The sequence below is a fragment of the Abrus precatorius genome, unplaced genomic scaffold, assembly GCF_003935025.1.
Source record: "Abrus precatorius isolate BTA unplaced genomic scaffold, Abrus_2018 Scaffold7, whole genome shotgun sequence".
NCBI classification, from domain to species: Eukaryota; Viridiplantae; Streptophyta; class Magnoliopsida; order Fabales; family Fabaceae; genus Abrus; species Abrus precatorius.
The window spans coordinates 16,333,783-16,405,871 of NW_020874417.1; the positions used below are offsets into that span (position 1 = coordinate 16,333,783).

The 72,089-nt window shown below is 31.6% G+C and overlaps 2 protein-coding genes across 2 annotated transcripts; both read right to left on the minus strand.

Annotated features, from left to right (window-relative positions):
- Positions 1-24,492: 24,492 nt before the first annotated feature.
- Positions 24,493-25,535, minus strand: LOC113871553 (uncharacterized mitochondrial protein AtMg00860-like). Its single transcript, XM_027508645.1, has 2 exons — positions 25,360-25,535; positions 24,493-24,781 (listed from the first exon to the last, which is right to left on the minus strand). The coding sequence occupies exons 1-2, from the start codon at positions 25,533-25,535 to the stop codon at positions 24,493-24,495; spliced, it is 465 nt and encodes a 154-aa protein (XP_027364446.1).
- Positions 25,536-40,782: 15,247 nt separating this feature from the next.
- On the minus strand, positions 40,783-45,910 carry LOC113871361 (probable pectate lyase 8). The gene is made up of 7 exons (XM_027508441.1): positions 45,734-45,910; positions 45,144-45,203; positions 44,208-44,282; positions 42,406-43,048; positions 42,210-42,313; positions 41,481-41,619; positions 40,783-41,370 (listed from the first exon to the last, which is right to left on the minus strand). Exons 1-7 carry the CDS (start codon positions 45,835-45,837, stop codon positions 41,149-41,151), a joined length of 1,347 nt encoding a protein of 448 aa, XP_027364242.1. The 5' UTR covers positions 45,838-45,910; the 3' UTR covers positions 40,783-41,148.
- Between the last annotated feature and the right edge of the window lie 26,179 nt (positions 45,911-72,089).

Sequence of the window (72,089 nt, forward strand, 5' to 3'; positions counted from 1 at the left end):
CAAATAAATATTTTAATAAATTTTTAAATCATATTTTACAATTAAAATAAAATATAAAATAACATTATTTATTAATTCAAATATTATTATACTAAATAAGTTTTATATATGTTTCAAATTATTTTAAATACTTATTATAACATTTGAAAACTCATACTATATACTTTTAAACTGAACTAACTATACATTTTCAAATTTTTACTAAATTAACTACAAAAGTTGTAGTCTTTAAGAAACTATAATTAATTTTTATATTTTAATTCAGCAAAATAAAATTATTACAACTAATAAAAAAATGAATAAATTAAAATATTTTTTTAAAATATAAAATAACTATGTAATTAAATAATAATTAAAAATATTTAAGAAAATATACCTTTACGCTGTTAGTCTCCATTCTTCCTATGATTGCAGCTAACACGTGGCAACACTCTATGAGTGTGTCTATTCAACAGGAGCAACTCACTTAGCTGGCATGTGGCAACACCTTCCATGAAAGGCGCCCTTCTAACAAGAATAACTCACCTATAACTGACATGTGGCACACACTTGTCATAAGTGACACTTTTTTAGTTTGAGTCACTTTTTCAAGAGTGACATATGTCATTTCCTTATGCAATGACATCTGTGTTGCTAAGTGTCACAACAGTGCGCAGTGGTGCCTTTTTAAAAGGAGTTTTACAAAATTTTCATTATTCATGTTGCATATTCTAAAAAATTGTTTGAAAAGTATACTATTTTGGTAATTTTTATTAATCTTTTGTCTATAAAGGTCAAAAAGGCTCACAATTATTTAAAGGAATATTTGATGACTCAAGATTAATAGTGTTAGAACTTACCTTTGTTTTCTTCTCTTTAAGATAAGTGTACTTGCTTTTGTTGATAATAAGTCATTGATGAATTGGATTTTTATTTTATATATTTTTCTTCATATTTAGCATAATAACCTTTTTTGTGCATAATTGAATTGATTTGGACCACTTTTGTTATTTGAGTTTAGGATAGGCCTTAATTCAATTATTTCAACATAGCACAAATTCTTACAATGTTTAGTATTTGGGTTATAACTTGTGGTCTAGACTTCATTTTAATGTGATTCTTATTTTGTAGGAAAGCCAAGAGATAAGCCCATGAGATTGAATCCTAATGTCTAGAGTCAAGGTTGGAACAAAACTACAAGAGAAGAAGGAAAACATATATTATGGCTAGTATGCAATATTTAAGTCATATCTCGGTCTACAAATATCTGATTGGACTTATTCTAGTAACATTTGAAATTTAACATTCATGACTTTAATTCATCTTCAAATCACAAAGCTAAATAGACACAAATTTTTAGCCAAAATAAAGTAACAAGTTACAAATTTATCCTATGATATTAGGTACTTATCATTTAGGATTTCTAAATTGGTGCAATATGATTTTTTGGATATTACTTATTATTAGGATTAGGAAGAGAATTTTTAGGATTTTAATTACTTTCTATTTTTAATTTTTGAACCTATAAAAGAAGAGAAGGAAAAGGGAACAACACATACACACAAATAAATTTAGCTCCCTTTCCTATTTTCTAAAGTTTATATTTTTGTGCTCTTCCACCTATGGAAGAGTAGTTTTTGTTGTCTAATTCAAAGATCAAGTAAATGTAACATGCTTGAGAATTAGTTTGCAATGTAACATTCTATGAATTGAATGTATTTGTTTTAATTTCATTTAAGTGATTGATTTAACATAATTTGTTTGAAGTGTATGAGTCAATTTTAGGAAATTAGGATTAATTAAGTGGTTTAAAAAATTAATATGTTTTGATTGAATTCTAGAGGTTTTTTAATTTTAATTGATTTTGTGTTAATCCATGCATGAAAGTTTTTGTCATTTTGTGTGATCACTTAGTTTAAATAGAGGTTTAATTGAAATTCAAGTTTCAACCACCGAATTAGAATATTATTAATTTTGGATTCAATGATTGAATGTTATTACTTTTCTTTTGATTCTTAATTAGGTGTTTAAATTAATTGATCAATACCTTCATTTTAGATTTTGTTTTGTTGTTAATCTTATTAAATTCTCTTGTCCTAAACTCCAATTTAATAAAAATTTTGGTAATCTTCTAAAGACAACTCTGGTTGCTTGTCTCTTACTATAGTAATTAGGTTTTTTTATTATTTTTGACACGTATACGGTCAAAGATTAGTCACATTCTTCTTTTCTTGAGTTAGAAGAAGGAGTCAATTCCTATAGATGACAAGGATTAAGAGGAAGAAAAGACAAAGAGTCATGAGGAACAACAAACTCATCAAGAGGAAGAAAAGACAAAGACTCATGTAGGCCAACAAACTCATCTGGGAAAGAAAAGACAAAGACTCAAAGGGACCAACAAACTCAACTTCATGATGACTCTGTCTTTGAAGTTTAAGATGTAAGTAAAATGACTTTGTCTTATTAAAGATTATATTCATAGAAATGTAAACTAGAAAACTTGAAGGGTGATAACATTTATAGTCCTTTTTATTTGGAGTATACTCTGTTAAAATACACTTAATAACCTGAAGCTCACAAGGATCCAACTTGCCATAATGTTGACTATGAATGTGAACAAAGGCAATACAACCGAAGACATAAACCTTAAGACTGTTCAAGACACGAACAAAAGGATGACATGTAGATATGGATTGGAGAGGACTATAGTCATTCAAAATGTGACTTGGGAACTTATTGATTAAGTAAGCAATTGTTAAAATTGTTTCTTCTCAGTATGATTTTGGCACTGTCATCTAAAATAGCAAACCTGTGGTAACATTTAAGAGATGTCAATTTCTTCTTTTTACAATTTGATTTTATTAAAATATCTACACATGTCAACTTATAAAAAAACTTCTTGTAGAAATTGAGACAAATTTTGATTCACATATTCTCATCTATTATCTATCCATAAGTGTCTGATTGCTTGTCTAAATTAAGTTTGAATTAAGTAATAAAAATTCATAAACAGTTAAGTCACTTTTATTTTATTTTTCACAAAAAAAATCAAAAACACGTGTGCAATTATTAATAAAGGATATAAACTATTTATCACAAAAAATATTAGCAATAGGAGCAAGTCACCGTACATTAAAATGGATAAGATTGTAATGTGTATTAGTTTTTTTTTTAAAACCATTTAAAAAAAAGTAACACAATAATGTTTAGTAAACTAGTAGACATCACATTGAAAAGACTCAGCTAATTCTTTAAAAAATGAAGAAGGAAGCATACTCTCAAGCAAACTAAAAGATAGATGACTTAGACACCTATGTTGAAGTCAAATTTGAGTAAAGTCATACTAAAAAAAAAGGCTGGTTTCAAAAATTGACTCTGCCTTTCAAAATTGTCTTAGGGTTTAGTTTTCTCTAATGAAAACTAATATAACCTTTCTTGTTGTAACACCCTCTTTTTCATTTGTTTATCCATTAGTGAATTGTTTGATATTAATTAGTGTTGGAATAGGTTTGGGAATAATTTATGGGTGTTTTGATAGAAGTCTGGTATAGGAGGTTTCGATCAAGCAAGACAGGTCTTGCTCAAACGAGACTGAGTGTCCATAACCACAAGATTTCAAGGCATTCTTGCTCAAGTGAGATGAGTCTAGCTCAGGCGAGAATGGGATCAACTCAGCCCAATTGTCCTCTCGCTCAAGCAAGAGTGATCTTGCTCAGGTGAGATGAGTCGCTCAGGCAAGGACTCATAGAAAAATATTTAACTCTTTAGATGTCATCTCGCTCAGGCAATAATGCCTCTCGCTTTAGCAACAATTGCAGAGAAAGATTGGGGAACCACTGGTTGGTATTCTAGCCCAGGCAAGAAAGGGCTCGCCTAGGCAAGAGTGGTCTTGCTCAAGCAAGAGTTTGCTTGCTCAAGTGAGAGCGTACAAGAAGTCCAGCTCCAAACTTGCATTACAATCCATGAAATATTTCCTTACTCTTTTTCTCTGAACTGTCTCTTCCCTCCTCCAGAGAAAAGTCTCAAAAACTTTGAAGTTACTCTGAATCCGAGCTTGAACCTCAACTCTACGAAATTGTTGGTGAGTATCTTAGAGCTTAACTCTTCGTTCTCACCTCTACTTTTCTTTGTTTTCTCCCTTCTCAAAGGATATTCTTCTCTATAATATGTAGGACAACCTCAGCCTTTTGAACAACCTTTTCCACTAGTTTTCTTTACTAAACTTGTCCACTGAGGTAAGGAGAGCTTTGTCTCATTTCTGAAAACATGATATGTTTGTACTCATGAAAATATTGTGGTGTGATGTATGATTGTTAATATATTCTAGATTAAAATATGTTTTCCTATGTTTTGATGATCTGAATGATATTTACTTTGAGCATATTTGTATGTATATTATAGACTGAGTCCGAAGGTAACCAACTTTCAGTAAAGATTGATTGATATAGTTAATGAACTTGAATAAAATAGTACGAGGAAAGGGTGAACAAAATATTAATGTGGAAATATTAAGTTAGATTATGATGAGAAATATGAAAAGAGAAGTTGAATGAGAAAGAAAAATGGAATGAGAAAGGGAAATGATAAGGATGAGTGTGGATAGTTTAGAGATACACTGGGAGTGTGGAAGATAGAGGCAATTTGAGAAATCTTAGAGAAATGAGGGTGGTGAATGCTCTTTTTGAATTGCGCATAACAACTGAGAGTAAGAGCACCATAGGCCTCACACTCATTTCCTGACCTAAATTCCTGATCATGCTTTCGCTGAAAGGGGCTGCGTCAGCACACATTGTATCCGTGTAGCTGCGGCTATCCAGCAACTATCTATGCTAAGGAAGACCTCGAGGGATCCTATAGAAAGGAAATGTGCTAAATTGAATAATTGATAATTATTATATGCATATGAACATAAGTTATATTGTCTGATTGGTTAATGTATTATCCTTGTTTGTATTGTTTGATTTAGTTTTGAATTCATGTATAGTAATGAGAAGAGAGGCTCATCCTTACAAAACCTTTCAGGGAATAAAGATGACGGACCTCATAGACTTGTTAGTTAGTTAGAGCTGCTTATTAGCAGTAGATTAGACCATGTAGCTAGGGAGTGGTAGTGGTTGTGCCATTGTAATTTTATTATACATAGTAATGATGGTTCTAGTATTATATTTACCTTAGAGATGACAATATGATATGATGTATAATCTTTTATTACCCTAGTAGTGGTAGGATCCAATATACTCTATGTTTGTATATATACTGAGGTTTGATTAGACTATCAAATAAATGGAATTATGTTTATACTTTTCTAGGTCATGATCAAAATGGAAGACCAAGCCACTTTACTGCAGAATAAATCACAAGTACTAAAGTGGTAGTTGATGCGGGTTATCTTGGTGAAGATGAAGACTTATCCTCAGGGGAACTAGTAGAGATAGGTTTGTGGATGATGACTAGGATCGCCTTCAATTTTGAGATAGACATATTGCTCATTAGGACTTATTATATTCTATATTTTGTAAATTGTATTGATGAGTCCTAATGAATTTTTAAATTATATTTTGTAAAATATTACACTCTGATATATTAATGAGATCAATGTATATGTATGTTATTTCACTTCTTTACTTAAATTCATTTACTTCTCATTATTTTATTACTGAGAAATTTTATAGGTTTGAGTAATTTAAATGAAAGTTTTACATTTTTGACACCTTGCATTATGAATACAAGCGAACTTTAATTTAATTTCCTCTTTTCAGTGCAAAATCATTTCCTTAATTGTATAAATAAATAAGGATGTTACACTTGTACCTTAGTAACTCCAATCATCCTCCTTAAATAAATCTTGAAAAATATGAGATAGAAAAAAATTATTACAACATAATAGATCACAAGTGAGTTTACAAATGGAGATAAGAGTAGTGGAGAGTTGAGAAAAAAAAATTAATGAAAGAGACATAGTGAGTTGATTATTACCACAACAAAGAATGACAGTTTGTGAACCATTAGCAATTATAATGCGATATGTACTAAATAAAGTGGAATAAGAAGTAAAAGAAGAAATGATGGGAGTCATGTGAATAGAAGCACTAAAGTCAACTATTCAAATATTTCTAGGTACAAAATATGAGGTATTAAAAGAAAATAAATCATAATTTATACTAATCATGGCAATAGAGGGCCATGGGTCATCAATGATAATAATAAAAAAAAAAACTACTTACGTTCTAATAGAGAATGTATTAAAGTTGAAGAAATGATTACATAAACAACTAAAATTTGAGCAACAAAGAATTGAAACCGACAAGAAAATTTCAACGAAGAAAATGACGTTTGTAGTAAGGAAAACGACAGCCAAGAAGATGACACACAATTTAGACAAAGGAAAGAAAACATTTAAGGAGAACGAACGTTTAGACATACGTCGTATTAAAAGCAACAGCTAAGTTTTGGGTATGTAAAAGTGTGTAGAAACAAGACCCTAGGATTAGAGTTTTTGATACCAAGTTAAAATTTTGAATTGTATCATGTTTTTATACATTATAATTTACATGTATACATAAGAGTCTAATCTCATAAAAAATAATATTCTAAGTTATCTTCTAATAATTATAAAAATAATGATAAATAATTAATAAAGATAATGACAATAATTAAATTTTAGTCATTAAGAGATATTCTCAACACATATCATGCAAAATAGATATGATATTCTCATTTTAGCTTATCATAATTTTGTTCGTATATTGAATAATAGAAGACAAAATCTCACATTTGATAAAACTACATGTTTAAATTTTCATTTATCTTATTGAAATGAAATAAATATAAATCTTATGTGTTCTATGAATTTAGGGACATTTTATTTTAGACTTAGATTTGAAGGTAGTGATAAAACAATTAATTCAACTTGCTCAAATTGAACTAATGAAATTCGAGCTTTAAACTTTATTGGATGGAATCATAATGCTTTTACTAGGTATAAACTAAAGACCAAAATCCAACCAAAACGTAATTAAAAAGAAAGCATGAATATTGAAAAAAGAAGAAAAGATTTGTCCTCATCGTGGCTAAAATTAATTTAGATCCAGAATTTAGTTATTGAAGAGTTAACTTATTTTGCTATCTTTACTTTTTAAAAAATTGCTATTTACATCACTCACTTATTAGCCATCCTCATCATGGCTAATTTGATTTGTCCTTTTGTTTAGTTTATTTGATCATAAATATATTGAGGAAGTAAAATTAGCATGCTTATTAGGCCAATGAGAAAAACCTATTAATAAAGATCAACCATAAATTGATCCAAACTACTTTATAATGTCCAAAATAATAGGACTGATTTTGAAACCGTTGTCTTCTTTATTTGTTTAGCATATGGTTTAGTGGTACTCAAAATGGATTCAGACTATAAAAAAAAAAAAAAAATCGTTAATAAAAAAAACCATAAACCAAAATAACTGCACTTTCTTTTGTGGTTTGACTAAGATTTCAATTTTCATCTTCAAAATCGAACGTAAATGGCGCGAAATGCAAATATATTAATTTTTATATTATATTCTTAGATAAATATTAATTTAAAATATATTTTATTGAATATATTTGAATTCTTTTAAGAAAAACTTGAAACTATTATAATTTGTAATTAGATAAAAGTAATATTTATTAAAATTAATATTAATGATGATATTCAATATTTTTTTCATAATTACTATATATTTAACTTTTTATTTAATAAACATTGTCTCTTTAATAAAAAAAAATAACTACTACAATAATTTGTATAATTAAGACTTTGTTTATTCTAATTAATAAAATTTTATTTATTATTGATAAAAAGGTTAAAGTCATGTCTCTTAAAAAAATGATGATAATCTAAAAGAATGATTCAATTGAATTGATTTTAATATAATTTTCACTTATCAATGGTAAACTCCAAGTTTTATTTATAATTTATAATTAGTTCAAATAATCTTTTATTGCAAAATCAATAAAAAATTCAGAATGGAATTGCCAAGACTGTAACACTCCAGATTTTGTAATATAGTTTGTTTATTAAAATAAGTGTTTACGTGAACTTTGATGTGTCGTGTATTTATTATATATGTACACATATGTATGAAGTGAATGGATTGGATTGACTGGACTAGATAGATTGAATATATCTATATATATATATGTGTGTGTGTGTGTGTGTGTGTGTGTGTGTATGTGTGTGTATACAGGGTATACAGGCTAAGTGTGCATGTTGCTGCAGGGCATTCTCATTATAGCAAGAGGGCCCTGAGCGTGAGGCATAAAACTGTGTCGTTCTCGCTGTAGCGAGAAGGCACTAGGAGAAGGGGGTAAAATTGTTGCCTTGTCACTGTAGTGAGAAGTCCCTCACTGTAGCGACAAAGCCATAATTGGGGCTGCATTTCTGGGTGCAGTCTCGTTGTAGCGAGAGGGTCTCGCTGTAGTGAGATTCTGCAGAAACCAGGATGCAGTTTTCTCTGATATTTTCGCTGTAGCGAGAGAATGTGTCGCTGCAATGAGAGTATCTCGCTGTAGTGAGAGTGTGGGAGCAAGATTAAAGGTTGAAATTGTGTGGGGAACACTTAGAGGTAAGTTTTAATGGTTAGGATTTTAGTTTTTCATCCCTATTCTCTTATTTCTCGGTTTCCTTAGTTCTCATAAGAAGTTTCCGTGTATTTAGGACTAAGTTTGTGTGGAGAGCCTTCTCATTGCCGATTTTGTGTATAGGTCTTCATTTAAGGTAAGGGAGACTCTACCCTATCTGATTTTTCTTGAAAACCTATTTAATTACTATGTTTTGTAACGTGATTGAGATAGATGATGTGTGGTGGGCATGATTGTGATGATTTGAAAGTGATTTGAGTGAATTTTTATAAAGAATTGATATTGAATATGATGAGGTGAATGGTTGAGCCCAATATAGGTGAATAGTTGTGTTTGCATGTCTTTGAATGATGTAAATGGAAGGAAATGAGTATAGATGTCATGTTGAAATGTTGTATGTATGAAATGGACATGTGTGTCGTGTGTGGCGGATGAATGTGGGCCATTGGGTCGTATACTGTGAATGAATGTGAGCACTTGTGCCGTATGTACGAATGAATATGGACCTATGTGCCGTGTAATGTTAATAACTATGGATAATTGTGTCGTGTGCTGTCGATGAGTAATGTGTGTGGTTAAAATGTGTGTGAATGGGGCATATTGAATGTCGTTGTAATGATGCTATGAATGGTTCGGCGATACACTGAAAGTGTGGAAGATGAAGACGGTAGAAATACCTCAGGGAAGAAAGAGTGGTGGTGACACCAACAGTGAGCGTGGGTGCACCACAGGCCACACACTCTCCTCTTGACTAGACCTCTGACCACTATCTTTGCTGAGTGACCCGTGACTGCCCACGCAGTATCCGTGAGGCGAGGGTGATCAGGACCATTCATGATGTGAAACTGTGATCACAGTGCCATAGTGAGCATGACTAGATGCGGTAAGAGCACGTGTGTAAATTGTTATGGTTCCGTGAGTGCATCGGTTATGAACTGGAATAAAATGCTTGAAATATTGCTTGTAATTACCTAGACTGGAGTAGATATGCTACAATGCCTATAGATATGCATGGTGAGACTCTATGTTAGTTGTGTGTGTTGGATAGTGTAGAGTACTCACCCTTACATTTATTTTTTAGGTAACCAAGACGATCAGCACCGGACTCAGTGAAGGAAGGACGAACTACTATAGGACTTAGATTGTATTTTGAAACTATTATGTAACTAAATCAGTCTTGTAGCAGTCTTTAATATAAATTGTAATCCTTTATTGTTTTAAACCATTTTATGAAACTCTGTAATGAGATCTTTTATTAAATGAAAATTTCATTACTCTTATTTTACGAAATTATTACCTGGAAATTAAATTTAAGGTGTTACAAAGACCCTTTTATGGGTAGGTGTACAAGTACTTTAAGATTTGAGAAAAAATAGTTTGGTGAAGTAAGAAAGTAGGATGCAGATATCTCTTTCTTTTCTATTTTACTGACGAACCCTAAACACCAACATTGATCCCACCAATGAGCAATGATGAACCCTAAGTTCCCCCTTCATACCAATTTGATCTTCCATTGACGCATCACATGGTTTTACCTTTTGAACTTCCTGATGTTTCCCAATTTCTATTAACTTTGTTTTATTATTATTATTATTATTATTATTAATCATATATTGATGTTGTGAATTGAATCACAATCTATGGAATGTACACTTCTCGAAGGCACAATCACCTTCACTCACCACTTACCACTCATCGACATACATAACTTCCCTCAAGGAAGAAGGCCGATTCCAAAGGAACCTCAATGTTTATTACTTTAGAATGAATGATAATGGATACAACATAGTTTATTTATAGACTTGAAACAAACACAACAAAACTAGTTATCCTTCCCGCTAAAGCCAAGTTAACTATTTTTAATTGCCATTCCCTCAGGTTTATGCCATGTGGCATTCATCCTATTTTATATACAACAGTTTCCCCTCCATCTAAATGGCCTTGCCCCTAAGGCCATCATTCGATTCTTGTTATCCTCCAATTGACATTCGAATGTTGCTGCTTCAAAGTATGCAACTCATGCCAAGTTGTATCTTCTGGATTCGTTTAATCCTGTTGCACCAATAGCTCTGTAATTGTCTTGTTCCCTTTCTGCTTCATCCTTCTTCTTAGTACATCCATAGGCGTCAGCTAAATCTGGCCATTATTATCATAGGAAGGTAGTATCTGGAATACAGGTTTATCACCATGGTACCTTTTCAACAATGAAATGTGGAACATATTATGTATTTTTGCTTTTGGTGGCAGCTCTAGTTTGTATGCCACTTTCCCAACACCTCCAAAATTCTGTAAGGTCCATAGTACCTTGCTGTTAATTTGTGAAATGCAACATTAGGAATTGAATGTTGATTGTAGGGTTGTAGTTTCAAGTAGACCCAATCACCACATGCATAGCTCCTATCTTTTCTTCCTTGATTAGTGTAGTCTTTCATTTTCTGTTGCTCTTTTGCTAAATTTGCTTGTAAAACAGCTCCAATGTCTACTGTAAATTGGTTAATACCCATATAAAGCCTCAAAAGGAGTCATTTGAATAGCAGATTGGAACTTGTGTTGTACCATAATTTAGCCATGGCTAAGTGAGAAGACCATTTAATTGGATAATCGCCTACAAAACATCTCAAATATCCTTCTAATACCTTGTTTAGTGCTTTTGACTGCCTATCTGTCTCAAGGTGAAAGGTAGTTGATTTATCCTTCTAATACCTTGTAATTTATTATTGAGTAATTTATCATATTTTATACTTGTTAAATGTTAATTGAAGGATTATTTGGTATTGGAATAGAATTAGATAGAGTTTGAAATTATTAAAAAAAAAAAGTGAACAGTATCGTATGAACAGTGCCAATGAACAGTAAAACTACCTATAAATAGTAAAACTGCGTACAAACTGCGTACGAATAGTGAAACCGCGTATGTACAGTCACCGCTGACGTCATCAGTGACATGATCCTGACGTCGTGGCTGACGTCAAAGAGGTGTACAGTGTGCGTATAGTACGTGTGCACAGTATTTTCAGCGTGAATAGTAAGGCGGTAAACAATGTTTCCGGCGATGAACAGTAAATTTCAAAAAATTTCTATAAAAAGGGGGCTCTACACAAAATTTTCCTTTCTTTACTCCTATACAAGGTTATCAAAGGTTCCAAGGCCATATACCACCATTTTCTCTCATACTAAACCCTCCTAAACTTAGATTTCTCGTCAGATATGATATTCTACGTCTATTCTGAAGGATTTGAAGTAAGTTTCTATAAGTTTGAAGTTAGATTTACCGTTTGTTTCTCTTCTTCTTCTCTTTCTTATAGATAATTGATGATATCATAGGAGAAACTTCGTTTTAAAGCCAAATCTCCGGTGAATCTTGCTATAAAACAAGTAATATTCGGTAGATCTGGTGTGAATCATCGTTCTAAGGTAAGGGGAGCTTACTTTAACCTATGAACTATGTTTTGAACAGTTTAATATGCTATTTCAATATGTTTTGATATGATTTTGTTAGATCTATTGAATAAAAGTTATTTTCTAAGCTGTAACTGTTGTTAATTGATTTAAAATGCTAAGATTTTGGCTGATCTAGTATAAACTTGCCTTAGCTGAGCTGTTAAAATAATTTTACCGGTGTGCATCATGCTGAAATATATGTTTTGCATCATTATAGAGCTGAGTTACATGTTTAGGTGGGTAGACGTGTAACGGTAAGTTCATGTTGAGCTGTTGTGCTGTCTGGATCCAGATACCGGAATAGGTCACTCTCGGACCTGCTTGGTTCCTTCTGGATTACTTAGGCTCTGAAACCAGTTGGAAACCGTTTTCATGCTGTGCATTAGATGGGCTAGTAATGCATAGGGCTGTTGCTGTGAGTAATGTTTTGTTATATATATACAATTTTATTTTATTTTTGTGTATGCTCACCCTTGCATTTCTTTCTATGTCGTTGTGTGCGTGTGTATTGCGATGATCGTACAGTGGTACATGAGCAGATGTAGCAGGTGTTGCATTTACTTCACAGGCTGAGGGGCTAGTGGAGAAATGCTAGAAGCTGGAGTAGAACAATTTGGCATTAAAGTCCTTTTTCCTTATATTTTGAGACCTCATGTAGAGGGAGCTATGTAATATAATTTTGGGTATTTTGAATATTATGAACAAAATGTAATATTACGTTGTTCTGTTGGATATTTGTTGTAAGAAAGTTTGTTTTATTTTGAATGAGAAGAGAATTTCATACTTATATTCTCTATTATTTATTTATCTTAAATAAGTATGTGATGTAGAAACAATGTTCTCGGTTCCTTATAAAATGGGTCGTGACATTTTAGTGGTATCAGAGCATGGTCTAGGTAAACCTACGGGGTAAGGTTATTAGGCATCAGTTGTGCATATTAGACATGTGAGTTTTAGCTGTGAATCATATATCATAATTTCTATTCATCAAGTTGTGAGGGAACGAGCTTGATCACCTCGGTTCTCAGACACGACAGATGTAGGAAACTTGGTATATGATACTTGGGTGAGCTATAGGCAAGTCGTACATCGTGAATAAGAGGTTGTTAAGCTAAGTTGTAAATGATTGCTAAGATAAGTGTGTTTGCTATGCTGTGTGAATGTTGATATGATGTTATGCTCAGTAATAAATTGATTAAATTGTTATGATATACTAAATATGAATATATCACTGTAAGCTGAATCTGTGAATATGGCTATGTGGTGGTATTGCTGAATGTGTTAAACGTTAGTAATCTAAACTAGTCTATATATTAGGATGGCTAGACCGAGAAGATCTGCTACAAACCCTCCTCCTCCTGCTGACGTGAACCAAATGGCTCATGCCATGAAGGCCATGGCAGCCACTGTGAGGCAGAGTCTAGATATGATTTAGCAGTAGCAAGCTGCAAACCAAGCCGCTGCTGCAGCACAAGAAGCAGCAGCTACTGCTTCAACTGCACCTCCTCCTGAACTCTGGATCAGGGAGATTGAGAAGATCTTCCTAACCATGGGTTGCGCCGAGGAGAGAAAGGTGTTATATGCTACGTATATGCTGACAGGGGATGCAAAGATGTGGTGGCACAGAGCTCGTGCTATGCTAGAGGCCCGAGGTGAAGTCATCACTTGGGCTGTATTTAGAAGTAGTTTTTTGGGAAAGTTTTTTCCTTCTCATGTTCGTCTGCCAAGGAGTGGGAGTTTCTAAACTTGGTGCAGTGAAACTCATTAGTCTATGAGTAAGCAATACAGTTTGAGCGGTTTTACAGATTTTATTCTCCCCCAACCTGAGAGGAGTGGAGATGTTAAAGGTTTTCAGACGGGTTGAGAACTGACATAAAGAGGATTTTGATTCCACTCAGGATCACAGAATTTGTTGACTTGGTGGATCAAGCCACCATTATAGAGAGTCTTAATGTAGAGGCTGTTGGTGGAGTTGGGAAAGCTCCGTCTAGTAGAGCAGCTAGTAGCTATGGTAATGGAAGTAAGGGTGCTAAGAAGGGCCCCTACAGTCGGTCACTATGCCAACAGCAGTCTCGACCATCTCAGTCGAAGGGATCGGCAGCATCAGCCCCAGTGCCAGTAGGGACTGCTACTTATGCATTTCAGCCTAGGGGAGCAACTTCTTCCGTTCTTAGAGCCTTAGTGCCGCAGATTGTCAGATGTTTCAGGTGTGGTGGGCCACACTACCTGAGCCAGTGCCCACAGACTGATATCAGAGTTTGCTTCTCGTGCCAGTAGCCAGGGCACCTTGCTAGGGACTGTCCTACGCCTGGTGGGGTAGTTCGTCTTCTGCTAGCGCCTTGCACGCTGTGAGGCCTAAAGCAACTAGAGCTCCGACGACAACCAGATTGAGAGCAGAAGGGCGTGTATTCACTACTTCTGCATCAGAGGCAGCTTAGGTAACAGATCTCGTTCAGGGGACAGCGGTAGTGGCAGGTACTTCTCTTTTTGTATTGTTTGATTCTAGAGCCACGTACTCTTTTATTGCGGACATTTGTGTGAGAAACTTAGGGTTACTGGTGAGCGATCTAGGATGTGAATTGGTAGTATCAACACCTACTTTAAGTTTGATTAAGACTTCGACGGTTTGTGTTAGGTGTCCCATAGTAATTGAGGGACGAAGGTACAAAGTAAATCTTATTTGTATCCTAATGTCAGGGTTAGATGTAATCCTGGATATGGATTAGCTAACTGCCAATTATGTGCTAATTGATTGTGGCCGGAGGTGTTTAATCTTTCCTGAGCAGCAAGGCTATGTGGAATTGATTTCTACTCACCAACTAGAAACATCCTTGGATGAGGGAGTATCTTGTTTTGTTTTGTTAGGTGTTATGAATGTAGAAATTAAGCAAAGCCTTCAATCAATACCAGTAGTACGAGAATTCCCTGAGATTTTCCCAGAGGATATTCCTAGAATACCTCTATGTAGAGAGGTGGAGTTTGCTATAGATTTGATTCCTGGAGCTGAGCCAGTGTCTGTAGCACCTTACAGAATGGCGCCGAAAGAGTTAATGGAGCTTAAGGAGCAGATTGAGGATCTAATGCGAAAACAAATGATTAGGCCAAGTGTATCGCCTTGGGGAGCACTAGTTCTCTTGTTGAAAAAGAAGGACGAAAGTTCTAGATTATGTGTTGATTATCGCAAGTTGAATAAGTTGACAATTAAGAATAAGTACTCATTGCCGCAGTTCGATGATTTGATGGACCAGCTGAAAGGTGCTAAGGTATTCTCTAAGATTGATTTGAAGTCTGGGTACCATCAGATCTGAGTGAAGGATGAAGATATTCCTAAGACTGCTTTTCACCCTAGATATGGCCACTATGAGTATATAGTGATGCCCTTTGGAGTCACAAATGCTCCAGCTGTGTTTATGGACTACATGAATTAGATCTTTAGACCTTTCTTGGATCGATTTGTGGTTGTCTTTATTGATGATATTTTGATTTATTCTAGTTCGTTAGAGGAACATGAATAGCATTTGAGGACTATACTTAGTGTTTTAAGGGAGAAACAATTGTATGCTAAATTGTCTAAGTGTGAGTTTTGGCTAGAGGAAGTGAAGTTCCTTGGTCATGTTATTTTAGCTAAGGGAATTGCAATTAATCCTTCCAAAGTTGAAGCAGTATTGCAGTGGGAAAGGCTGAAGACAGCCATAGAGATTCATAGTTTCGTGGTCCTAGCAGGTTACTACCGAAGATTTATAGAGGGATTTGCGAAGATAGCTGCACCATTAACACAGTTAACTCGCCGTGATCAACCCTTTGTATGGACTGAGAAATGTGAGCAAAGCTTTAATGAGTTGAAGCAGAGACTAGCTTCCTCACCGGTGTTGATTCTCCTTGATACTAGTCGATTGTTTGAGGTGTACTGTGATGCTTCCCATTAGGGATTGGGATGTGTGTTGATGCAAGATAAGAGAGTGGTAGCTTATGCATCTCGCCAATTGCGAACTCATAAGCAAAATTATCCGATTCATGACCTTGAGTTAGCTGCTATAGTCTTTGCTTTGAAGGTGTGGCGGCACTATTTTTATGGAGCTTAGTTTGATGTGTACAGTCATCACAAGAGTCTGAAGTATTTATTTGATCAACGAGAGTTAAATATGAGGCAGAGACTTTGGGTGGAATTCTTTAAGGATTATGATTTTCAGCTCCAATACCATCTAGGAAAAGCTAACGTGGTGGCTAATGCATTAAGTAGGAATGTGGTTCAGGCATTCTTCTTCAGAGTTAGTGAAACCCTTTTGGTAGAACAATTTTGAGACCTGAACATACATGTGGACTTATCACCTAAAAAGATTGGTTGCAGCTGAATTGTGGTGACTAATAATTTCTTACAAGAAATTAAAGACAAACAACTGTGGGATCCGATGTTATGTTGGATTGTATTTCTCTTGGGGACAAATAAGACAAAAGGTTTTAATAAAGGTGCTAATGGTATTCTCAGATGTCAAGGTCGAGTTTGTGTCCTTAGAGATATTGAATTAAAGAAAGCAATTCTAGAAGAAGGACATAAGGGTAGTCTCAACATTCATCCTGGTGTTACCAAGATGTATCAAGATTTAAAATAGATGTTTTGGTGGCCACGCATGAAACGAGAGATAGCTTAGTTTGTTAAAGCCTGTTTGACTTGCCATAAGGCAAAAAACGGAGCACCAGAGCCCTCCAAGAGAGTTGCAGACGATGGAAATTCCATAATGGAAGTGGGACCATGTGACTATGGATTTTGTGTCCCATCTACCTAGAACAGTTAAAAATCATGATGCTGTGTGGGTCATAGTTGATAGGCTAACCAAGAGTGCGCGTTTCTTGCCAATTAACATGACCTTTAGCTTGGAGAAATTAGCAAAATTGTACATTAGAGAGATTGTCAGGTTACATGGAGTGCCTTCTAGTATTATCTCTGATAGAGATCCTCGATTCACTTCCCAGTTTTGGCAGAGTTACCAGGAAGTTATGGGCACACAGTTGAGGTTGAGTTCTGCATATCATCCATAGACAGATGGTCAATCTGAGCGTATTATTCAGACCTTAAAAGACTTATTACGGACTTGTATTGTAGAGCAGAGGAGTAATTGGGAGGATATGCTACCTTTGGTAGAATTCACTTATAATAATAGCTATCATTCGAGTATAGATATGACACCATTTGAGGCTCTGTATGGCAGAAGGTGTAGAACCCCTATCTGTTGGTTCCAAGATGGAGTACATTTGATGGTTGGGCCTGAAATGCTGCAAGAAACTAAGGAGAATGTTCAACTTATTAGAGAAAAGCTGAGAACTACCCAGAGTCAACAGAAATCTTATACTGACTGACGCAGAAGATCCCTAGAATTTGAGGTTGGTGATCATATATTCTTGAGAGTATCACGCACTACAGATGTGGGACGAGCCTTAAGAGCCAAGAAGTTAACACCTAAGTTCATAGGACCATATCAGATATTACATCGTAGAGGACCAATAGCCTATGAATTAGCGCTACCACCTCAGTTGTTTGGACTACATAATGTTTTTCATGTGTCGCAGCTAAGGAAGCATGTTCCAGATTCGCCTCATGTAATCAAGCCTGATGTTGTGGAGTTACGAGATGATTTGTCTGTGGAGGTCCCAACTGCTCGTATCGAGGAAACTAGAGTTAAGGAACTTAGAAGCAAGTCTATTCGGTTAGTAAAGGTTGTTTGGGATCTAGCAACTGGTGATGCCACATGAGAGTTAGAGGAAAGAATGAGAGAATTGTATCCTCATCTTTTCTCTGAGGGATGAAATTTTCGAGGACAAAAATTTATTTTCAGGGGGAGAATTGTTAGGCTTGTAATATATTATTGAGTAATCTATAATATTTTATACTTGTTAAATGTTAATTGAAAGATTATTTGGTATTGGAATAGATTTAGATGGAGTTTGAAATTTTTAAAAAAAGAAAAGTGAACAGTATCGTATGAACAGTGTCAATGAACAGTAAAACTGCCTATGAACTGTAAAACCGCATATGAATAGTGAAACCACGTACGCGCAGTGACCGCTGACGTCATCAGTGACATCCTCCTGACGTCGTGGCTGATGTCACATATGCGTACAGTACGTCTGCACAGTGTTTCGGCTGTGAATAGTGTCCTGAACAGTGTTTCCGGCGTGAACAGTAAGGCGACGAACAATGTTTCCAACGATGAACAGTAAATTTCAAAAAAAAATTATAAAAAGGGGGCTCCACACAAAATTTTCATTTCTTTACTCCTATACAAGGTTATCAAAGGTTCCAAGGCCATATAACACCATTTTCTCTCATACTAAACCCTCCTAAACTTAGATTTCTCATCAGATCTGAGATTCTACGTTTATTCTGAAGGATTTGAAGTAAGTTTTTATAAGTTTGAAGTTAGATTTACCATTCGTTTTTCTTCTTCTTCTCTTTCTTATAGATAGTTGATGATATCTTAGGACAAACTTTGTTCTAACGCCAAATCTTCGATGAATCTTGCTATAAAATAAGTAATATTCTGTAGATCTGGTGTGAATCATTGTTCTAAGGTAAGGGGAGCTTACTTTAACCTATGAACTATATTTTGAACGGTTTAATATGCTATTTCAATATGTTTTTATATAATTTTGTTAGATATATTGAATAAAAGCTATTTTCTAAGCTGTAATTGTTGTTAATTGATTTAAAATGTTGAGATTTTGGCTAATCTATTATAAACTTGCCATAACTGAGCTGTTAAAATAATTTTAGCGGTGTGCATCATGCTAAAATATATGTTTTGTATCATTATAGAGCCGAGTTACATGTTTAGGTGTGTAGACGTGTAACAGTAAGTTCATGTTGAGCTGTTGTTCTGTGCTGTCTGGATCCAAATACCGGAATGGGTCGCTCCCGAACCGGCTCTATTCCATCTGGATTATTTAGGCTGTGAAATCAGTTGGAAACCATTTTCATGCCGTTCATTAGATGGGCTGGTAATGCATGGGGCTGTTGCTGTGAGTAATATTTTGTTATATATACAATTTTATTTTATTTTTGTGTAAGCTCACCCTTGCATTTTTTTTCTATGTCGTTGTGTACGTGTGTACTGCGATGATCGTACAGTGGTACGTGAGCAGATATAGCAGGTGTTGTATTTACTTCACCAGCTGAGGGGCTAGTGGAGAAATGTTAAAAGCTGGAGTAGAGCAATTTTGCATTAAAGTCCTTTTTCCTTATATTTTGAGACCTCATGTAGAGGGAGCTATGTAGTATAATTTTGGGTATTTTGAATATTATGAACTAAATGTAATATTATGTTGTTTTGTTGGATATTTGTTGTAAGAAACTTTGTTTTATTTTGAATGAGAAGAGAATTTCATACTTATATTCTCTATCATTTATTTATCTTAAATAAGTATGTGATGTAGAAACAATGTTCTCGGTTCCTTATAAAAGTGGTCGTAAGATGGTATTTTCTACACATTGCGTTGCTAATAAAAGCCACCAGATGATGCCTCTGAAGTAATACTGCCCCAATCCCAACATGTTGTAACATATTTTAGTTTTACATTTGTAGTTTTATTTTTATTTATAAACACTTTTCATATGGTTTATTTTTAGAGTTTTATCATTTTTTAGTTATTTGAATAAATTGGGCCTGTTACAAATAAATGCTTTAATTTTGTGTTTTCAATTATTCTGACCTCTGACTACTCTTTTGGTCATAATTTTTTTCTATAGATATTGTTTTTGACTTATTCTAGTTTCATTTGACTCTACACATCCAGGGCTTTAAAATGCATATATGGAAAGCTGGATTTGGAGTTGTTTTTGATTTTTTTATGATTTTTTAAAGTTGAGGCAGATTTAATGAATATTGTTACAAGATTGCATTTAGACTCTTGTTATTTAATAATTGTATTTGAGCTTTTAGATATTATTGAGGCTCGAATTTTGGCCACTTAATTTATCCTAATCAGAACCTTTAAATAAACTAATAAGGTTTTGAATTAAGGGGGGTGTCAGATCAGTGTATTTGTGTGTTTATTATTCCCTTTGAATTGTGTCGCATATACCTAAAGTGTATGAATTTTCATATGTTGGAATATATATATATATATATATATATATATATATATATATGGGCTGTATCTTTGTCGGATAAGGAGCAGTGTGATTGTCGTGCTGTGTGATGATGTTATTGAATGTAAAGTGTAGTGTGAGCTAGAAAATGATTATTAAGTGTGTTATATGTAGTATAATCTAGAAAGTATGGTTAAAAGTTGATATTATCTCAACCGGGAGAGAGATTTGGAGTTTTGGGTGCAGGGTGTCTCGCTTAACTAAGGGTAGTCTTGCCCAAGCGAGAATTAGTTGTGCAGGATTAGACATTATGGAGTGTTCTCGCTCAAGCGAGACAAGATAGATCGCCCTAACTGTCCCCTCGTCCAAGCGAGAAGGGATCTCGCTCAGGCGAGAGAGTCTCGCTCAAGCGAAGAGTCGCAGAAAAAATGGATAACTTTTTGAACCTAATCTTGCCTGGGCGAGAATGCTGCTTGCCCAGGTGAGATACATCTCACTCAAGCGAGGTGTCCCTTGCTTAAGCAAGAATAGCAGAAATCTAAGAGGTTCCAGTGTCTGGTTTTCTCACCTAGGCGATGATGAGCTCACCTAAGCAAGGAAATAGCTCGCTCAAGCAAGAACGTGCAGACCTAGAGGGGTATTTAAGGAGCCTCAGCGCCCCAAAACTTCATTTCTCACCAGACAACCTTTTTCTCTCATTTTCTCTCTGTTCTCTCAATTCTTCTCCTTAGAGAAAACCTTCTCGAAGCCAAATTCCTTTCCAATCAAAGTGAGATCATCTATTTTATTAAGATTTAGGTGAGTTTTTAGAGCTTTGCTCCTGGTCTTTACTCTCATTTCTTACTTTCTTTTTCGCAAATGACTTATACCATGTCGTTCTAAGTAGATCTGAACTGTTTGAGTCATATTTCATACCTAAACGCTTAATCTATTTCTTTGGGACTCACTAGGAGTACAATCTTGGAACTCATTCCAGGTAAGGGGAGATTATTTGAGCTGCTTTATTTGTCTAGTAAATGCTGAGCTATCTAGGAATTTAATTCTATTTTAGCAGAGAATAAGTTGTTGAATGGTCAACCCTAGGTTAAAACCCATAATAGAATAATTGAGTGGATTTCTTCATTGATTAATGAGTACTTAGAATATTGTAATGAGACGTGATCTGCTGAAATACTATTATATATTTGTTGAGAATGTTGAGCCTCATGTGTTATGATGGACTTTTGTTGCTTGACTGTGTAATATAAAATTATTTATGTTTGGGATAACTATTGAAATACGACTGTACAATATGCTGAGACTGATCGATAAGTGTTATAACAGATGTATTTAAATGTTTACTATATGATGTTGTTAGAATTGTATGGAATTTTGGTAGGCAAATGTGTCGAGTGGTAGGCAGGTATGCTGAGTTGTAGGTTCCTTCTGGAGTACTAAGTCTTAATTCCAGTTTGAGCTGAGTTGTTGTTGTTATTATTAAGGTTTATATTGTTGTTCTTGTTGTTATCGTCGTAGTTGTCAGCACTCAGTGAGTTAAAAAGAGTTGTATTGATGAGTAAAAGGTTAGGGAAATTGTTGAATGATAAGCTATTCAAATATTTATGTTGGTAATATATATATATATATATATATATATATATATATATAAATTTACAAAACTTAATGATTATGACTATGTTTCGTAACCTCACCCTTGCATTTTATTTGTGTTGTGTGTGTTTTGCAATGATCGTATTGTGGTACTGAGCAGAGAGGACAAGTACTATAGATATTTTTCAAGCTGAGAGGTCTGACTGAAGAACTTCAGAGACAATAAATTTTTGAAAAAGATTGCATTTTTAGATCGTTTTGTCAATCTCAGTTAGATGATAGATTTAGAATGTTTAGCTACAGTTGAGGAGATGTAATTATTATTTAAAAACTTGTATTTTGAATTTCTCGCTGAATACTTATTATAAATATATAAATTTATGTAATTTTTTGGTATTATATGAAAGTGCCTTAGAACGTTGCTATTTTGTTGATTTGGATTTTGAAGTTCTATTTTTTGAGAAATCTATATTTCTTTCATTGTACATATATTATCTCATAAATAAATAAATGAATTGGGTATAATAATGTGGGATGTCATCGATTCTTTATAAAAACGAAAAAAGGGTCATGACATAGGGTGCGATTAGACACTGAGCTTTTGAGTTTTAGCCGAAATAAGAATTCTTGTTTTTACTTTCTCTCGAATTCTCTCATCCTCTTCTCATTCTTACGTGGATAAAGTGCATCAATGGAAGCCTAAACCTCCCGTTCAATCAGTGGAATCCAAATGTTGTACATTCAATTTCAATTTCGAGCCCAATTGCTCCGAGTTTATTTCCTTTTTCTCTAATCTCAGATTTATATATTGTTATCGTGATTAACTTTTCTGTGGTTAGAATTCAAATTAGGATTCAATTGATATTCTAATTTTATAATTAATTTAGTTTAGGTTAAATGATAATTTGATTTAATCCGTGATCTAGTTTAATTAGGTTATTCGATTGAATTAATAATTGAATTGGGTAAATGTTCAAATTCGGGTTAAAATCTTTAGATACTGTGATAATCAGGATTACAAGCTTTTGGTATCCTGTGGATTGATATTTCTTAATTTGTTTTTGCTCAATTTTAATTTGTTCAAAATTTAATTTTATTAATTCACAGTTTTCAAACTGATGATCGCTCATATTTCATAAGGATTTGTCGCAAATCCTCATCAAAGTATGGAGAAATTTTGTATAGTCTAGGATACAAGCCTAGATTATCTCCAATGACTTTGGTTGAAAATGTGCATTAAACATGTTACAAACATTCACTATGAAAGCAAGTAAAAATTAGGGTTTGTTTGATTTCCAAATTTAATGTAAAAAGCAATTAAGGAAGTTGTAAAAGTCAATCAATAAGACGTAGCAATTCTTAGTTCATTCACGTCATTCTATCCCTATTCCTCTCAACATTTAACACTCTTCCTCTTCCTTTCAATTAGATTAATTCAACAAGTAAAAATCAACCATAAAATCCTTTATAAATTTAAGCAAATTCAATGGACTCCAACCCTTTTTTCTAAGATTACTCAACCTTAGAAATTAACTCAGAATTAAACAAATCAAGTTAAGAATCTCATTAAAATGAATTAGGGTTAATTAAGCAATGTCCCCCTCATTCAACCATTAATTCAATTCAAAGGATTGGGAAAAAGAAATTCATGAAGGAAAAGGAATTGTATTAACATTCATAACCTAGGAATTCAAGAATCCAAGTGAACTCACTAAGGATTACAAAAGATTTAGCCCTTCATAAGGATGGGTCTCACAAATACAAGATGAAAACAAAGAGAACTCAGTGACATGAATGTAAAAGTCAAAGGAAAATAAAGAGAAAAATGTGAATCAAACTTTAGGTTGGGTCCTTGGCTATCACCCCCAAGGCTGACCTAAGCTGTGCAAGTGTTCCCAAAATGGTGAAAATCTAAAAGTGTAAAAAGCTATTTAACCCTAATCTCCAAAAATCTATTTATAGTGAAGTGGTTATCGTCCATAATAGCTACTATGAAAATGATAATAGCTACACGTAGCCTCTCAGTCCTGTCATTCTTCTCTGGAGTTGTCACTACGGCAACGCGTAGCCACTATGGATTTGAAAGTGACTATGCACAGCACTGTATCAGTTTGGCCCTAACTGTAGTTGTCACTATGGGGTCTGAAAGTAGTAACGCGCAGACTTATTGCAATCTGGGGTCTTTATAGTGTTCACTATCACTTTTCAAAGTGATCACTTTGATCTACCCTTTGGATCTAGCTTGCTATAGTGTCCACTATTCTGAAAGTGGCTACTTTCAACTCAAATTTTCTCAAAGGTTAAAAATCCATGGAATAAGTCTAGAAATTCCTGCTCAATTATTCAAATGATCAAAATTGCAAATTATATATATGTAAATCAATGTAAATTAACCAAAAATTAAGAAATCTATGATAATTGACCTAAATGGAATTTTCATCTTATTTACACTTTCTAAGTTTATTTTTTCTATTAAAGAACACTAAAATGACTAGTAAAACTTCAATAAAATATGGATTCATCACAAACCCTCAAAACCTTACTTTCATTCTTTTAAAAAACCTAAAATTGAATTTAACTGAAGATGTGTCTTTGTAAATTGACCTAGGTTAAGCTCTATATTGCAAAATCTTTAGCAAAACTTAGTTGTTTTGATAGCGACTCATCATCGTCTATCACAACACCAAAGGCATCTATATCAATAGTGAATGTTTCATCAAAGTTAGGTAGAGCTAGTGTAGGATAGTTGTCAATGCTTCTTTCAATTGTTGAATGCTTCATCAATTGGTGAGTGGCTTAGCAACCTTCCCATAATTTAGTATGAACCTCCTATAGTAACCTGAGAGTTCCAAAAACCCTCTGAGCTCTTTAATTGAAGCAGGAATTGGCCAATCTCTCACTACTGCAACCTTTGAAGGGTCTGGTTGAACTCCTGTGGAAGAGATGAAGTGGCTCAGATAGTCTACCTGTCCTTTTCCAAAGCTACACTTCTTCTTATTCAAGACTAGGAAGTTGGATTGTAATACTTGTAAGGTTGTTTCAAGCTTCAATAAATGCTCCTCCCAGGTCCTTGTATATACCAAAATATCATCAAAGAATACAAGGATGAAATTCCTCAAGTGCTGTATGAATATATCATTCATCAAGTTATGAAAAGTGGCAGGTGCATTGGTTAATCCAAAGTGTAACATCCTCATTTTTGCTCCCTTCCATGTTCACGTGTGTAATACGATTTCTACTTTTTTTTCTCAAAGATAGTTTAATGTGTTTTATGAAATTTTATGATTTTGGTTAAAGAAATTTTGATATAAAAGTATTTATTTTTTTTTGTTTAAATAATTTGTCGGTATGTGTTTGATAGAGATAGATCTCAATGCTTTGGATTATTTAGAAATCCCATAATTATATTGAGTTCCAAATGCTATACGCACTAGCAGAGATGGTGTAGTAGTAGAAGGGTTAGTCCTTAGTCAGGAGCTGGAAGTCTCTGGTTTCAAACCTCAACAAGGTAGATTTTGCTTCAACAAGTTTTTTTGGAATGAATTGTGAAATGACCAGATTGCCCTCAAAATATCATGCATGCATGAGATAGGTGGCGAAACCATAAGATAGGTGGTGATAGGTGGCAAAATGTGGTGAGCCCTTACATGCGTGATGACATGTGACAGCCATGTGTCAAAGAAGGAGAAGCCCTTGCATGCATGACGCCATGTGTCAACCATGTGTCAAAGAAGGAAGAAGCCCTTGCATACATGACGCCATGTGTCAGCCACATGTCAAAGTAGGAGAAGCCCTTGCATGCATGACGCCATCTGGCAGCCATGTGTCGAAGAAGGAAGACCACCCTTTGCATGCATGACACATATGCAGCCATGTGTTGAAAGCTTGACAAAACCAAATTCATTCTTTCTCCCTCCTGTAAACCTTTCTCTCACCCTCTCTCACGGTTCCTCTCTTCTTCCCCACCACTCACCCTTACTCTTTGAACATCTAAGCAAGGTAAAAACACTATTTCATCCTTGTTTAGATGTTTTTGCACCTCCTCCATAAAAAAGTTTGGAGCTTTTTGCGTCCAGCCATTGTGTGAGTCAGTTCTGACCATTTGAAGGTATTTTTTTTTAGCCTAAACACAGCATATTTGGATTGTTCATTCAAAAATCTTTCCAACACAACTTGTTTCACCCAAAACGGACATCGAATCGTTGAGTTACAAGAAAAACGGTAACACTCCTTCTTGTTTCTGCTTTTTCTGTGTTGCAGCGACAAGTGTAATGCCTCGAATTTTGGTAATATTAATTATTGTTATTTATATAAATCTAAATGCATATATATATATATATATATATATATATATATATATGTGTGTGTGTGTGTGTGTGTGTGTATGTGAGTGTGTGTGTGTGTGTGTGTGTTGATTTAATTGATAATGATGTTTTTGTGTGTAATAAGTATATGGACGTGTGTATTGTGTATATGCATAACTGGTTGGGCTGAAATGGGCTAAGTACCTAAATACAGGGCGAGTGTTGTTCGCAATCTAACACTAGCAAGTGCAATAGGATTGCAGCAAGTGATGAGTAAATTTAAGATCAGAATATCGTCTCCACAGGGAATTTAGGTTTCAAGTACCACTTCACAGAATTATAACCATTTGAGCCATACGAATTTTGGAATGAGATTTATAACATATAACAGCAGTAAACCAAAGCAATTAAAGCAAAGAACTTGCAGAAAAACAGAGTATGTAATGAAATGAGATAGAAATGAAGAATAGTTAGGAATTTACTTCACAAGAATATCAGTATTAATTCAATTATGCCTCTGAACATTCAAGAACTTGGTTAATTGACAATCAGTTTCGCATAGCAATAGCCAAAGGTTAATTCCTTAACTCATTGACCCTAACAAGCAACTAAACCACCCTAGTCCCTTAGGTGAAGTTCAATTCCAAGTTGCATTAAGACTTAGATCCTTAAGATTGCAGAATTAGGTCTCCTTATCCCTAAGAAATCCCCAAATTCTGATTGCTAACTCAGATCAGAGAAGCAAATCCAACTTCCATTGGTAATTGTTCCTCTAAGATGAATCAAATGAATTTCCATTCATAGATTGCAAGAAAAACAGAATTCACCATTCAATTAATCCAAGAACTCAAAATTCAGAAGCAAGAGTCAAATTAATACATCAATTCGAGTTCCATAAACCCCTAACTACAAGAAAACTACTCAGACATGGGAGAAGAGAAAGAAGAAGAAGAAGAAGAACTCTAAGAAGTCATGGCCGGAAGCTCCAATCCGATTCCTCTTTGTGGAAGCTTCAAGACTTGACCCCAATCTTCTCTCTCAATCTCTCTCAACGAGATCTAATAGAAAAACAGAAAAATAAAACTGAACTCTGAAAAATCTGCACGTTTCTGTTATTTATAGAATTTGCGCGTTATCACTTTTATGAGAAATAGTAGCCACGCAGAAGGTTTATGGTTGCGCTTTAACACTTTTATGAGAAAAAGTGTCCACACGCAACTTTCCTGATATTGAAGGCTCTGGAACTATCACTCTTGCTGATAAAAGTGACTACGCAGAGCTCAAGTGGTTGCGCGTGATCACTCTTATGAATAAAAGTGATTACACGCAACTCGCCAGGTTGAAGGCTCTCTGGAACGTTCACTTTCGCTGATAATAGTGGTTACGCAGAGCTTTTCCTGATATTTGCCTCTCTAGAATGCTCACTTTTACTGATAAAAGTGATAACGCCTAGGCTTTCTTCTTCTTTGAACTCTGGAGTGATCACTTTTACTGGCAATAGTGATCACGCCTAGTCTGCACTTTCTTGGTCTTGTGTTTTTGGAGTCCAGACTTACTTCTTTCTTCTTCCTTGTCATCAAGCCTCTATTTTCATGAACCTTGCTCAAATTACTCCTTCAAAAACAAGATTAAAAACTTAATTCCTAAGCAAAAATTCCACAATTGCTAAGATAACTACAATTTTAAAGAAAACTTAAATTCATTCTCTTTTTCTGAGTTTTTCTGCTTTCTTCATATATTTTTCTTATCAAATGTGTTAGAATTATGCTAAAATATCAGTAAAAAATATGGATTCATCAGCGAGATACTGGGCTGTTCTCACTGCAGCAAGAGGATTCTCGCCGTAGCAAGAGGGCCCTGGGAGTAAGGACTGAAACTGTCACTTTCTCGCTGTAGGTAGAGACGTCTCGCTGTAGTGAGAGAGCGACAGTTTGGGGTGCATTTCTGGGTGCAGTCTCGCTGTAGCGAGATTCTACAAAAACCAGAGTGTAGTTTTCTTTGTTTTTTTGCTATAGCGAGAGGTCGTGACGCTGCAGCGAGAGGGCGTGACGCTGCAGCGAGAGTGTCATGACCAGAAAAGGATTTAAAAGGGGTTAGGTTTGGGGAGAGTTATTTCAGCCTCTCCCTTTGAAATTCATTTGATCCTTTCGTTCCTAAAGCCCTATTCCACCGATTAATTACCTCCAAAGTCGTTCGGCAGCGAGATTGGAGCTCGGATTTTTGTGGGGAACTCTTGGAGGTGAGTTTTAAACGGTTAGGGTTTTCGTTTTCCTTCCCTTTCTCTGTTCTTGGTGATTTTTGGAGTTCTCATGGAATTTTTCCATGTGTTTAGGCCAAAAGTCGTGTGGGGAGCATTTCCGTAGTTGAGTTTGGACGTGGGTCTTCAATCCAAGGTAAAGAGGGACTCTACCCTACTTCTTTATGTGTGATTTGCTGATATTTTGTGTGATATTGTGATGTGGCTGAGTAGAGGGTAGGAAATTGCTGAGATATGTGATGTAGGCACTTGTGCCGTTTATACACGTGTGTATATCTGAATGAACATTGTGAAAATGTGGGCTCGATGGTCATGTAATATGAATGGGAATAGGCTAGGGGCTATGTGTGCTGTGAAAATGAAAGGTGGGCCTAGTGCCGTATAGTTGAACAAATATGGGTCTAGTGTCGTGTACTGTTAAATGTGGGTTATGTGCCGTATATTGAAATGTGTGTGACTGGGGCGTAGTAGCACTGCTGTAATGTGCTATGAATGGTTCAGCGATACACTGGGGATGTGGGAGATGAGGACGGTAGAAATACCTTGGGGAAGAGGGAGTAGTGGTGACACTGACTGCAGAACGGGTGCACCACGGGTCACACACTCTCTTCTTAACTAGACCTCTGACCGCTATCTTTGTTGAGCGACCCATGACTGCCCACGTGGTATCTATGAGGCGCGGGTAACCAGCGACCATTTATGGTGTAAATCTGTGATTATACTACTATAGTGAATGTGGCTGGTATGCGTATGCATGGATTTTTGTTTTGTACTTGTGGATATGAAATGTTGCTTGTGATTGTGTTTGTTTATTGTATTGGAATGTTCTGGAGGTGAGACTCTACGTTTATTGTGTGTTTTGGGTAGTGTAGAGTACTCACCCTTACATTTATTTTTAAGGTAACCAAGACGATCAGCACCGGGCTCAGTAAAGGGACGGATGGACTGCTATAGGACTTAGAATTTATTTTGAAAACGTTGTAATTGAACTAGTCTTGTAGCAGTTATTTGATATTAAGTTGTAACCCTTCACTTATTTCGAAATCTTTTATAAAAATTTGGTTATCCGATTTGCGAAATCATTATTTTAATTGAAATTAAATTTAAGGTGTTACAACAAGAGAGACTAAGTTTCATTTTTTTGGTCTCTAAACCTTGCATGCAATTATTCCTTGTAGAAATAACTTTTCAACCATATATAGTGAGCTTAAATCTGACATCATTTGCCCACTCAATCATGTAGAGTATGTGAGTACCTTCATTCTTACGCTTTTATGCAAAAATAGTATAAAGAATCAAGTTTCATGCCCTCTATCTCTTTCAATTTAAAATTTTGATTTTCATAAACTACATGAAGATAGTTTTCCGACGCACTATCTTAAGCTTGATTCAGAGTTCGTTTCACCACTCAACGACTTGATCTCGTAAGTATGACCCAATCTGAATTTTGTTAATCCAATGACCACTGTTTTGCAATTTTTGGGGAAAATTCATATAGAGAAACTGACATGTAAACCTTCCATCTTGTTCCTTATTTTCTTAGCTTTCTAACGCACTTTGTCGCTCGTCGATCAGACTTTAATTGATCAAGATATGCGCCAAATGGTGATACGCATGCAAAGTTCAAAGCTTCATAGAAAGTCTACGTTTTTCACCTTGCATGCAATCTGTTCTACACATTTCACTTGCTAAACCTCCTTGTTTTTAATTGACCTTATTCCTTCATATAGTACACTTCATTAGCTTTTTTCCATAGTCACTTTCGGCGTAAGATTTGGAGCAAAGATCAAGGAGAAAAACTATTTTTATCATGCTATATCCGATTCTCAAAAATTTATGAAAACAGTGAAAATAATGCATTTTTAAATCTCTTTTCATCCAACTTTATGAACATTCATAAATACTTATGAAATCCTTGTAATTAGATCTTTCCAACAAGCTATCTTAAGCCCATTTTCAATCTCATTTGCTAAGTCGAAATGTCGGAACAAGCGGAGGTCTCATTTCAAAAATCAGCAGACACACTCTGCATTAATGTGAGTGCTACGACCAATTTGTATTTTCAAAAATTTGAATGAGTACATTTTTATAAACATAAATGTCTTAGCCTTCAAACAAAATTGGTTGGACTTGATTTGGATTACAAATTAATGAGATATGCAACTTTTAATGAAGCTGTCTCATAATTTCTTTTTCTCTGCTAACAGCAGCAAAAGTCTTCTTTTCGAACTACTTCCATGTGATTTTATTGACATGCATGCATATACTTGTGTTCCTTATGACATAACCTTTTCATCAAGTCATTTTGTGCTCAATTTGAAGTCCATTTGATGTTTCAACGACATGCACAAACTAAGTGTCTCAAATCTGCCAAAACAATCCATGACAATTGAAACACATCTCTGTAAAATCATTATTTTGTACCACCTACATACATGGAAAATTATTTTTAGATTATCTCCATAATCCCGAGGATGTTAGTTTTCAAACCCCTTTTGCGGAACTCAATTTGGAGGTCATTTCCCCTATTTTTAGTCCAAAACTCTCAAGTTACCCAATGCGGAATTCTACAAAAAATATTTTTCTGAAATTGCATGCGGCAGCAACTCTCTCAATTTCTAGAAAAATATGCATATGGAAAACATTTTCTAACCATGTTCCTATATTCTAGGTTATATAAGCTTTATAACAAGCTATCCCAAGTTTGAATTGGATTCTATTTGCTTCCCCAAAGAACGAGGATAAGTCAGCAACTTATTCTCTAAATCGTGACAATTTTACCTTTCCAAAGAGTTATCTTGAGCTTGATTTGGATACCATAGCACTCAATTATCCTCCATGTGGTAAGTGTACCGAAACTTGAAATTCTAGTTGTTCAAAACTAAATACCTTATTGTACCGATATTGTTTTTAGCTAACAAAAAATTATTTGACTTAGTTTAAAACCTCCTTTAATGAGCTTTGTGTTTGTTTCCTAGAATGAGAAACACGTCAGTACCTCGCACACTTCATTTGAATTCTAAACTCCTAAATTATGGGCTCAATCACAAGAACCGCTCAGAAAGGACGTTATCGACCACGTTGAGAAAAAATAAATACAACCTAAATAAGGCAGGGAGTGGAGCATCTTTCCTCACCACGCCGAGTTATTGTCTAAGGTGAGGGGGGAAAACTTTCATATGACTCGAGTTAGGAGTTGAGGGAATGGATAAGAATATACTTGATGAAATTATGAATATTGTGTGTGGTTGAAAACTCTTGAGAATTCCTCACTCTCTTGAGTTTATAGACATATATTTGATATTAAGATTGATATGTTTGCTTGTGTTACTGTGGTGCACATATATATGTGAAATTGTGTGATTAAATACTAAGTTAAGCAAAATTTCATGGTAAATTTTAGACTCCTAAACTTGATGAATCCAAGGAGAATGAAAATTGTCCTTTACAGCATAGCATTAAGTACACCAAAACTAGTTACATGAACTAAGCTATAAATTAACATGTGTATTCTATCACCTAGGAAAATCAAATTAAAATATGTTGGATAGAAACACCTAGGCACTTGATTCTTGATAATTTAGAAAAAAGATATGACCCTTTAATCAAATTGTTGCTTAGTCAATCTAATGAACCACCGAGTCTCATAACTTTAAGTCATGCTAAGCTTAATTACGCTAATTTACAATTTTAGTTTAAATAGGCAAATCGATAATAAGCAAGAAATTGAATAAATTTAATAGATGTTCCAATAATGGATGAAAAAGGAAAGAGAAAATGAAGCCTCGCTTTAGGCATCTGACCCTATAGAAAATTTAATTCAATGTGGTATAGAATAGAAACAAAATGACTTAGGTTATGTTTGATAAAATACTAGTCACATTAATTATACCTGTGGATTTAGAAAATAATAATAATAATAATAAAATCTAAATCCTTGTATGTATCAAAGTGTCTGATGAAAATATTAAATGAACTGCCAGTAGGAAACTTAGACAAACCTAATGTAGGACGCCTACGAAAATAAAATCTACCTTTATAGGTGATGATTGAGGCATTATGGATTTGAATGTTATTATTTGCATATGCATAAGTCTTGCATACATTGTTACACTTGAATATGAATGTGATGATTGCATGATTTTAAAGTCTGGTTTGACACATGTGAATTGATGACCCATGGCTAGTTAAAAGCATGTAGAAATGCATAGGCAGGTGGATTGAGGCCCCCATTGTTATTATAAGACCCTAAAGGGGTGTGTATGCGTTAATGAGAATGCTTAGAGAGAATTGACATGTAAGTATAACCACACTATTGAGTCTAGCCACTTGCCTGTCTTGGACCTAGAATTCGTAATAGAACCTTAACGATTGAATCAAGGAAAGCAAATTTTGCAAAAATCTAACATCTTTTCAATCATAAGTAGTAAAATAACTAGGTGGATAAAATTAGAAATTCAAAGAAAGTGACAAGGCTAATGAGCTAGGGACCCTTAGTGGATGTGCTTGAAAGCATTGGTATAAGTATATGTCAATCTCTTATGGAAATTGTCTGAATAGTTGAACATGGAATGTTGATCCTAGATTTAAACCAACGCCTGAGTGCGTGATGTGAAACAATATGAGATATTAATCCTGATTTGAATTGGCACCTGTGTGCGTGATATGGAGATTGAGCTCCAAAGAGAAATAAACTATTCAGATGGCAATGAGTATGCATACCTCTTCTCTATGAAGGAAGTCACGAGGTTATTTTATAACTATTGTTGGTGAAAGATAGGGAGGACCTCAACGTCTAGGAGATTTAATGCAGTTGGGTGACTTATCAATAGCCCTATGAATGTCCTAGGCCCCAGAACTCTGGCTAGGAGTCTCCACGCGATGCTCCTTTATCCTGACCTTCTCTTGAGGCTTATCATATTAGTCAAGCTAGATCAGTCAATGCAGGTTTGAGTCCTCACCAAACATGCAAAATGTTGGCTGGCTAGTGAAACTCCCAACAACTTCTGATGATAGGAATGGATCCAAGAGTCACATGAGCATAATAAATTATTTTAAGCCAAACCAAAAGTCAACATATGCATAAGTCTCATGCATCATGGTCTGGCATTGAATTGGAAATGTATGAGTTGTTTGCTTGTGAATGAATGAAATTATTTATATTATATTAGTTAAGTTGATTTTCGAAAATCAATGTTTTATATAAGTTTATACTTTCTTTTATTTATTTCTTTCCTTCGTTTCAAGTCCTAACTACTTTTATGAGTATTTGAAAAGTCTCACCCCTCTCTTTTATTCTTGTTTTGGAAATCTTCGATGTCGTGTCCAGGAGCACAGGTATACTCGAGGATTATAAGAAGATTCTGTTATCAAGATTACTACATATAGAAATATAGTTGTGTCAGTCGGATCATGGTCGTATAAGAGAATTCCTGTGCACGTATGGAATTCCATATATTAACTAGGGTTATTAGAGTCAGTGGGTGAATAATTCTTTGATGTTGGATTTTACCAAATTGGTATGATACTAGTTAAGGATTTAACATTTACCTCGTGAACTAATGTGGTATGGGACGCATTAGATCCTTGGAGTACAATGTGTAAAGTGGTATGGGACGCCTTATGCCTTGTCTGAATGTTAAGTCAGTCTCTGGGACTACCAAGGAGAAAAATCTGACAAGTTACTTGTAATTGAAAGTGTGTTTGCTTGATTAGAATATACATGTGACAGACTGTGTGAAAATGATTCACTGAGAATAAGAATCAATTTAGTTTGGATAAAAAAAATTGGCATTTTCGTCATCAGAAAAAGGTCGTTACAATTTAGTGGTATCAAACAATTCATTCCAATCAAACTGTGAGTGTGGGATAGGTAGGCATATTTAGTATTCATGATCCGACATAGGTGTTTAGAAGTCTTAAGTGTCTTGCAAGCTTGGCCCATTGTAGTTACCTTGATACAGGTTGTTGGTATTGGCCACCCGATTTATCTGTTTAGGGTAAGAGAAAGTGTGCCATTTGCAAAGGTGGGTGATGCCACCATTGAATAAGTCTTAATGATTTGTTTAATTCCTTAGGGAATCTAGATTTTTGCTTCTTTAGCGATTGATAATTGTTATATTTGGACAATAATGTTGAGATTGAGCACCTCAATATTATAGTCTTGAAAATGCAAGAGTCATGGGTTAAAGAGGCAGAATTTGCAATAGATCGAGGTATTAGGGACCATCTGGTTGATGCATGATTTAAATTATGTCAGAAAATGTGTGGAATGGGTAAAGTGAGACTCTATGCTTGTGTATGTGTGTATGATAATGTAGAGTACTCACTCCTAGATTTATTTTTCAGGTGACCAAGATGATCAGCACTAGATTCAGTGAACGGGAGGGATATAACTGTTATAGGACTTAAAAATCTTTTGAAAATTTGATGTATTTAACTTGGTCTTATAGCATTTGTTTTGTCTCAAACTTATAACCCTCCTTATCTTGAAATACTTTACTGATCTTATGCATTGGGAATCATTTGAAATGAATTTTTTATTATTCCTATTTTATTATGAATTTAATTTATTTGAAAATTAAATTAAGGTATTACAGTCATTCTTACTCACCGACACGCACAACTTCCTTTAAAGAAGAAGGTCAATCCAAAGGAACCTTAATGTTTAATACTTCAGAATGAATGATAATGGATACAACATAGTCTATTCCTAGACTTGAAACAAACATAACAAAACTAACTACCCTTCCCACTAAAGGCAAGTTAACTATTTTTAATTGTCATTCCCTCGTGTTTATGCCACGTGGCATTCATCCTATTTTATATACAACAATTGATTTTGGGCTAGATTTTGCTTAAGAATGCAAGAACCAAATATTGCCTATAATGTGCTTGAGAATATGCATCCGTTAGTTGCTTAATCACATGAAATTCATTTCTTGTGTATAATATGTCAACCTAAAACTTGTTTCATATATATATTTGACTCTCCTTCTATTTTCCTTTCTGAGAAATTAGTGCCTATAGGATCTTTTTGTGAGCTCTGCATTGTCTTTCTCTGTAGTTTCAACTACTTAAAATGTGTTTCCTCTATTGTGAATTTGGTCAGATCAAGATAGGAAAATATGCTAGGCAAATAAGTTTGTATGTATGTGAGATTGTCTTCAGTTACATAATAAGTCATGTAAAATGATAGTATTTTCAAGAATTGATTTCGTGTACCTTTACCGGCGTATGAGACAGAGTTATTGTAAAATGTGTTTTGTTTTCTAAAAAAAGGGATTGAGTTGAATGAATTGATATATAATTTAGGCTTAAATATACTTTTAATTCTTATATTTTTATAAAAAAAAAATTAGTTCTCCTCTCTGACTTGCTTCAACCAAAAATTGATATGCGGCAACCTCGTAATAGACCACATCAGTGAAAAATCTTAAAAATTCACGACCATGTAAAAACCGAAACCAAAATAAATAGTTCAAAGAGACTAAAATAATAAATAACTAAAATGTAAAGAATAAAAAGCACACTTAAATGTATAATTTATAGCTGGTAACATAGAGCGAACTTGATAAGTGTCATATAACTAATCATATGTTAAGTAGGCATGAGTACCAATAGCTTTCGTTTTGGGAGTTTTTGCATTGCTGGACTTAGAAATTGAGAGAAGTAGAGATGATTTTGGTGAAGAAGTGGATACTGGTTTAGAAGATGAAGGGCTTCTGTTGTTCATCTTGTCTTCCTCAGCTAGCTGTATATAAGGAGGATTGTGCACCTCATTGGTGGTGACTATGACATCAGAAGGTGTTAAAAATTGGGTGGCTTGAATTTTGCGACTATTTTTAGGAGAAGTAGAGAGAGCATTTCTCGTTAGGTAATGGTCAAATTGAAGCATGAGCACTTATATATGAGGCTCTTTGTTACTCTCCTAAACCATTAGAGAAACAAAAGCAATCTTAAGTGCTTTGCTAGTGAGATACAATACAGAGCTAACCGTCAGGGGATAGTCTTGGCTTTTATATAATTATTATTTAGTATAGAGTGGATCATCTTTTGATCATTCTTTACAATTATTTTGTTTATGCTTCTGCACACCTCTGGAACAAACACTTGCGGGAGTATTTGACTCTGATAAGAATGGGCTTCTCATGTTGACTCTTTCGTTGATAAGTTTTTCCCAGTTGTACAAATTGCCACCCGAGCCTTGGCTGTTTATTAGTTCTATTTTGAAGAGAAATAAATTTTAGAATATTTCACTCTCCTCCCCCTTCTATGTAAGATTAGGTGATGTTTGTCGTGTTTTTTACTTACTTGAACATAAAGAAACTAGTGTGCCAGTGACATTAACGTGTTTTTGGGTAATTCATTATGTAAGACTTAATTTGAAACAATTGCATGCTCCTATATTTATTATCTATTCAAATTTTGAGAAAAGAGTACGAATAGGTTCCTTTATTTATGTACTGCATTGTTTATTTTCTTTATATACCTTATAATTATGGAGAGGGGCTTAGTACTGTATTGTTTTCAACCATAAATGATTAAAGTTTGATTTGTAGTTTAAGATTTAAGTTTGATACCTCTAGGCAAAGTTCATCCTTTTAAGAACCATTTGTTAACATTCTAGTTTTTATTACTGATTTTAATGCAGATACGTAGAAACTGAAAATTTTGGAAAAAAAAAAAAAACTGGTTTAAGCTCAAACTGGTTTTGAAACCGGTTAAATAAAACCCAAACTAATTTTAAAAAATAACAATTTAGTTGTTCAAAACTACAATTTAACTGGTTTGGTTGGGTTTTAACATTTTACAAAATCCAAATTATAAACAGGCCTAAAATTGCTTGTAATTCAATTGTCATATGTACTCTGTCAGATTATTTTTCTTCATCTTATTTGTTTTGGCTAATGTCGGTCGAGAAACGATGCAGAGGATGGTGGGACCTGAAATTCAGATTTACTGGCAGCATTGCAACGGTAGGGAAAAACATGTTTTGTCGGTATTGTTATTTTGAAGAACAGGTTGCAGTTTCGTGGAATTTCATCAGCTTAATGACAAATTGACTGTACTTGTGTTTCTTTCTCAAATAGTTAGATATTGCTCGTTCTATATTACGATTCGGTTTTTCTAATTTATGGCTTAGAAAATATTTTAAAATTAACAAATATTATTAACTCATAAAATTTTATTATATCCTATTATTTTGAATACAAATTTATTATACATATATTTTTAGGGTTTTGTTCATTTCAGTTTTTAAAATTGAGTTTCAGCATCCACAAATACAATTTTTTTATAAAATAATACACAGTTATTGTATTAAAATTATAAAACTATAATAAATACTTCTTTTTCTAATAAAATTTTATTATTATTAATTGTTTATTCTTAACTCTTAACTTTTAGAGTTGAGGTTAAAAAAAATTATTTTATACCTAGGTACATGTTAGAAAAATGATTACGATTTTAGTGATAATTACGATGCAAAACAAGTATTATAAATTGGATCAAATAAGATCAGTCTCTTCTCACCCTTTTAATAAAATAATAATAATAACTTTAATATATCCTATGCATCATAAATTTAAAAGAAAAAATAAATAAACTTTAGCATATCCGTATGTAGCACTAAAGAAAAGTGTTCATTGACACTCTTATACAGAATTCATACCCGTAGCTATGCAACATTGCACACTATTGTTTGTGTGGGTTCTAACTAGTTGTGTCATACTCATATAGTCCCTATGTTAACATTTCAAGCTCCTCCTGCAATGTTTTTTTGTAGGGTGGGCATAGTACGGATTGATTCTAAACCGAATCGCAATCTATTGAAATTATGATGCAGTTTAGAGATTATTTGTAAGTATGAATTGAACCGAAATATATTGATTATTCAGTATGCATTCAACTAGGCTCTTTCATAAAGGCCTAGTAGGGGCATGGCATAGAAACACATTAAAATCGAACAGTTCAAACTACTTTTTAAAGCCCATTTGCACCCTCAAAGGTATACCCCATGCGATCTCAAAATTACTTCAATGGAATCATTGCTGATAACCAAATTAATATAGTTGCAATTATTCAAGACCATGAGACCAACCGTTACAAACCGTATGTTTCACATAGTCAGATCCAACTCCATCTCTGAATAATAACACTAATAATTAGTTATCATTTGTAAAATGCTATTTCTTGGAATTCCAAAACAAAATCTTGCTTAGCGGGGTCCCTGTTGGATCTTATGGGATCATTATGATTGTTTCAACTGTGCCTAAAATGTTCATTCGCCACTCACAAAGTTGTCTAGCATGTAATTAAAATAGTGAAGGGTATATGCCCAAAAAAAAATATATATGGACACATTCAAGAAATCTGAAAAGGTTCTCAACAAATTTCTGAAGTGGGTCTGTGACGGACTTGACCTTTTGATGGTTCTACCGTGTGTTGTGCTGTGCTGATTGAAGCTTTTGCTTGTGGGGACCAATAGGACCAAGACAACCCATTAACCATTGTCGGTGCAACAAAATTAGATTAACCCCTCTATTATTCTCTTTCTGACCTTGGCCTCAAATTTTACCAAATAAGCATCATGCTCATGACTTAATTTTTTATCTACGTACCCGTACCATTTTCACCAGACAAAGTTTCCTCTATGTTTCCACCCCATCTTTATTGATTGCTTAAAATGTATTTTGAGACATTTTGGAACGTCAAAATCAATCTTGAGTTACAACAATAGCTGTATTTGGTTACCCGGTACCAAATTATTGCACGCGTTAAGGGAGAAAAAGTGTAATAGATTTTTTTTTTCTTTTTGTCAATGTTTAGTCAAACATTTGTTAGATTCTATTCCAATAGAAAATTAAAGACACAAAATTGAGACATTCTGTTCTTCCTTTCTTACCCTAACGAGAGCTGGTCCCTCTAACCCATGGCAATCTTGGAGCAACAATGGACCTAAATGCTTAATTTAAATAGCAACGTTGGAGTAACAAATTCATGAAAGGGTTCTCCACATACCAAGACCAATGTTTAAGTCATTAGATGCAATGGTGCTATTTAGTTTAAATGAAATTTCAGTCACAACTAGCGCACTGCTTTATCTTAATTAACCAAGTTAAACTTTTGGATGGTGTAATAGCCATAGTTGTAAATGCAATGTTATGTGAGTGGTATAGGTGGCAATTTTCCATGGAAAAAGTGCACCTTAGGAAAGTGAATGGACAATTCTCCAAACTGAAATCCCATATGATCTGTAACCCAATCTTGGCGATGAACTACCCACATGCCTTATGGGCCCTATCTCACATGCATAAGCGGTATAGCCTTTATTACAAATCTAAACATGTGCATTAAGCATTGACCATTCATGAGTGTCTCTGTTTAGCCCTGTCCATTGCTCTCTCCGCAGGCATTTACTAAGTACCCCTAACTAGTTGTGACAGGGCAGAAGAAAGACGGAGACATTTTTGTTAGGTCATCAGAATTTATTTGGTTCACACTATTTAGTATTCAGTCACTGTATCAAGTGCCCATTATTCCGGATAAAGCTTTTCATCCTTCCCTTTGGCTATTCCTACAATTTCAACCCGTGTTACCAACTGAGCCATGCTTCATGAGTAGGTCATTTGAATTTACATGTTCCTTTGGACATTTAGAAATCATTTTATAATTTAAACTACTAATTTTCAACACTATACGAGACACAATATATCATTATTTCTATCTCACTTATTTTTTATCCATTTTAGTGATACAAACAACATTTTCCATTAAGTGGCATTCATAGTAAAAGTTCATGTTTAAGTCAAAAAAGTAGTTACTGGTTGACCCGTGATACACTCATATCTCTAGTTGCACAGTAACTTTTGTGGAGGGTAGCTTACCCCAATTAATTCTATAGACTTTAATTGTTACACATGCATTCCTTTAGAGACACGCTTTGCTGGGAAACAAAACTAACTGTGAACCATACTTGAAATCATTACATGTCTTGTTCATAATTTTCAACCATGATAGAGTGAAAGCCAGTGAAATAAATCTCTAAGTAATAGCTGGTTAGCGTTACATCATTTTGTGGGGGGACAACGTAGGTAAAAGGGGTCATGATGTTAATTAGAAAGATAATGACGGAGGATCATGTGCTGCACATGAACGAATCACACATGTTGGTAGAGAAACGAACACTGGCAGATATGTTTAATGATTTACAACCATAATCGCATAACAAAAAAGCAAAGATTACTTCCATTTGACAAGGGGGAAAAAAGGCTAAAAGGGTGAGAAAGTTAAAAAGCAACACCACTGCTATTTGCTATTCCATAATCGCCATTGATAAAGTGTTTCCATATAACTCAACTTTGACAATCATGCTCTTGCAGCTTGTATAATTAACTCAACAAAACAAGGAGTAAAAGAAATAACAAAAGATGAGTAAAATAAAAAATATTTTTTGTTTTGCTCATTCAAATCCTATAAAACTGAAAAAGACTGAACAGTATGTAAGGAGACATGATTTGACATTTGGAAAAATATGCATATGAATTGGTGGGTAAGGACCAAAGCAAAGAAAAAGTAAAAGGAAAACAATGGACCGCGCTTCTGCACCTGCTCCTACAATTGCATTGTTTGTTTCAGCTGGAGCAAGTCGAGCAGCTAAGGTTGACCAACAATAAACACACAATGTGGTAATGGGTAACATAAACATTATATATTGACATGTGTAATTAATGTACACTTGTCAAGAATGCAGGATGGAACGTGTGGGGAAAGCAATGGAATGGATACTATGATACTATAATATGGTAAAAACTGAAAATCAAAGCACAAAGAAATTAATGGGTATTTGATTCACATGACTTGAGATATGAATGCTAGCACTGGCGGCCTCTACGGCAACCAAGTGCACCAGCATTGGAAGTCATGGAACCCACCATGGAAGAAGATTTTGCTCCTAAGCTAGAGGCCCTGGCATAGCTGGCTGAAGCTCCAGCTCCTGATGGGGTGAAGTAAGCACCATTCAGCAACAAATCTCCCTCTGACCTCCAATTCCAACCCTTCCATTCAGTTTCAGCCGTTTCCACTCTCTTAGTTACCTGCCAGAAAATAAAAATGTTTTTTCTCTCTATCAATCACCAAAATTCAATGTGAAACTTCCTTTAAAACGTGATTAGCAGAAGCACATGGACTAATTGTACTGTTGTACCTCCTTGGCAAAAGGGTTCACAGGAGCATTGTACCGGTTGCCCTGGCTGTTAATGGTGGGGTTAGCACTTCCACCAATAGCATACATCTCCCAATGAGTGTAGTCATTGTTCACCACGTGGAAATATCCATGTCTACACCTGCATTGTAAGTCATGACCATTTTTTGTTAGATTAGTTCATATTCGATCACTGGTTTGAGATATAGGCCGAGTTTGGGCCAAATTTTGCCGATAGAAGAGCAAATAAGAATATAAAATAAACAAATTTTTCAACATAAATTAAAATTAACCTGCGCAACATAATTTAAAGAAATTTATTTTAAAAATAAAACAGTATAAATTAACTTATAAAAATATGTATTTATTTTATCTTGTTATTTTTTTCTCCGGTCTACAAAAACCTCTTCAAAGTTAGCCATATACTCTAGTAGAGGAGAGGAGGGGACAAAAGAGCCCTATCCAGTTGTTGATTTCAGCAAATGAAAATACCCATCTGGTCCCCTCCCCTACAAACTGCAATTAATTATCTTAACACATTATGAAACTTGTGATATCCTTAAAGTAGAGGAGGAAGCTCAGAACAAAAATTAATGCACCAAAAGAGGGTTGCTGCTACTCCAAACCAACCTACCTATCTCATGGTAACATTTATTTGCATTTAAGGCATACAAAGTGAAAGGGAAACAAAGGGGGGTTGGTTTCAATGCAAAAAGTGACATTAAATATTACCGTGGCATTCTCTGGATAAGTCCCTCTCCAAAATGGTTGTATGCAATGGTGACTTGCATTTGCTTGTCCCTTGTGTAGGAGTCACTGTGGCCCAGAAGAATCACCTGAATTTGCAAGCAAATAAAAATAACAGCTTAAATCATTATCCAACAAGAAAAAAAGTGCAACTTGACACAGGAGAATGCAGTGAAAGTACCTCATTGTGGTGGGTAAAGTGGTTGTTAGAAATTGTTATGGCTGTTGAGCCCATGACAGCATCCACAAGGCCATCAGCACAATGGGACAAGGAGTTGTGATCAACCCAAATGTGGCTTGAGCCAAATATGGAGATGGCATCACCATCAGCCATTGTCCTCCACCCAAAGTGACTAGGGGAGCTCCTCACCATGGCATTCCCGGTGGGTTTGCAATCATGGATGTGCAAGCCATGTATGATGACATTGGTAACATACTGAATTGTTATGCATGCCCCATTAGCAATGTGCACATTCACTCCTCTCCCATCAATGGTCTTGAAGCTGTTCATAATCAGCTCCTGCTTCAGCTGAATAACCATGTCCCTCTTGAACACAATCCACAGAGGCTTGTCCTGGATCACAGCATGGCGCAAAGTTCCTGGTTTTGGGTTAACAGGGTCATCATCTCTTGGGTCCGTCACCACATAGTACTTTCCATCACGACCGCCAATTGCATTTCTTCCAAAACCAATGCCACAATCTGCAAGACGCTTCCGGTTCCGCTGCCAATTGGGGTCACAACGCCAGCAATCATCAATTGGGTTTCCTGTTCCACAGGAGAAAAATCCCAGCTTCCTTCTCTCTGTGCTGTTCTTAATGCTCCTGTAATTTCAAGTATATCGGTGTTATACATGTCCAGTCAAACTAAACAATTGTCAATTTCTGAGAGTTCTCATCCAATTTTAATTCCATCCAACATTGCACACATTTAGCTAGCAAATTGTGTAATGGTTTCATGAGTGGAATGCAAACTAAAAATGAAAAGTTATAGCTTTTGTTGAGGGTAGGAAACAATTAGGCCTAATTTCTAATAGGTAGAGTCAGCTAACATGAATAAAATAAGGACCTTAGACTCTACCCAAGATTAAAAAAAATTTACTAGTCTTTTTGAGTTTTGAAGAAGCAACAAACAATGCCAAAATATTGTTTATCCATGTGTGAGTGAAGACAAAAGGAATTTTCTCAAGTGTAACGGCTAAATTTTCTTGGCCTTTTCTGGAATAGAAGATATGGTAAATATGCTTTTCTGTCATGACATGGATCTTGACCCTAATATGCTATGTTGCCACGTTTTAAAGGAATCAATCACACATTGTAAAAAAAAAAATTTACTCACAAGACTCAGTCACATTTCAAGCACCAAAAAATGATGGTCAAACAAAGCAGAAAATGCTAGAAGATATTGTTTATAATGATGTAATACGGCAGAAAAAGAGTTGTACCCGTAAGTACGACACAATTGTAGGGAAACACTTACTCATAGTCAAAGGATTAAGTTTAAAATGACATGCAAAATAATTGTGAGCGTGAAATAAGGGTATCATCAGAAAGTGCATGTGACCGAGGCATGAAAAGGAGAGTGACCAAGAATATGGCTGGTTAGTGACAATGTAATGTTTCCAACTTGACATGTCAAAAGGGTAGAAAAGAAAAAAAAGGTTAAGTCCTCAAAAATTCAAATTGATTCAACTATGGCGAAAAAGGAAAGATGTGACACAGAAAAATGGGTCAGTTGGGGTAAAGTTAGGTCTCACTTCTCAAGGGATAGTAATGAGGGCCACCAATGCTAAGGGCACACCGCTATGCCCTACCCAATTACACATGTAGTCCCTAAGCCATGTGAATATAATAATAATACATATTATAGATCATTATAGGTGCACGTAGTTCTCTCTTTTGCTTTAATTTATTTGCTTAGCTATGAATGGACAATTGGAACGAGGATTGTCTATGGTGAAAATGGAGAAAGATAGGGACCCACATTTCAACCATGGAAACCACCTCCTCTGGGTTTGCCACTGCAGCACGTCCATTTAATCTCTCAGCCTCTTCTGCCCTGAAAGAAACAGTTACAACTCAAGATCATTATCACGATGAATAAATAAATTTAATGTTAACCGATGTAATTAAAGAATTAAAAATATTATTAATTTTTTAATCAGTATAGTGAAATCATTAATTTAATATTCTATTTATAATTTCACTAGGTAGGTTTAATTCGACACGAGACACGCGTAAGAATTAAAGTCGGCAACCGCGACTTACTAACTATTTTCCTTTCTGTACTACATACATAAAAAATTTAATAAATACAAAAAGAAAAACAAGTTATTTACCCGAAAGCAAATAACCATATAATATTTTACAATGTTTGAAATGAAATTTGATAAAGAAAAAAAGTGAAAAGGGGAAAAGAAGAGGAAAATTACACACCGACACGTGTCAGGGAGACCGAGCGCGCTCGCCAAGTATAATACACCGTAGAAAGTAAAAGAGAAATTAAAACCGTTAAAATTCAGGAGAGGGAAAGAAAAGATTTATCCCCTCAATTCAAATGACGAAAATACCCCGACGGGTAATAAATGCCGAGCACACTCTGGAGGGTAATTTAGGGAGTAAAAAAAGTCTGTTGACGGTTAACTAACTCTTTTATTTCTTGGTGTGGGGAGTTATATTGCTTTTGCAGAACACACGACAAACGCAAAAACAGAGAGGAGGGGGCAGAGCAAAGGAATCCGAAGAAAAAAATAACTGAATAAACGATCCAGATCGAGAGCATCAACGGCTGTGATCGTTAGTTTCGGTTACTTAATCCAACGGTCAAGACTAAAAGTTAGAATGCACGGTCGAGAATAACCGGCGTCATTTTAAGGAGGAAGGTGAAGAATTTTAACGTTGGAAAAGGACTCTAACTAACCTCGCCACCATTGATGAGTTCTTCAAGCTCGGCAACCTGTGTTTTTCAACTTCAACATTTCTGTAACCAATTAAACAAAAAATAGAAAATTGTGTCAGAGCAAGATCTTCGTCTCTCTTTGTTTCAGCACATAACTATTGAAGTGAATTATTGAACCAGACGAAACTCAAAAAATTGTGTGCTTCAGTGATACAGATTTTGTTTTCCCACCACTTTTGTTTCAAAACTCAAATAAATCACAATGTGTGGCTCCAAATGACATAGGGCAACATGAATGTAAAATGCGTCAATTTAAGATCCTAGATTGTTTTCTCAGATGTTGTCGTTTCTAAGAACCATTTTTTCTCACTTTAAATAACTACATTTCGATGTGAAATCCCACTTCAGTGATTTGCAAGAGAAGGAAAATTGGCTTTGAAATTGGAATCCGAAAGTGAAAAAAAAAATGCTAGCAATGATGCAATTTCTTTCTTTTTTATTTTTTTTATTTCGATTTCGGAAACCACCCAATGCAGCTGAAAAGCAAGAAACCCAACACAGACAAAGCATAAAAATATTGCTTCACACACTGAAACAGAGTGTGTATGGACCTGAGCAGAGAGATCTGTGGTGCGGCCATGGCTTCTTCTCCAATGAACAGCACCAGAAGCCACAAAGAACATGCACCGAGGACCCATTTCGTAGAAACCGCCATTGCTGAAACTTGAGTACCTTGCTTTGATGGGAATGAGAATGTTGACGCTGAAGAGAGAGAAAGAGATAAGAGAGAGAGAGAGAGAGAGAATTGGTGGAGTGTACTCAGAAAAACAGGTTCCAACATAACGGCCTTTATATAGACACCAAAAACCCATAAACGCCAACCCTTAACGTCGTTAATTAACTGATCGTTTTTCTTGTTTGGGTCTTCGCCTCCTTCTCACGCCGTTAACTAACAAAGTCTTTGCTTTTGGCTTTTGCTTTTTCTTCTTCTATTTCGTTAACCACCATCCAACCCTAACTCTCACTTTTTTTTTTTTACCCACAAAACTAACCGCTTCTTCACTCACTCTCTCTCGCACGTGGGCGCAGAACCTGTCACGTGCCGTGGCAGGGTCTACTACTACTAATACTAAGATCTAAAATCTTAGACAACCATACACCACTTTCTCTTTTTTACATTTTTTCACTTTATCCACCAGTCATTGCCCAACTAAATTAAACGGTTTTTAATTTGTGCCTACAAAATTATTGTGATTTAATCATTCTTTCTCTTGTCCCAATTTTAATTTTCTATTGTGTAATTTAACTATTTGTATTAAGTTTTATAAAAAATAATTTATAAAAGCATATTTTTTATTTAGTTAAAATTATAAAAGTACTTTTAATTTTAGTAGATAGTTGAATTTTATTTTTTCTAAAAATTATTTAAAATATAAAATCATTTTTCCAACTTCAATTTTTTTTTATAATCTTAAACAAATAATTAAAAGAACTGAAAATTAATTATTTTAAAAAGGTTTTTTTTTTTTTTACTAAAAAAACTTTAACCAAAGGAACCCTTAAACTGTATCATTTTACTTTCGTATGATTCCTTATTTTGAGTATTTCCTAAACAAAAATTATTTGGGAGAATAGTCTGAGACACTTATGTTTACATAAATAGATCAAAAAATTTTAAGCGCTGAAAAACCTCACAGTGACGCAATTGCATTCTTATATGCTTATCAGATAATATATATTTTTTATAAAAAGTTCGATTTTGTTTTGGCGTTAATGCTGCTTAACTGTTTTCGCATATTATTGCGTGTCCAATTGGGAATGTGTTATTTTCTTACTTCATAATTCAATTGATTATGTTTTAAGTTATCATCGCTACATTGTGAAAAACTAGTAAGTAATAAAGCTTACCCGAAAAAACATATACTAATATGCAATTAACGATAATATTATTTATACTTGTTGTAAAGTATATATGTACAATAGTTTAGATAATGGAACAAGAGCACATGACCCAAAAACTATAGTTCACAGGTAGAGATGCGTATGTCATGTGACAGATTACATGAAAGGAAAGCATAAAAGTGTGGCATTGAAATAAAATGAAATGAGAAAATGATAAAAAGAAATGATTTAGCTCAATGTTTAATTCCATAGCAGGAATAACATAACTGAAGAGAGAATAATATAGTAGAGTGGTGGGTAACGAAGGGGACCACGTGACAAGGGTGTGGGGGCAAAGATAGAAGAAGATCCCGGAGAGTTGGGGCCGTACAAATTTGGATAAACAGAATAAAATGTTAATGTTAGGAAATAGTAATATATTTTTAACAATTTTTGTAACATAAAATATATATACATAATTTTTATAGTTTTAATTAAATTATTTAATAATAAAGAGTGTATTAAAAATACATTATTATTAGTAGTAGTATTTTTCATGTCATCCATCCACTTTTGAATCTATTTATTATGAGTGGAATATTTGAAAACATATATTAAAGAATATGAGTAAAAGAATGTGTTATTGCTAATATTTGAAAACAAAGAACACAAATGTCACAGTTTACTGCTGATTTCACGGTAAGGGATTGCAGAAAGAAGGCGTAAGAATAAAGAGAAGGGAGAAGAACTAAAAATAAATAAAATAAGGAAAGATGGAAGCGTACGTGGAAGATGCGCGCTAATCACGGGAAGTGCCTTTCCTTTGAAGTTTAATGAGTTTGACGACTATTATTCGATTCTATCCAGCGCTGCCCCCATTCAACTCTTACCAATAAAGTTACACTCTGTTTATTTTTCTGTTACCTGTTCAACTAACACACATTCATTTTGTTTATATTTTGAAAGTTGAGAAATTTGGTGATTTCGATTTTGTTTTCTTGGTAGCAACTCAGCGTGGCACATCTATTTCGTTTTCCTTTGTATTCTAAACTGAGACAAGTTTACAGTGAGGTTGACATTTTCCAAGTACGGGGTGGTTATAACAAGGTCAAATTTTTTAAACTACCAGTTTAACTACCATTCAGAACAAATGAATATATATATATATATATATATATATATATATATCTTTTAACCGTGAAATTAGTTAAAAAATTTATAACTATCTAAGTAGGTTATAAAATTAAATTATTTAGCAAATTAGTTGAGTAACATTTTATTTATATAATATTTTATATGAATAAAAATTACATGAATTAATTTAAATAATTTATTTTTATTTTATTAATTTTAAAAGTATAATTTATCTACTTGATTTATTTTTATCCAACAAAATATACTATTCATTACTAATAATAAAAAGATAAAAAAATAAAAAAAATTACTGTGAACATAAAGAAAAAATAATAATAATGAGATTAATATAGTAAAGTTTTAATTGTATGAAAGATAAGTTGTCAAAATAAAGGGTCAAAATGTAATAAAAATATTAGTTTAAAAAATAAATGTTCTTTTAAAAAAAATTTGAAAAATTATTTTTCGAAAGCAACTTATTTCATTTTGTATTTATCAAATATCTCTACTAGTTTATTGACTTATTACTAAACTAGGTTACCTATCAAATTTGTGAGCTTTTAATTTCTAACTATAAAACTAGCTTGAAAGCTTTGAATTTATAGCGAAAAGCTTATAATTAAATAAGTAATTTATACAATCAAATTTGTTTGGCAAATTAGTTAACTTTATATAATATTATTTTAACATAATATTAAAATTAATTGTCACTTACTTTATTTATTTACAATCAATTAATTAAAAAATTATACAGAAGATAAAAAAAATTTATATATATTTGAACATAAAATATCTTAAATTGTGCATTTTTTATAATATGAAATACATTTAGACAGAAAAATAGAGGAGAAATAAAAAAACATAGAAAAGAAAAAATGAATGAAACTATTATAAATTCGAAGAAAAAAAGATAAAATATCATGTTTTAATTGTATAATAAATAAGTTAACTTTTTAAAAAAAATAAAGAGTAAAAATATAAAAAAAATATCATTAACTGGCTTTTGAAAATTAAATGTTACTTTAGATAGCTTTTAAAAAATTAATTTTTAAAAATTAAATTTTTTTTATTTTGTATTTACTAAAGAGTTCTATTGACTAAGTTAATATGCTACAGATTTTTAAATAAGTTACAAGCTACTTTTACTAAACCTAGTCATAGTCTTCAAAATGAGTGAGTTATGATTTTCAAAATTTTTAAAAAATTATACTTAAGATTATAAATAATTTTTTTTTAATTATTTTAGAGAAATAATTATTTATTTTTTAAATTTTTTTCATAAAATTGTGTATATATAACTCATTTTTGTACTTCCTACGTGACCTCTCAATTTGACAATTGTAATTTTTGTTTTATATTTATTTAAAAACACACAATGAAAACTTATGTGTAGTTAATTTTTATTAAAAATTATAAAAATCATATGATCTAATGTATTCATAACATTAAATATTATATTTTATAAAAAAATATTATTTTTTAATTATATACTATTAAACACATATTAAAAATTATTATTTTTATATTTAAATACAACTAAGATTAATTTAACCTCTTCCATATTTTACTAAATTAGTAGATTAGTCTATTAACTCTTTATTTTATTTTGACTTTATTCTCTGACTTTTATTTTTTTATTTTAGTTTTTTAATTTATAAAAATGTTTTAAATAAGTCTATATGAATTCTAGCAAAATCACAATATATTATATTTTGGTGAACTTTTTAATTGTTTTTTTTTTTCTATCTCTTATCTCTCGTTCACACCTTTACAAATATATTTTCCTTGCTCTTCAAACTCTAACAAAAATATTTTTTTCTTTCTTAACCATACCTTTTCCTCTTTTGAACTTAAAAAAAATAAATTTATAGTTAGTTTTTCAGTTGAATTTGGATTCATCAATTATATTAGGTATAAAGAAGTCTCGAAGAATATTGGTGAGTGTAAAAGAAGTATTAATCTATCTATCCACCACTAAAATATTTCACTTTTGATTTCTCAAAGCATGTTTGTATCTCTTCTCTTGCATTTCTCAAAATATTCAAAAATAATTCCCGTTCAATTTCAATTTCTTTTAAGAAGGTAAGATAATATAAATATTTTATTACGTTCTATCAACTCATTAGAGAGATTATATGATATATCTATTTTGAAAGTGAGTCAACATTTCTATTAACAAATAGGAGGTTTCCAATTACATGTTCAAGTACTTATTATTATTTATGCATATTTTTTGTTTTTTTTAAATAAATCAATGCCCTAATTAATAAAATTTAAAACCTTGATTTTAAATAAGAAAAATTGATATACCCGTAGAAGTGACGAGTACGATGTTGAAAGAATTTGCAGGGAATAAACATTACATGTTATGAAGGTCTTTCGTTATACCTCATAGGGGTACTAATGTATTGTTGAATCGTTGAGGTGATTAATTTGTGAGAGGCAATAGAAGCATAAAGATAAAAGGTAAAAGAAGAAAGATAAAAAAATAAAAGAGGCAACTAGAAAATTTGTCAAAACTCATAGGAGTTTACCAAAAAAAAAAAAAAAAAAAAGATAAACAATAATTTTTTCGTGCTTTCATAGACAGAACTTATTTAAAATAAATTTTTAAGTTAAAAGGTCAAAATAAAACAAATTTAAAAGAAGAAATTGAAACAAAATAAAAAAAACCAATATATTAATTGAATTTATAATTTTTTTTTAATTTCTTTCTACCTATCACTTCAGTTATATTATTTTTCTCTTTCCTAATTCTCTCCTTCTAAATATAAACACCCAACCAATGATTGTCTACCAAATATATTAATTTATTAAAATTTTCTTAATAGTATTATTATTGTTCCTTAATACGTTAACGGGATATATTTTTCTTCAATTAGAATTTCCTTTAAACTATATCTTAAAATAATTGACATTAAGGGTAGAAGATAATTTGGAGTCTTAGAATCTGTTTACGCTGAAGCTGCAACAGACCAATGGCATTGCTGAACAGAATGGTAATTCATATATTGTTCTACCATAAATAGAGATAAAGATTCTCTTTGGTTTCACTATATCTTCACAAATGTCCATCAGATGACGAAGGAATCATCATCTCGTCAATAGACATACAACAACATTTCACGATAATATATGGAAACGTTCATTCACCTCAAAATTGGCCTTTTTGAAAATGAGATAAATTTCCAATTATTTAAGGAGAAAAATATGGGTAATTTTTTTCAAAAATTGCTTTCATTTTGTTTTTCCGTAGACACTACCCGGTAATATGTTCCTCATAAGGCATATGGGTGTTAGTGATCTTCTTGAGGAACTACTTGCTATATATGCTACTATATATATTAGTACAAAATTCTTTTTCTTTATAGTCATTGTCGCAAACGTCAATAAATTGTTGTAAAAATATATTTTTTTTCTTTTTCTTATATATTTAATGCATAACTTTGTTTTTCTTGTTTCACGGAAGAGTTTTGGAATCAAATTATGTATAAATGTTCATTAAAAATTGAAACAAAATTTTAAATAGCTAAAACTTAGACAAATATATATTTTGAATGCTTTTAATATTTTATTAAATGAAATTATTTATTAAAAAATATATTTATTGTATTAAAGATGCAAAATATTAAATACTTATATTTTAAATAATTAAAATATTCATTAAGAATAGATTAACTGGTGGGACAGTTCTGACTTAATAAGAGTCAAAGATAAAAGGTTTCAATTTACTAATTTCGTACTAACCAATTTCATCATGAATATCTAAGGAATTTAATTATGTAAATGGACTGGTATTTAACTCTCACTCACGTAAATATGTAATTAAATAAATGTTTAAATACGTTAAGATTCTTCACATTTAAGCGAATTTAGTTTTTATCCTTTAAATACATTTTTATTTTAGTTTTTACTCTATGTTTTAGTCCATAATATTAACGTGCTCAAATGAAAAACTAACACGTAATATTAAAAAAATTATTTGAAAAGATTAAAAAAATTATTTGAAAAGACTAAAATAAAAAATTCGGAAAAACATGTTTAAGCCTTAAATAAATTGTTCTGTAAATCAATCTCCGTAACCATTAACTTCATTTTAATGGGCCTATATTTAGCTAACTCGTAAGAATTTCCAGTTAAAATCAGTTTGGAAATCAATTTGCATAATCACTAACTTTAAAAGAAATGCTTGTTTTTTTTTTTAAAAATAAATAAATCACCAATTTAAACGTATTATTTTTAAATGTTTATATTTTATACAGGTATTTTAGAATACAAAGTAATTAAACGAATTATGTTATATTCTTTTGGTATCCCAAACTCATTTCCCACGTAATATATGAGTAAAATTTAAGTAAAACTTGTTAATTATTATTAATGTTATTTACTAATCACAATTAAAATTTTATTATACTATTAAATATATTTTTATTAACATAAATTGTTAATTTTAATTAGTAAACAGCATTGCAGTACCTAAAGAATAATATATAAAATTTATGCCCAGTCCATACGCTTACCTCTAAGGCTCTAACTAGAATGAACATTAATTCTCAGACGTAACATTAAATTTTCCTGTTTTTCACAGTATCTGTACATAAGAAAAGGGAAGCTAGTATCCTCTGACGAGAAAAAACAAAATAAAAGGAATCTAGATTTTCTGTTGGAGATAACACATTAATTACGAGAACTTTTTACCTTTTTAAAAATAATAAAAAGGAGAAAACAAATTCCAACCAATTCTCGCACCAAACAACTTTTGACGAACAAATCAATCCTCAATTCATGCCACATCTCGCTGCTCATTTCCCTTATTTTCTTTTCCTTGTCGAGGATTAGGATTCTTTGAAGTCTTGAAGAGATCGAAATTGGGTATGAAACTTGCAGTCAAAGCCTGAAGACTTGCCAACCTCTTAAATAAAACGAGAAAATTGAAAGATAATGGCATAATGGGCAACATGTGAATGCATCTATTGGTGCATGTGACACAGTGCAAATTTCAGATTTCACGTAGAATTTAATGTTCCTTTCAACAATGCACACCAACACAACACAGTCACTCGTTGCTATCTCAGTCAACTTATACCAAACTCCCTATGCTTATACAACACAACACACTTTGTTGTTCTCACATTATAAACAAGTTTAATCAAAACCATTATATATTTTAATAAGAATTGTACCTAATTACATTGAAATAGTGGCCAAGGTTGAGTGAGGACTTCTGGTGGCGTGCAAGACAAAAAAAATGTATATAATCCAAATTTTATGCGCACTAATTAAAAACGACAACATAATCGTATAAATACAGAAAGCAGATATTGCTGTGTGTCGCATGTGTATATATATAAATAGATTCACGTGTGTTTTCGTCACTCGACCTTTTAGTTGTTTTAGTTTAAGCTCTTGCAACCCTTTGTGATGCATTATTGATGGTCTTACGTGAGAGACAGAGGAATGCTATAAATCTTTGTACCCTCATAATACATTCTTATTCATTTGAAACTACTGAATTTATTAATAGCCAATTTTCGGTTCACGGGAATAACAAGCAACCTCTGTGCCCTATCTGCCTTCTTTTCATCTCCTAATTAATTTACACCAACTTAACTGATTTGAAGAACTATCCACAAACAAAAACTAGAGGCTTGTTCTGAGTTTAAGCATTTATAAATAGATTTTTTTTAAATTATATATTTATTTATATTAAAATTATAAAAATACACTAAATACTTTTTAATTTTAATAAATTATTATTATTATTAATTATTTATCCTCGACACTAAAGACTGATGTTAACATTTTCCAAAAATACAAAATTGCTTATAGTACACAGTGCAAGTATCATTATATATGCTATTTAGTTCTCTTCAGAAAGAAAAATAAATTATATAAATAAAAAATTTAATTATATATATGCAAATAAATGTTTTCATAAACTATTACTGAAAATATCATTTTTCAAATTTTTATATATAAATATATCAAGAATTTAAATAGTGATTATTTTATTTTGTATAAAATATTTGATTTAATAAAAAATATATAAAATATTGTGTATATTTTTTAAATCTTAATCCAGAAACAAAAACAATCACCATGTCAAACACAGGTTCAATCATTTTCTCTTACATGGGTATAAAAAAGAAATAATACATAATAGATTAAAATAAAAATCTACGCTACTTTCAAAAATCAATAAATTGAAATTCATTTAATAGATAAATTAACAAAAAATTAATTTGCCGAAACTTATATTTCACATCATTGTATGATATATAATAATCTTAGAAACCAATTTTATAAAATGAATTGAAACTTAATTTTTTTAATAATATTATGTAGCCATATTTTAAAAGATTGATCATGCTAAAAGTTATAACAACAATGATTTACAATGTTTTATTTTGAAATGAATTAAATTAACAAGTTTTAAAATCTCTCTTACTTATAAAATAGGTTTCATTAGTGTACAACTCTTGATTTTATTTTATTTTATCTTATATACAAAGCAAAAAGAATATAACATCATTTGATATGGGAACATACATATACAACACAACAGGCAATTTTATTTTGTAAAATGTAATCATGTTAAACAAGATGTAATTTTTTTTTCTTTTGTGGATGAGTGAAGTTTTTTATTTAACATTGAGAGAAAAACTAATACAATGTGTTTAAAAATTAATGATGGCAAAGATGACCTTTTTTTATGACTTTTCCTTAAAATTTTAGCAGTGGTAACACTTTTCAACAAAGAAAGCTAATTTTCACTTACAATACTTGTGTTAAACACTCAAATAAATAACGTCATTAATTTTAACAATACAACTAAGATTTTCATGAAATTTAAGTTCTCTGTTACCTTTAATTTTTACTAACAAATAAAGTTGAGGGAAGATAAAGATAATCCAAGGTAGAAAATTATTAAAATATAATTATTAAATTAAATTTAAAATTGAAGAAATTATATATAATTTTATGTTATTTTTTGAATTACAACATTTGAAAAATAAATTATGTCAACAATACTTTAAAAAGCACGCATATCATTAATAACATAGAAATTTTTTTACATGTTTAAATTGTATTAGTCATGTAGTGAATGTATTTAAACTTTTCAAATTTTATAGGTACGCTGAAAAAAAAAAAAAGCTTCAGTCCAGACACTATTATGCTAATAGATAGTGAGAGAGAGAAAGTAATTTGAATTGAGAGTATTAAAAGCAAAATATTTTAAGTAAAATATCAATAGGAAAACAAGTTATTAAAGTAAAAGAAAGTTTAGCAAATATCAAATTAATAATTTTTAATTTTTACGAAATTGTAAAATTAAGAAATTGAGACAGTTTATACTTTATAGAGTATGTAGATGAAAATATAAATAAGCGTTTAATTTTAATACATGTTGAGTATAGAATTTTTTATATTGTGATTTATTAAAATTTATGATAATTATAATTTTTAAATTAATTATTATAAATTTTATAATTTCTACTAATATAGTCTTTTATAATTAAATGATTATATAAAAAATTATAAACTATCATACATTCTAATTAAATTCTATATACGATTGGTCAGAATGAAAACAATAAGAATTGAGCTTGGAAAATTTAATAAAGTGAAAAATAAATTAAAAAAGTCAAATTTATTATAATTTTAGTTTACAATTTTGACGGCAAAATATTGAGACACAACTCTATTTTATATTATATATTGCTATACATAATTAAGATTGAATCAATTTTTAACTGTGAATGGTGTAATAGTTTTAATGGTTTTCTTTTATAATTAAAGTTTTTGTTTTTTACTTGCTTTCTTTTTCTACTTTTATTTTATTTTCTAGTACGAAAATATACATTAAATGCTAAGTACACTAAGAAAAACTTTATAAAAGAAAACTGATATAAGAAAAGAAAATTCCAAACTATAAATATAAATTAAACGAATCAAATTGAATAGCATTAATTGATTGGTCGAATATAGTAAAATAGAATTTCGCTTATGATTACTCATTGATTGTAAAAGGAATTAAAAATTAACTCATTTAGACATATAAATCAAATTTAAATAATTTTATTTTACAAGTTAGAAATAAACTTAAAATATTTATCGTGACTGAACTCATCACAGTTCAATATATTCATATTAATAATTGATTCACTTAAAAGTATGCGTTTATAGATAAACAAATAGTATTGAGGATTGATGGAGAAATCTGATCAGATATATAATTTAGTACGAAATTTGGTGAATTAATTTATCTGAAATATCGGTAAAACAAAAGCAAGTAAATAATCAATCAAATCAATCTTAAAACGGTGAATCAATTGAATTAATTCGTCAAAAAAATCGGTAGAACAAAAAGCAAGTAAGAAATCGATTATTAGCAATCTCAATTATTAACAGCTTTTATTTATTAATAAATGATATTTTGTTAATATTAATTATTAGAAAATATAAAATTTACTGATAGTAAATGTACATTAACGAAATGTATAAGATCAAATTTTTTCATGATTTGATTATCAGTTTTAAACTTATGGGATAAGGTCAAAGTGTGTGAAGTGAGAAATATACTTTAAAACAACAGCATTGTCATGTTTTCATATGATTTATTCATGAAAGTGGATAATGGAAAAAAATCAAAGGTAGTTTTATTAAACACACTTTTAAAAAAAGGAATAAAAATAATGGAAAATATTCACATTAATGCGGTAGTGTTTTTCTGAAGGGTGAGTAAAGTACACGTTAGAGATTCATCAATTTTAGACTACTTCATAACACTTTTTTTTAATGTTTAATATTTTGTATAAAAATTAAGAAACAATTGATATGTTAAAATTTATAAGAATATTATTTATTATATTAAATAATTTTATTCTGTATAAAACAAAGGTTAATTATTAAAAATAGAGTTATATAAAAATTATAAGTAAATAATTTCTAATATGTGAAAAAAGGAAAAAATATTTTATATTTTCCCCTCTGACAAATGGCTCAGAAATTTAAGGAAATAAAAATCCATTATTATTGGAAAACTCCAATTTAAAGGAACGGGTTAATTTTTCGAGCCCTTAACAATTTAGTACCTTTTGGGAGCACTGACGAGAGTGTTCCCAACAACGAAGGTGGGTTCCATGATGGCAAATGTCCCACGCGCGCCTGCGGGGCCGTGGTAACATTCTTTTAACATAATTTACAGTTTTGTCCTCACGCTATCATATTCATCTCCATGTAATTAAAGGTAGACGCAGCATTATTATGATGGAATGCAAGGAAGGAGGACCAATGCTTATGCCTCGCATGGGTTAGTTATGAGCTTCTGACTTTTTCAGTTGAGAAGTTAAACAGAAATCATTTGCATGTTTTGAATAAGTAAAGGGACAAAATGATTGTTCCATCAAGACTCATGCATTGCATGAAATGCTTACACAAATTTCAATAACCCTTTCTATTTGTATTCAGGAGAACCAATAATACCAAAACAGCTTAGCGATGTCATCAGAAGCTACTTCTTGTTATTACTCTTTAAGATAACAGTTTCCCAAGCATAGGTAGTAAAAATAAGTATAAATAGATAAAGAATCATGATTTTTATTTTCTTTTGTTTAAATATATTACTAATTAATTTTTATAAAAAAAATGGATTCAAATTGCACGATACACTGAAATAATTCCTTGGTCGGTACAGTCTTGTTAATTACTCTAAAATAAATCAAACTTGTGTTGAAGTGAGAGTTGATGCTCAATACAAATTGGCTCCTACCAACTTGAAGAAACAACTCCATGTGTTGTACCCATATAATATTACCAAGGAATTGCATCCAACCATGATGGGTACAGTGCCTCCTCCTAATTATATAGCTTCATAATATTAATTTTGTGGTCATCATCCCAATGATGATTGTTCTTCAATATTGCATAAGCCAACACTCGTATATGAGCAACAAGAAGTTTCAACTTTGCACAAAGGTTCCTTACTTGGCTAGCATGGCAACCACTCAACTCCTATGCGCGCTTCAATAATGTACTCTCAAGATCCATATGAATCTATAATAGATCAAGAAGGATAGAAAACTGATGATGATCCAAATATATATATATATATATATATATATATATATATATATATAATTTTAGATGTACTTTTATTTAAAATTTTTTTTGACTAATTATAAAGTTATTATATCTGCCATGAAAAAATATGATAGAAGAAATAGTCTCCTCAACTGAAATATACGATACTGTTGAGGTGAAAGTATACAAGTCTTTTAAAAAGCAAATTACTATAAAAAATAATTTTTTCATAAGTTTAAAATAACTTATTTCTTTAAAATTTGAAAAAACATAAATTCTTTTAATTAAATTTTTATTTTAACAAAAAGTTATTTTAGAATTATTTAACACTACAACAAGAGACATTAAAAAACGATTCTATATTATTTTAGAAAAGACAAAAAGTTGTTTTAAGTTCCACTTAAGTAATAAATTTAATTAATTAAATATGTAAGATTTAAGCTTAAAAAAGTCTATTAAACTTATTTAAAATCATAAAATTGTTAGTAATATATTAAATAAATTAAATTTTAAAATGAATAAAATCTTAAATTATAAACTCTAATTCTTTTCGTTGGAGTTGAAAAGTGTCTTTATTACATACCTTTTGAGAGAGAGTCTTATTTATTAGAGTTTTTTGCATTACTTTTGTTTGACCTATTTGATACACCTAATGCTGATTTGTATTTGCGTTGTCTCAATTATATATTTTGATAAAATAGAAATATGTAATTTTAATGTACATATTTAAGGTATTAAACTGATTTTTTATAGCTTATTTAAATATAAGCCTTATGACCTTTATAAAAGCATATCTATTTAGATAATTTAATAACCTGTTTATAAAAAAGCTTAATAACCTATTAAAAGTCTTAAAATGAAGTTGGTCTTTAAAAAGGCTAATAGATTAAAGTAGGTGATTAATTGGATTTTTATAACCTTATTTCCTCTCATTCCTAGCTCATTAATCCTCTTTTGTAGCTAATTAGTTGAATCGGATCATTTTATGATGTTTGAATTTTATTTGGGCTTTATTTAATTTTTTCAGTATTTGACAAATTCTGATACTGTTTTGGTTTCTGGACCATATTTTGAGTTGTAGAACTCCTTTCATTGTGATTCTTGATTTGTAGGAAAGCTGAGATAAAGGTGCACAATTCTTATGAGAGGTTAGAAACCAATTCTGATGATAAGAAGCTGAAACTAGACCTAGAAGTGAACTGAAGCGGTGCAGTCGCGGATCCTGAGCAAGGTGCAGTATTTGGGCTATATCTCAGTTCACAAACATCCGATTAAGCCCATTCCAGTGGCGGTTTGAAGCTGACATCCAAGGCTACAATTGTCCTTAGGCCATGAACCAAAAAGAGGCTGTTTTTATAGCCGAAAAAAAGGAACAAAGTAATAAACGAAATTTTCAAATTTTGAATTTTAAATTTTAATTTTTTGGCTCTTCTCTTCTCTTCTCTTCTCTTCTCTTTTCTTCTCTCTCTCGCTCTCTCTCCCCTTTATGAATTGTTTCCCTCCATCCATGGAGGCTTAGATTTCTATCTAATTCAAGGATTAAAAGGGACGAGACACTCTTGAGGATCTGTTTCGCAATGTATTCAACAACAAATTCGGTTTCATCTCTTCATTCTTTTTCCTTTTGCTAATTATGATTTCTAATTGAAGTTCTTCATTTGGATTGATAATTGTGCAGTTGTTTGATTACATATTATTTGGTTGATGTATGTAATTAATTCTTGAAGGAGTGTGAATTAGATTTTCAGGTTTGAGATCTAAGATTAATAGCGTTGGTGAATTAAATTAACACAAATCGATTAGGTTCTAGAGGTTTCTGAACTTTGAGCAAATTGTGTGTTAATTGAATGCATGAGGGTTCTCGTGTGAATGCTTTATTTGAATTGAGGTTTCATTCAAATTTGATGTTAATCACTAATTTGTTGTTTGATGCATCTTCTTGGAATCCGATGATAGAGTGGTCGTAGTTCTTCTAAATTCTTAGATTAGAGTTTTTAATTATTTTTAACTTTTGATTCTAATTATTTATTCTATAAATCAAACTCCCTCTAAAAATTTTATAATCGTATAACGTTATCATCGTTGGGAGACGACTCGGATTGCACCTCTTACTACATAATTTTTATGCAATTCGATTTTTATTAATTTGTCCGAAAGCGACACTCGCAATCAGTAGGCTTTTAAAAAAGTTAGACCATGCTTAATAAAAAGCTAATGACAGATTTATACTTCGAAATTATTAAATAAGTTAGGCCTATTTATGCAAGACCTAACCTATTTCCTTCCCTCACTATAATAGGAAAAACATTAGAGAAAATTTCACATTATTTTAGAAAGCAGTTCAAATAGCTCTAATAAGTATTACTATCCAAAGTAGATGTCACTTAAAGAATAATTCATATAACTGCTCTTTAAAGTATGAATATGAACTACGAATCTAAAATTTTAAATTTTTTTCTATATGAATTTTCTATTACAAATCAAAATTAATTTATTATTATATTTAAATTTAAATTTATATGTCTGACATTCAAAACTTCATTTTTTTTATAACAAATTAAAATTAATTCTTTGTCTTGCACATTGAAACTTGAGTTGTATTATGTGTTAACTAAATAATCCACATTTTCATGAACTAAACACTAGTAAATTGAGAAAAAAGAGCAAATTAACAGGAAGTTTTATTGTTAATAGATCGAAAAAGAAAAAAGAATGAAGAGAACAATAAGAAAATTACTAATAGATGTAAAAGAGATTAACTTTATTAGCGCAAAAAAAAAACAAAGAGAACTTGTCAATGTGAAAGAGACTAGCATAAAAAACACGAAGAAAGAAAAGAGATTTATAATGTGTGAGCTAAACTTACTTCATTTTCAACGTCTTCTTTAGAAAGTAGTTATAAAATGACTGTTCTCCAAATATATCTTAAAAATTGATTTTTATCTACCTCTCCTTTAATTGATAAATTATAAACTAGGATTTGGCTTAGTGTGATAAACAAATTTTTTTTGGAAGGGGAGTTTAATGTAACGACAATATTTAACTTTTATAAGTTTAGTAGAATCGTGTACTTCACCTAACTACGTATTTACATACATTATATTGATTATCTATTTTGCTATAAACATGTTTTCATTATCTAAATCAATATATGTCATGTCCTTAATATATATATGTAATTTAATACTAATTATTTGCTTAAATTTTGAACCTATAACAACTTTAAAATAAAGTTAGATGATAATATATATAGTTTTTAAAAATATTTTATTAAATTTAATACCTTTATCTCTCTCTCTCTCTCTCTCTCTCTCTCTCTCTATATATATATATATATATATATATATATATATATCCCATAAGTAATTAGGAGGAACGATATAAATAATGTGGATAAATGAATGGACAACTGGTTATGTTTCCTATTATTGTACAGACTTGTGAGATTACGTTGCCTATATTATATTTTTGTTTTTTTTCATAAAAAGCCATATTTGTGTATAACTGCCAAATTTATTGGTACATATTAAACCTCTTTCTTATGAATGCAATGAAGTGTAAATAAAGAAAGAATGGTTACTAACATAAAAAAGCAAAAGATTGATAATTAGCCACAACACCCATGCCGCAAGAGATTACTATATGTTATCGATTACTTCGCCTTAAACCTAAGGATAGTCTTAATTATAGAGTTACGACTAATCCATTATTAGTTGCTCCTCAATCTAAGCACTTGTTTCTAAAAGAACTAACCAATGCTTAATAAATATTAAAAAGAAGACCACATCTGTGAAGATGGTGAATGTATTCATGTAAGAAACAGAATAGTTGTTTAAATACAAATACCTACTTACATCATTAAGTTTTGCTGATGGAATAGTTGTTTGACGTGAGAAGATTCACTAATAGAGCGTCGTATGGCCGCGATCGTTTGTGATGCCAGCAAATGATTTTGTCTTAGTCGTGATAGTTTTAGTTACGATATGAAAAGTATTATGACAATGGGTGATAATTAAAAGAAGAAAAAAACAAGAATTGACTTGTTTTCTCTACAAAGGAACATGTGTGATGCAGAAAAAGAAGTGCAGTGAGGAACTACACATAGAATTAAAAGTTGACCCTGAATGTTCCCAACGACACCCAAATAGAGCACATGGGGGAGAACCTAAATTTTGCATTTATTTTTGGGCGATTTTATGATGTGTTTGTGGTTCCATTTGGATTTGGACACGTAGAGTGGATTAGGGGTATATGGTCTTAGAATCGAAGATTAAAGGGTCCAATTTGGGTAGCAACGTACCATATTCGACCAAGCATGTGAGCACTAATTGGTTATACCAGTCATGTATGGCTCACATGGCTTAAAATATTTTTAAAAATAATTAGAATTTGTTGTACGCGATGTTGCTAGGAATGTCTTGGTCACACATTAATTATTGAAATATAACCTATATTCCAGGCCTCAAAATGGATAGAGTATGGCTTTCTTGATCATTGCATTCTTATATGCTATCTATACCAATTGAAAAGATTCAATTTGCTTTCACCTATCAGTGTTAGGTTAAAATTAAGGTGAAAACTTATAACTGAAACAAGATAAAAATAATTTATTTTTTAGTCACATTTAATTTATTCCGTAAAATATTTCAAATTTTTTTATATAGCATCTTATTAAATATCTAATGCCTCTATTCCTTTTTTGTAGTTAATTTAGACCATGTTTAGAAACAATTTTAGTTGAGTTTACTCTATTTACTAGAAATTATACTTAAATTACTATAACATCATATTGAGTAACTAATATCACTGTTATATAAAAATTGAGTATTTAATACAATTGTATTAATTAAGTAATTGATGTTATTATTTTATGAATTCCTTAACCAGTAATATTAAATATTATAAGTTATAATAAATTCTTTTATCGTATGCCTTTAGACATATAAAAAAAATATTTTATTTAATATGCCTTACTATATGAAATAAAGTTTTAAATAAGTTTTTTTAATTAGCTTAAGCTTTTTAAAAAAGGATAAAACACATAACTATAATTTCTTAAATAATTTTTGTGATACTTTTAAAATAAAATTATATTTTTATTTCAATAAATAGTTAATGTTGCCATGAGTTACAAAAGTAAAACTATGATTTTAATTAAACAATAATATAAAAAATATTTAAAAATTTACTGTCTAAATTTTGACCCTTAAGAAAAAATTCAAATCAACCTTTAAGAAAAACTCATCAAATAAGTAGAGTTAAATCGGAACCTTTAATTTGATTTGGAAAGCTTGTGAGACTAAAATTTATAAAGTAAAACCTAACCCAATCAATTTAACTAGACAATAGATTAACCTTAGTATGGGCTAAATTATAAAGTATAATTATTTATAAAATTAGTGAGTAATGAAAATGTAATCTTGGGGGAGGCTTTCATAACAAATGCGTTTAACTAACCCATGTCACGGAACTCAAATTCATGAATATTACACAAATTATTAATATGAGATTTTAATTTTATATAATATTGTGTTTAAATTTAATTTTAATGAATATTAGTTAAAGTTTTATGAGATTATGTCAGTCCTCCATTTACTTTGGTACTTCAAATTATTGATCAAGTTGCGGCAGTGATATGATAATTGAATTGCATCCTTTAACAATCCTAACTTGGTGTAGGCATTCCAATAACATCTATAGTTTAGTTATTACCAACTCACGTTTCGTTAGTACTACTGAGTCCGTGAATAGGTTTGCTTTATGTGCCCTCTACTGTTGAATAGCATTACCCTTTTATATGTTTCTTCTTATTAGCTAACATAGGTTGGTTTATAAAGTACAAACACAAGGCCATCATTACCTAGGCTCAAGGTCAATTTGAAATTTTTCTTCTGTTCAGCATTTTGCTTGAAGTTTAGAATTTATGATTTTCATATTATAATTCATTCTTAAATGTAAAGACATTTCCTATTAATTCTAAGCTTCTTGTTAAGAAAATAATCAAATAAATGGATTGATTATGTGAATAATTATAAATTGTCCTAATTAATTGATGTATAAAAAAATTTATAACGATAATATATCAAAATTAAACTCTAATTAAATTATTATCTCAACATTATGAATATAATTTTTAAATTAATTTGAAGACTTAGTCATTTCCTTTTTTGTTATTAAAATAGATATGAAAATTAATTTTAATATTAAAAAATTAAGAATTTGCAACTTATTATTGTTAAAAGGAATATCTTGTTCTCAATTGCATACAATCAAATACTTATAACTACAACTTTAATTCAATTTAATTTTTTAAAGCTAAAAGTTATAAAATTACACTATTTTGTCAAGTGGATTAAGACGTATGTTTTGTAAGAGGAAGGTAAGTACAAGTTCTTCGTAAAAATATGAATGTGTTGTGTTATATATAATAATTGGTGAATTTACTGTGTGTCATAAATTTTTAAATAATTAATTAAAAATATATTATATAATCATTTAAAAATTTTATAAGTCTTAAAAAATTAAATATTATAACTGTTAATAATAAATATCTATTATATAAAATAGAAATAAATAAAGAAGCAAATTTTAAATTAATAATAAATTAAAAATATTTTTCATGTAGAAAAATATTTAACAAGGTGATAAAGAGAGTCAAAAGTCTTAAAAAAGTATATTCTCATTAACTAAAATGCTTCGATTAAGAATTCATATTAAAATATTATGCATAAAGGTTGATAAGCATGTTTTATTAAATAAAGAAATTCATTTTAAAGTAAAATATACTTAAGAAGGGGAGAACGAGAGATATGCTTTTTTACATACATGATTTTGGAGAATTGGAATTTCATCATCCAGTTGATATAAGAAGAAAATTAAAACAAACCAGAAAGCTTTATAATCAAACATTAAACAATATTCAGAAAAAGATTTGTCTTTTCGACATTAAAGAATATAAGAAAGATTTGAAGGTTTTAGCAAAAGCTTGAATTCTTCATTATATGCATATCATTAATCTTGTAATCTTCTTTTACTATATCCTGAGTTAATTATAACTTGTTCAAAAATAAGTTTGTTATTTAAAATTCAAATGGGTAGCAGTGAGAGCTGTGTGTACGTTGGTAAGTCTGGAGGGTGTTCCCGATAGTAAGACCTGTGTGTAGGCAGTGAAACCGTTGGTAAGCCTTGGTGTTCCCATAGCCTTTAGGATTCAAGATGGCAAATTTATTAAGAACAATGAGTAATTTAGCTCTAGGTAGAAACAAAGAGATAATTATGAGGGTAATGAGAGCAGAAGATGAAAATTCTTCCTCTTCGCCAATAATCTCTTCTTCCTCAACAACACCCCAACAAATCACCATAGATGATATTGAAAAATCTTTACATGATTAGTCAATACCCATAGTTAAGGAAAAACATGTATATAAAGATAGATCTATTTGGTCTTTTAGAAATAATCATGAACAAATTCACAAGATAGAATATTCCTATCCTGGAACAAAATTAAATAGTGCAATCCAACTTTTAGAAGATCAACTTATACAAAACCATAGACAAGAAGGTTTTAAATTTATCCATATAGGATTAATCAAATTAGCAATTAAACCAAATTTCAAGATAGGAGTAGATCTTCCTATACTGGTATTGTTAAGAGATATGAAACTACATAATAAGAGTGATTCAATAATAGCAGCTTTAGAAAGCAACCTGCATAACGGGCCAGTTTTCTTTAACTGTTATCCTAATATATCTATGTCTTTAGATAATGAAAAAACATCCAAAGCTATAAAAATATTTACAAAAATAAAAGAACACATCGTAGATGACTTATTTGATCCATTCCATGTGATCTATAGAGTCTATTACAAAATTACTAAAATCCCTTATGGGTTTAAATCAATAGGGATGAAACTGTGGTAATACAAGCTAATTTAAATAGAAGTTTAGTACAAGTACCTAAAAGATTAAGACATGATCAATTAACAATACCAGAAGAATGAGTTTTCGAAGAACCCTCTTCTATTAAACAAGAATATACAGAAATAAGAGATGTAATAGAATAACCAGATAGGTTTAAGTTTAGAATGAATAGGTCTAGATCAATTCGTATAGGACAACTATCAATTATTAGAGAACCGTCAAGACACTCTATAAGTGGATCAACAGTAGACATAGATTTAACCAAAATAGATAACATAACCAGACCAGGAGTTTCTATTCCAGTTTATGAACAAAATTCAGAGATAAATTATAGTCCTACAGCATCTCAAGTTTTAAATACCATAGAACGAATTGAATCTTTTAGCATAGACAAAAAATGGATTAAAGAAGATATAGATGAAGAACATAACAAAGATAGAAAAGATTGGTTATTAAAAACATTTAATCAACAACAAAGGGCAGAAATTAGAGAAAATTTTTACAATTATTTAGAAAAAATACAAATAAATACATATTTTTTCCCCTGGATGGAAAAATATTGTATTAAAAACAATATAAATTATCCCTTTAATAAAGAGATAAAACCACTACAAAAAATTAAAAATATTTGGAAAACAACTATAGGGAAAATAATAGAAGCTGAGTATTCACCTCTAGAACAAATAAAAATACAAATAGATAAAGAAGAAGTAGAGGCTAGCCCTTATAAAAAAAATCAATAAAAATACTGAACCAATAGACAAAAAAGATATTAATAAACTACATCAACAACTAAATTATTCAAATACGATAATAAATATAATGACTAATCAATTAACCAAAATAGAAAACAATAAGGAAGATAAACCTAGTACTAGTAATATTAAAAACCCACGGTATTTGGATAAACCAATATATCCTATTACTACATTATCAGCCCAAGCCATGAGAGAATTAGGGAAAAAATCTGGAATTGAATTAGATTTAGAAGAAATAAAAACAAAAATAGCAAAATTAAGCTTAGACAAACCTACAATAAATACACTAGAAATTAATAAAATTTATGACCGTCCAAAAATTAAACATTATTATAATAGACCTTCTCTACCAGATGTTTCTTTAGAGAGTAGGCCACATTTTGTACAAAATTCTTATGGAGGAACTGACATCGTTGAATGGAATATCGATGGTGCCTCTGAACAACAAATTTTTGATATTACACAACAAATGGCTATGGCAGCCACAACTTACAAAATGAAAAATGCTTCTGATTGAGTAACTGCTGAGGCCATTGTACAAGGCTTCACAGAGGACAGCTTAGAGGTTGGTGGGACAATTATGTAAGTCCTACAGATAGAGAATTCATATTAGGACATGTTAAACAAGAAAATAATGAACAAAATGCTGTAGTAACCCTTATATATACAATACTATTACACTTTCATGAGATCCTATAATATTTAGAGAAAGAATAAGAGAACAATTACATAAACTTACATATCCAACTATGTCTGACTATGAATGGTATAGAGACATGTTTATGTCAAAGGTAATGATGTTGGAAGACGCCAATGAACCTTACTTAAGAGAAAGATTTATTTGTTCTCTTCCTTCATTATTTGCAGCAAAAGTTGTAGAAAATATTAAAACCAGATTAGGAGAAAATATAGATTATAGAACATTAACATTAGGACAGCTACATAATTTTGTCATAGATACAGGTATAAAAATATATGGTGATATAAAATTACAAAATCAAATTAGAAAACAAGAAATAATAGGAAAAGCTGAATTGGGAAGCTTTTGTGCACAATATGGAATAGGGCCAATAAGAGCTCCTAGTAGACAAATTAGAAAAAGACATAAAAAAAATACAAAAACAAGAAACTACTAATTATAAAAAACCATATAAGAAAAATACCTACAAAAAACAATATAAAAAGAATACAACTAAACCACCACAAAATACAAATAACAATAATAATCAATTTAAAGGAAATTGTTTTTAGTGTAAAAAATTTAGACACCGTGCTGATAAATGTAGAGTTGAAAAGAAAATTAATTCTCTTAAAAATGAAGAACTTAAACAAGTACTTCATACCATTCTAATAAATTCTTAGCCAGAACTAGAATTTTTAGAAGAAGAATCTGAAAATAAAAATACACAAGAAAATGAGATTTATCAATTAGACAACAACTCAGAAGAATTTGAAGAAGAACAAGATTTATGTTTAGGATCAGGATTATGTAATTGTGATGATTGTATAATTTCAGAATTAAATACTATAACCAGAGATCAGACTCAAACCTTAATAACAATAATAGAAGATCTTGAAGAAGGACCTTTAAAGACAGTTTATTAAAAAACTTAATGAATTTGTCACTAGAGAAGAACCAAAAGAAGTAATAATTAAACCCATAGAAATGATAGAGGTTTTTAACATGTTTAGGACTTCAAGTCAACAAACAACAATAAAAGATTTACAAAAAGAAATAGTAAACTTAAAAACAGAAATAAAAGAATTAAAAGAACACCAAAAAGATTTGGAAATTAGGCTACTATCTTTAGAGGGAAAAGAAATTTTAAAATTACAAGAAAATTAACCTAGTATATCAGGAGAAAAAGAGCAACCAGATATATTTAATTTAGAATTACTAACTCTAATAACTTCACATAAGTGGTGGTGTGAAATTACCTTAATAGTAGAACAAGAAAAATTTAATTTAATAACATTAATAGATTCAGAAGCAGACGTAAATTGTATACAAGAAGGAACAATTCCTACAAAATATTATGAAAAAACTACAGAACAATTATTAGCTGCAGGAGGAAATAAACTCAGAATAAATTATAAATTATCAAAGGGAAAAATTTACAAAAATAAAATATGTTTTACCACATCATTTATATTAGTAAAAGATATAGGAAACAAGATAATTTTAGGAACTCCATTCCTAACACTATTATATCCTTGTGAAATTAACAATACAGGAATTGTTAGTAAAGTAATATCAGACTAAGAAATAAAATTTGAATTTTTACAACCCCCAAAAATTAGAGAATTAAATTTAGTACAAGAAGCTTCAATAACTAGAATAAATCAAATAGAAAGAAAACAAAAACAAATATATTTTATAAATAAAGAAATAGAATATAAAAAAATTGAAGAACAATTAAAAAATGAAAAAATTAAAAAAATTATACAAAATTTTGAAAAAAGAATAACTAAAGAAATTTGCGATCTAAATCTATAGCATTTCACCATAGAAAAAAAATATGAGATAGAATTACCATATGATGAAGGATTTGATAAAACAAATATACCCACAAAAGCTAGGCCAATACAAAGGAATGAAGAACAATTAAAATTTTGCAAACAAGAATTACAAGAATACTTAGAAAAAGATTTAATCAGACCTTCAAAGTCACCTTAGAGTTGTACTGGGTTTTATGTAAATAAAGCCTCAGACCAAGAAAGAGGAGCTCCAAGATTAGTAATAAACTATAAACCCCTTAATGAAGTTTTAAAATGAATTAGGTATCCTATACCTAATAAACAAGATTTAATCAAAAGATTAATTAATGCTAATATATTTTCAAAATTTGACATGAAATATGGATATTATCAAATATTTGTAAAAAAACAAGACAGATACAAAACAGCTTTTGTAGTACCCTTTGGGCATTTTGAAGGGAATGTTATGCCTCAAGGACTAAAAAAATGCTCCAAGTAAGTTTCAAGAGATCATGAATAATATATTTTATCCATATATGAACTTTTCTATAGTATATTTAGATGATGTATTGATTTTTTCCAAAGGAATTAATCAGCATATACAACATTTAAATAAATTTATAGAACTAATTAAATAAAATGGATTATGTGTATCAGCCAAAAAGATAAAGATATTTCAAGAAAAAAATAGATTCTTAGGATTCAATATTCATCAAGGAACAATTACTCCAATCCAGAGGTCTATAGAATTTGCAGATAAATTTCCAGACCAATTAAAAGATAAAAATCAGTTACAAAGATTTTAGGATGTTTAAATTATGTAGCAGATTTCTTACCAAACATTAGAACAATATGTGCTCCCTTATATAAACGACTCAAGAAAAATTCCCAACCATGGGACAAAGAAATGACCAAAATAGTTCAACAAGTAAAAATTCTAGTTAAAAATCTTCCTTGTTTAGGAATACCAGATCCTTTAGCCCATTTAATTGTAGAAATAGATGCCTCAGATCTAGGATATGGAGGAATCCTTAAGCAAAAACTACCAGAATTTACGGCAGAACAAGTTATAAGATATTATTCAGGAATATGGCATCCTGCACAACAAAATAATTTTACTGTCAAAAAAGAAATTTTAAGCATCGTTTTATGCATACAAAAATTTCAAGATGATTTATTTAACAAAAAATTCTTAGTAAGGATTGACTGTAAAACGACTCCTTTTGTTTTATAAAAAGATGTTCAGGATTTAGTTTCAAAACACATTTTCGCCAGATGGCAAGCATTATTATCCAACTTTGATTTTGAAATACAACGGATTAAAGGAGAAAAGAACTTTTTACCAGACTATTTAACAAGAGAATTTTTACAGGAAAAATGTCAAAAGTGACCAGTGTCGACTATGCCCTACCAAAAACGAGTGAACCAGAAATACCAAAAATCGCTATTAGAGATAAAGGTAAAAAACCAATGACTTGTTTATAGGTATTACAAAATAAAGCTCAAATTCAACCACCAGAGCTAACAAAACAGTATACAGTTTTAGCAAAACCAGGTTAAAGCTCCCAAACAACTATTACTCAAACCCAAAAATTATCATCATGGGCAGAATCTGCTTATAAAAAGCCTACGATAACTGATAAGACTTCAGAATACTTTGAAAAACCATATGGCCTTCCAATAATGGACATAGAAGCAGAATGGTTTAAACTAAATTGTTCTAAAATAGCAAAGAGAGTTTTCCCTCAAGATTGTCATGTGGTTCCATCATCATCAGAGCAGAAGAGAGACTTTTATAAGTTAATCCTTATTGATTCAAAATCAATAGAATTAATGCATAAAAGAAATGAGAAAAAAGAAATTATTTTTTCAAAGTTTAAAATTTGTCAGATACTCACTCCAAAAGAGTGGGGACAACATTTATACTGTTATAAAAAAATTACAATAGAATATCAGCCTCCACAATATAACTATTTTGATTACATAAAAGCATGGGAGAAATTCCTATTTCTTCGACCAGACACCCATTCCTAGTTCATTTGGTTCCGGAAAAGGGATTTCTTTATATTTTCTAAAATGGTTCTCAGCTTGGTTCCACAATTTTGGACCAGTCAGCCAGATTTTACCAGAAAGAGCCCAGATTGCCTTAGCACATTTTAAAGAAAAAACCAATTTTCAAGAACCATATAAATTTATTTCTTTCATAGCCTGACAAGGTATTTCATGGATCATGATGTGGCAGTATGATTCTGCCAAACTAGATTATGATTCATCAATACAATTATTAATCAGGACCATAAAAATTAAGTGGTGGGTTAATTTTGATTTAGATTTACTCACTACTGAAAAAATCATGCAATGGGTACAAAATAATATTGAACATCCCCCTCTAAGCGAGAATGTGATTAAGGGTAAACAAAAGCAAGCCTTTTTACAACCAAAAAGCAAGATTTCTAGCCAGTTTAAATACAGCTGGAAGTGAAGAAGAATTCAGAAAAATAATTGAAAGCATATCTCTAGAGGTTACTAGCATATCCTCTGATAAAGACAACAGAAGAAGTCTTAGTCCAGCCAGAGATAATGAGTATGGCTGTTTTGATAATGAAGACGATTGCTATAGAATCTCCCTGTAGCAACAAAAAGACAGCAGACTTGACAAAAGCAAAAGAAGACTCAACATAAAGAAAAAAGAAGAAATTATTTGACAAAAGAC

Excerpts from the sequence above, each read along its gene's own strand:
- LOC113871553 (XM_027508645.1), bottom strand. The coding sequence starts at position 25,535 with ATGGCTGCCAGATGGCGTCATGCATGCAAGGGCTTCTCCTACTTTGAC. Across the intron at positions 24,782-25,359 it reads TGTCACATGTCATCACGCAT|GACCTGGGAGGAGCATTTAT; the intron begins GTAAGGGCTCAC and ends GGTATATACAAG.
- LOC113871361 (XM_027508441.1), bottom strand. The coding sequence starts at position 45,837 with ATGGCGGTTTCTACGAAATGGGTCCTCGGTGCATGTTCTTTGTGGCTT. Across the intron at positions 45,204-45,733 it reads CCACAGATCTCTCTGCTCAG|AAATGTTGAAGTTGAAAAAC; the intron begins GTCCATACACAC and ends AATTGGTTACAG. Across the intron at positions 43,049-44,207 it reads GTGGTTTCCATGGTTGAAAT|GAGCATTAAGAACAGCACAG; the intron begins GTGGGTCCCTAT and ends TTGAAATTACAG.